The sequence below is a fragment of the Delphinus delphis genome, chromosome 5, assembly GCF_949987515.2.
Source record: "Delphinus delphis chromosome 5, mDelDel1.2, whole genome shotgun sequence".
Taxonomy (NCBI): domain Eukaryota; kingdom Metazoa; phylum Chordata; class Mammalia; order Artiodactyla; family Delphinidae; genus Delphinus; species Delphinus delphis.
Genome location: NC_082687.1, coordinates 52,881,606 through 52,953,694, shown reverse-complemented (window position 1 = coordinate 52,953,694; position 72,089 = coordinate 52,881,606). Strand labels below are relative to the sequence as shown.

Sequence of the window (72,089 nt, the reverse complement as noted above, 5' to 3'; positions counted from 1 at the left end):
TTCTTTTTTGTTACTTCTTAAATTTTTTTTAATAATTATTTTTTGTTTTAATTATTTTATTTTACTTTATGTCATTTTACATTATTTTATTTTATCTTCTTCTTTCTTTCCTTCTTTATTTCCTCCCTTTTATTCTGAGCTGTGGGGATGACAGGTTCCTGGTGCTCCAGCCAGGCATCAGGGCTGTGCCTCTGAGGTGGGAAAGCCAAGTTCAGGACACTGGACCACAAGAGACCTCCCAGCTCCATGTAATATCAAATGGTGAAAACTTCCCAGAGATCTCCATCTCAATGTCAAGACCCAGCTCCACTCAATGACCAGCAAGCTACAGTGCTGGACACCCTATGCCAAACAAGTAGCAAGACAGGAAAAAAACACCATCCATTGGCAGAGAGGCTGACTAAAATCATAATAAGGCCACAGACACCACAAAACACACCACCAGACATGGACCTGCCCATGAAAAAGAAAAGATCTGGCCTCATCCACCAGAACACAGGCACTAGTACCCTCCACCAGGAAGCTTACACAACACACTGAACCAACCTTAGCCACTGTGGACATACAGCCTGCGAAAAGGAGACCCCAAACAGAGTAAGTGAAGCAAAATGAGAAGACAGAGAAACACACCGCAGATGAAAGAGCAAGGCAAAAACTCACCAGACCTGAAAAATGAAGAGGAAATAAACAGTCTACCTGAAAAATAATTCAGAATAATGATAGTAAAGATGATCTAAAATCTTGGAAATAAAATGGAGAACATACATGAAAAGCTTAACAGGAACCTAGAAGAACTAAAGAGCAAACAAACAGTGATGAACAACACAATAAATGAAATTAAAAATTCTCTAGAAGGGATCAATAGCAGAATAACTGAGGCAGAAGAACGGATAAGTGACCTGGAAGATAAAATAGTGGAAATAACTACTGCAGAGCAGAATAAAGAAAAAGGAATGAAAAGAATTGAGGACAGTCTCAGAGACTTCAGAGACAACATTAAACACACCAACAGTCAAATTATATGGGTCCCAGAAGAATAAGAGAAAAAGAAAGGGACTGAGAAAATATTTGAAGATATTATAGTTGAAAACTTCCCTAATATGGGAAAGGAAATAATTAATCAAGTCCAGGAAGCACAGAGAGTCCCATACAGGATAAATCCAAGGAGAAACACACCAAGACACATATTATTCAAGCTATCAAAAATTAAATACAAAGAAAAACTATTAAAAGCAGCAAGGGAAAAACAACAAGTAACACATAAGGGAATCTCCATAAGGTTAACAGCTGATCTTTCAGCAGAAACTCTGCAAGCCAGAAGGGCATGCCAGGACATATTTAAAGTGATGAAGGAGAAAAACCTACAACCAAGATTACTCTACCCAGCAAGGACCTCATTCAGACTTGATGAAGAAATTTAAAGCTTTACAGACAAGCAAAACATAAGAGAATTCAGCACTACTACACCAGCTTTACAAGTGCAAAGGAACTTCTCTAGGCAGAAAACACAAAAGAAGGAAAAGATTTACAATAATAAACCCAAAACAATTAAGAAAATGGTAATAGGAACACACATATTGATAATTACCTTAAATGTAAATGGATTAAATGTTCCAACCAAAAGACATAGACTGGCTGAATGGATACAAAAATAAGACCTGTGTATATGCTGTCTACAAGAGACCCACTTCAGACCTAGGGACACATACAGACTGAAAGTGAGGGGATGGAAAAAGATATTGCATGCAAAGGGAAATCAAAAGAAAGCTAGAGGGCTTCCCTGGTGGTGCAGTGGTTGAGAGTCTGCCTGCCAATGCAGGGGACACGGGTTCGTGCCCCGGTCCGGGAAGATCCCACATGCCGTGGAGCGGCTGGGCCCGTGAGCCATGGCCGCTGAGCCTGCGCATCTGGAGCCTGTGCTCCACAACGGGAGAGGCCACAACAGTGAGGGGCCCGCATACCACCCCCCCAAAATAAAAAGCTATAGTAGCAATTCTCATAACAGACAAAATAGACTTTAAAACAAAGACTATTACAAGAGACAAAGAAGGACACTACATAATGATCAAGGGATCAATCCAAGAAGAAGATATAACAGTTGTAAATATTCATGCACCAAACATAGCAGCACCTCAATACATAAGGCAAATACTAACAAGCATAAAACGGGAAATCGACAGTAACACAATCATAGTAGGGGACTTCAACACCACACTTTCACCAATGCACAGATCAACCAAAATGAAAATAAATAAGGAAACACAAGCTTTAAATGATACATTATACAGGATGGAATTCATTGATATTTATAGGACATTCCTTCCAAAAACAATAGAATACACATTCTTCTCAAGTGCTTATGGAACATTCTTCAGGATAGATCATATCTTGGGTCACAAATCAAGCTTTGGTAAATTTAAGAAAATTGAAATCATATCACGTATCTTTTCCAACCACAATGCTATGCAACTAGATATCAATTACAGGAAAAAATTTGTAAGCAATACAAACACATGGAGGCTAAACAACACACTACTTAATAACCAAGAGATCACTGAAGAAATCAAAGAGGAAATCAAAAAATTTTAGAAAAAAATGACAATGAAAACACAATGACCCAAAACCTATGAGATGCAGCAAAAGCAGTTCTAAGAGGGACTTTTATAGCAATACAATCCTACCTCAAGAAAGAAGAAACATCTCAAATAAACAACCTAAAGCAAGTAGAGAAAGAAAAACAAAAAAAAACAAGAGTTAGCAGAAGGAAAGAAATCATATAGATCAGATCAGAAATAAATGAAAAAGAAATGAATGAAATGATAGCAAAGATCAATAAAACTGAAAGCTGGTTCTTTGAGAAGATAAACTCAATTGATAAGCGATTAGCCAGACTGATCAAGAAAAAAAGGGAGGGCTTCCCTGGTGATGCAGTGGTTGGGAATCTTCCTGCCAATGCAGGGGACACGGGGTCTAACCCTGGTCTGGGAAGATCCCACATGCCGCGAAGCAACTAGGCCCGTGAGCCACAACTGCTGAGCCTGTGTGTCTGGAGCCTGTGCCCTGCAACAAGAGAGGCTGCGACAATGAAAGGCCCGTGCACCGTGATGAAGAGTGGCCCCCACTTGCCACAACTAGAAAAAGCCCTCACACAGAAATGAAGACCCAACACAGCCAAAAATAAAAATAAATAAATACAAATTAAAAGAAAAATGTATAGCATTGTCTAGAGTCTGTGCCTGTACTTTATTTCTAAAAAAAAGAAAAAAAGGGAGAAGATTAAAATCAGCAGAATTAGAAATGAAAAAGGAAAAGTACCAAATGACACTGCAGAAATACAAAGAATCATGAGAGATTACTATAAGCGACTATATGCCAATAAAATGGACAACCTGGACTAAATGGACAAATTCTTAGAAATGCACAACCTTCAGAGACTTAACCAGGAAGAAATAGAAAATATGAACAGACCAATGACAAGCACTGAAATTGAGATTAAAAATCTTCCAACAAACAAAAGCCCAGGACCAGATGGCTTCACAGGGGAATTCTATCAAACATTTAGAGAAGAGCTAACACCTATCCTTCTCAAACTCTTCCAAAATATAGCAGAGATAGGAACACTCCCAAACTCATTCTACGAGGCCACCATCACCCTGATTCCAAAACCAGACAAAGATGTCACAAAGAAAGAAAACTACAGGCCAATATCACTGATGAACATAGATGCAAAAATCCTCAACAAAATACTTGCAAAAAGAATCCAACAGAACATTAAAAGGATCCTACACCATGAATAAGTGGGGTTTATCCCAGGAATGCCAGGATTCTTCAATATATGCAAATCAATCAATGTGATACACCATATTAACAAATTGAAGGAGAAAAAACATATGATTATCTCAATAGATGCAGAGAAAACTTTTGACAAAATTCAACACCGATTTATGACAAAAACCCTCCAGAAAGTAGGCATAGAGGGAAATTTCCTCAACATAATAAAGGCTATATATGACAAACCCACAGCCAACATCGTCCTCAATGGTGAAAAAATGAAACAATTTCCACTAAGATCAGGAACAAGACAAGGTTGCCCACTCTCACCACTATTATTCAACATAGTTTTGGAAGCTGTAGCCACAGTAATCAGAGAGGAAAAGAAATAAAAGGAATCCAAATCAGAAAAGAAGAAGTAAAGCTGTCACTGTTTGCAGGTGACTTGATTCTATACATAGAGAATCCTAAAGATGCCACCAGAAAACTACTAGAGCTAATCAATGAATTTAGTAAAGTAGCAGGATACAAAATTAATGTACATATTTCTTGCATTCCTATACATTAATGATGAAAAATCTGAAGGTGAAATAAAGAAAACACTCCCATTTACCATTGCAACAAAAGGAATAAAATATCTAGGAATAAACGTACCTAAGGAGACAAAAGACTATGCAGAAAATTACAAGACACTGATGAAAGAAATTAAAGATGATACAAAGAGATGGAGAGATATACTATGTTCTTGGATTGGAAGAGTCAACACACTGAAAATTACTATACTACCCAAAGCAATCAGTAGATTCAATGAAATCCCTATCAAACTACCACTGGCATTTTTCACAGAACCAGAACAAAAATTTTCACAATTTGTATGGAAACATAAAAGACCCTGAAGAGCAAAAGCAATATTGAGAAATTAACACAGAGCTGGAGGAATCAGGCTCCCTGACTTCAGACTATACTACAAAGCTACAGTAATCAAGACAGTATGGTACTGGCACAAAAAAAAGAAATATAGATCAATGGAACAGGATAGAAAGCCCAGAGATAAACCAACACACCTATGGTCACCTTATATTTGCAAAAGTAGGCAAGACTATACAGTGGAGAAAAGACAGCCTCTTCAATAAGTGGTGCTGGGAAAACTGGACAGCATGTAAAAGAATGAAATTAGAACACTCTCTAACACCATACACAAAAATAAACTCAAAATAGATTAAAGACTTAAATGTAAGGCCAGACACCATGAAACTGTTAGAGGAAAACATAGGCAGAACACTCTATGACATAAATCACAGCAAGATCCTTTTTGACCCACCTCCTAGAGAAATGGAAATAAAAACAAAACTAAACAAATGGGACCTAATGAAACAAATGCTTTTGCAAAGCAAAGGAAACCATAAACAAGACCAAAAGACAACCCTGAGAATGGGAGAAAATATTTGCAAATGAAGCAACTGACAAATGATTAATCTCCAAAATTTACAAGTAGATCATGCAGCTCAATATCAAAAAAAAAAACAACCCAATCCAAAAATGGGCAGAAGACCTAAATAGACATTTCTCCAAAGAAGATATACAGATTGCCAACAAACACATGAAAGAATGCTCAACATCATTAATCATTAGTGAAATCCAAATCAAAACTACAATGAGATATCATCTCACACCAGTCAGAATGGCCATCATCAAAAAATCTAGAAACAATAAATGCTGGAGAGGGTGTGGAGAAAAGGGAACACTCTTGCACTTTTGGTGGGAATGTAAATTGATACAGCCACTATGGAGAACAGTATGAAAGTTCCTTAAAAAACTAAAAATAGAACTGCCTTACGACCCAGCAATCCCACTACTGGGCATACACACTGAGAAAACCATAATTCAAAAAGAGTCATGTACGAAAATATTCATTGCAGCTCTATTTACAATAGCCAGGACATGGAAACAACCAAAGTGTCCATCAACAGTTGAATGGATAAAGAAGAAGTGGCACATATATACAATGGAATATTACTCAACCATAAAAAGAAATGAAATTGAGTTATTTGTAGTGAGGTGGATGGACCTAGAGTCTGTCGTACAGAGTGAAGCAAGTCAGAAAGAGATAAACAAATACCATATGCTAACACGTATATATGGAATCTAAAAACAAAAAAAAAAGGTCATGAAGAACCTAGGGGCAACACGGGAATAAAGACCCAGACCTACTAGAGAAAGGACTTGAGGATACAGGGAGGGGTAAGGGTAAGCTGGGACAAAGTGAGTGGCATGGACATATATACACTACCAAACGTAAAATAGATAGCTAGTGGGAAGCAGCCGCATAGCACAGGGAGATCAGCTCGGTGCTTTTTGACCACCTAGAGGGGTGGGATAGGGAGGGTGGGAGGGAGGGAGACACAAGAGGGAAGAGATTTGGGAACATATGTATATGTATAACTGATTCACTTTGTTATAAAGCAGAAACTACCACACCATTGTAAAGCAATTATAGTCCAATAGAGATGTTAAAATAAATAAATAAATCAATAAATAAAATAAAGATACAGTTTTGTAAAACAAAAAGAAAAAGATTGCTCAGTAAAGAAGTGGGGTGACAGAATACTCTTGAATATAAAAATCATTGGAATAAAAGTCAGTGTTTCCTTGCATGAGTCCAACTGTGTCTTTATACTCATCAGAAGACTTCCCTGGACCTCACTTCCACTTCTGGTAAAATTAGAGAACCTTCTACCTCAGGTATTCCTTGTATCTAATTACTGGGAACATCATACACAATTAGTGGCAATACTCCAAATACTAACACATGCTGTATTCTGAGTTTAAAATTACAAATGAGTTATGAAACTATCATTTACTACCACCTCATATGGCATGGAAAAGAAAGGGGGGGGGAAACAGAAAAGAAGAAAAATAAGCAGCTTAATGAGCCTATCAGTAAAGCAAATATTTGAATTTAAGAAATTCTTGTTTTTTGAAACTGGGAAACATCTTTATTTTAATATGTCATCACTAGTTATATAATGTCTTTAAATAGAATTTGTTTGTTTAATATACAAATTATCGAATGATCTGTATCAATTCTATGTTTAATCATGATAGTGGCACTGTGGTCATTTTAATTTTACCTTAGGAAATTATTTGACAGTCTATGTAAATATTCAATGTGCATATACCATATGACACAGCCATACCATTCCTCTGCCTTATCAGAGATTAAAAAAAAAGTCTTCAAAAATCCTTGTACAAATAATATTATAATATCTTTATTCATGATAGTCCCAAACTAGAAATAGCCATGGTGTCCTTCTAGAGGAGAGGCATAAACAAAGTGCATACATTCTTACAATAGACAACTCAGCAATAATTACCCTGGATAAATCTCAAAAACATTATGTCATGAGACAAAAGCTAGATACCACAAAGTGTATGCTTTATGATTACATACAAAAGATGCTCTAAAACAGAAAAAATGAATTATTGATCAATTCAGATGAGTGATGGTTTCTGAGAGGGGTGATCAAGTGGGAAAGGGTAGGAGGAAACTTCATGGGGTAATAAGAAAGTAACATACTTCGACCATGGTAACTGATCCACCTATACACTTAAAATATGTGCATTTCATCACTCATAAATAATACTTTATTAAAAGACTTTAGTTAATGAAAAGAAAATAAATTTTGTCACTACAACTGAAGCTTCATTGTCCCCACTCAATTCCATTCCCATCCCTAACTCCTCAGAGGTAATCAGGATTTTGAAATTAATATGTATGTTTCCCAGGCATTATATTACGCCTGTACTACACATGCATATAGCTCTTCCAATAGATAGCAGACATTTCATTTAAAAGGGTTTTTTTCTGTGTAATAAAGTAACATTTTGACATTAAAAATAGAAATAACTGGGCTTCCCTGGTGGCGCAGTAGTTGAGAGTCCGCCTGCTGATGCAGAGGACACGGGTTCGTGCCCCGGTCCGGGAAGATCCCACATGCCGTGGAGCAGCTAGGCCCGTGAGCCATGGCCACTGAACCTGCGCGTCTGGAGCCTGTGTTCCGCAACGGGAGAGGCCACAACAGTGAGAGGCCCGCATAACGCAAAAAAAAAAAAAAAAAGAAAGAACTGTGTATGTTTTAAGTTTTCATAAGACTACATTCATGGATTTCTCAAAGTGTATAAAATATATTGAATTAAACTTCTTTTTAGAAAAAATGGTTAGATACATTTCCCATAAGTTATTCTTCACAGCTTACATAGCTAATGTATTTTTCTGCCAGAGACCATTTCATTTTAGACTTAGAAACTAATGAAAGTTTCCACGTTTTCAATGAGCCAATATTCACTAATCAAGTAGTAACATTTTTTAATGATAATTAACATTTATTGAATTATTTCTAGCTCTTATGAACCTGTGTTCAAGTTTCATTTCCATCCTCAGAGGTCTGTTGGCCTTTTTGTTTGCTTATGACCTAACTCTCAATTCCCTCAACTTTGCACAAACTCCCTCCATTCATTATTTTCTTTCTGGACTACCTGATTCTTATACTTACGGACAGTTCTGTATATAAGTAAGTGTCTTGATGAACTATCGATATAGTCATTGTAATGTATTAAACATATGACAAGAGATATATACCCATTGAAATAATATGGGACTTCCTATATTTTAGGATTTCCTTTCTTTTTTTATTTACTTATATCCTACAGAACTTATCTACTCCAGGCCTTTTATTTCTAACTGGTGGTAAGATTTTCCTTTTCTTTATGTTCTCATATTAGTTGTACATCAGTAGCATCAGAAAAGGCTGAAATCATGATGGTTGGTAACACTGATAAGAGCTTTGCCTGTAGTCTGTTCTTTAATAATTTTCATCAATCCCATTAGGTAGTTAAGTATTGTTGTACACTGTTTACTCTGTATTCCAACCTAAATTTCTAACTGGAACTTCAAATTTAACTTTTATAAAACTAAGCTCCTAAAAGAATAGATATATGTGTATATATAACTGAATCACTTTGCTGTACACCTGAAATAACACAACATTGTAACTCCCATGTAAAATAAATATTTAAAAATTTAAAATTAAACACATAAATAAGATAAGGGGGGGGGGAAATATCTAAGCTCCTAATAGTTTTCCCCTAAACTAGCTCCTCTCTCAATATTTGTCATATCAGTAGGTAGTAACTACATTATTCCAGGTGATCAGAACAAAAACCTGGAGTAATTGTTGACCTTTTCCTTTCTCTCACACCTCACCTTTAATCTATTAAATTCTATCTTCTTTAAGTTTCAAAGTATATCTAGAATATTACAATTTCTCACCGTCCCCTCTGCTGGCATAAACACATCTAGATTATTACAATAGGCTCCAAATTGATCATATTTCTTCCTTTGACCCTTTCAGTCTACTTTTTAGTAGGTAATCCCAAGTTATCTTCTACTTGACATCACTTTCCAGTCAGTGTAACTGTTTCCTAAAGTCTTTTCAATACCTAAGAACCTTGCCTTATTGGTCCCATTTGCCCCTTTGACTTTGTTTCCACCAAATTCACTATTTTTCAACCATGCTGGTTTATCCAAAAATTTTCAAACTTGCCAGGAATACTCATAAATCAGGGCCTTTGCAGATGAGTTCTTCCCGAACTATCTACAGTACAAGGTTTATTTCCTTTAAGTTTTTACTCTTTTGCTCATGGAGACATTTCCTGGCCACACTATCTAACAGTGACCACCCCATCCCTGCTAATACTTCCTATCCTCTTTCTCCAGTTTTCTCCTTAGCATGCATCATAATCAAACCAAGAATGTCTTACTTATCATGGGTCTATCTCTTTCAGCCAGTTGAAGTATAAGCCCCATGAAAGCAGAGATTTCTCTTTTGTTTATGGCTTTCTCCTAGATGCTTAGAATAATTCCTGGCACATACTCAAGAATTATTCACCGATTATATCTTAACTACATTTCCAACTTCAACAACTGTCCAAATATTTCATTCATAGCATATATTAACAAGTTCAAGTACATCGAAGATTTGGGAAATCTTTTCACAGATGGCTCAAATTTCAACTGTATCTTCAGGAACACTTGGGCATTTGCAAGGCAGGTAATGTGATAGAAGCGCATTCCCGGTCAGAAGGATCATGGGACATTTCATGGTGCCCTGGAAAGATTGTGAATGAGGAATACAACATGTCAAGAAATGAGGCCAGAAAAATCTCCTGGGAAGATTTTGAATGCCCTTGAATTCTATGTTAAATATCTTGAACATTACCCTCCACAGTATAAAAAAAACATAGAAATGTTTTGATTCAGTAAAATTACTTGTTACATTGATTATAGAAAGAAAATATTTGTGGAATTTATGGAAAATGCATTTTGGAGATAACAGATGAGAGGTTACAAGATCTGTTAGAAACTGTAGTTATCTAAACAGTGGAAGATAAATTGGCACAGAAACAATAGATTGAAGAGGTTAGGAGGAATAAGTCACAAGTATGAAGACTTCCAAGAAATTTGGTGGTGAGTGAAAGGAAAAAAATGGGTGCGGTGTCCAGTTAGTGACAGAATGATGAAATGGTATCTGTAGAATGAAGGCGAATTCAGGATATTGTAAGCTAAGCAAAGGAGCAAGTACAAATGAAGCAAATAAAACTGTAAGAGGAAAAGGGGATAAACGTATAGGTAAGTGCTTAGAGGATGAGAGAGAAGCAGGTGGACCCACATCTCATAGAGAAGCTACTCATAAAACAGTTACTGGAGAGCCACAGAAATGAACAAGCATGGTTGTCTGATTTTCACACTCTCAAAAGTTAAAAGCAATGGAAAACTGTGGCTTCTAAAGGCAAGTAGTCCTGATTGTAAAGGGAAATTAAAGTGTTTACTAAGTATCCACCAAGTGTCAGGCCAACTTAAACAGCAAATATGTAAAGATGAAAAGCCAGATTTCTTCTGCTCCAGAGTACAAAGTGATTTAAATAATTCCATAAAAACAAGATGATTGCTAAGCAGAAGCAAAGGAGACATAGAAATCAGAAACAGATTTAAAAAGGGCAGTTTCATGAAACATAATCCTATGGGGGAAACAGCTTTAAGCTCTTAAATACCATGTGTAATAATTGGTTTTCTTTAGTTTTAAGAATGCAGTCACACTGTAGTAAATTTCACAAAGATTTCTATGGAAACTTAGGAATTTTAATAACTTGATGCCTAAACATTAATGCTTTGTTTAACCAGAATATGTGGTGTTCCAAAATGATTCATTTTTCAATAATTACATGTATCTAGAAACTAACATTATCTCCAAAGATCTCAAATTGGTAGCACTTGGGCAAAATCTAACTGCGCATGGGTTCTGTCTTCAGACACAATATTTTAAAATAGTTTTAACGTATTGACAATCAATATACAAAAATGTTCTGAATAAATAATAAAACACTTAGACTAGCCTAAAAAGTGGAAGATTTGGCAACAATGGGGCATATATATTACATGTCAAAATTGACTGGAGCTGAGTATTTCCAGGCTTGCACTTTCAGGAAGACCACATTACAGTCCCTGTGATACATTCTTTTTCTTAAAACTAGGCCTACTTCAGGAAATTACGTTACCTGCCTGGTTATTATAGCCATTTCATTCTGTGATTTCTGAAAAAGTAGGTGCCATGTAGATACCAATTCACTTTACATAAATTATTTCTAATCATTACAATTTTATAAATTGGATTCAATATGAATATTATTATTTTAAAGATTCAGAAAATACTGAGAAAAGTTAAGAAAGTAAATGCTTATGAAAGTTACTGCTAACTAGTTGGAGCGCTGAGTTTTCCAGTATATCACATAGACTTGCATATGGCTAACCATATTTTTAGTGTTGGCAAATGATAAGCAATGAATATGAAAAATGTATTTTTTCACATATTAATGAAATTTTAGTTGAAATATCCAAAATTTCATGTGAGACATTTATTTAAAATGTTTTAGATTAGAAGAGGTACTGAGGTACTTCTAGGAAAACAAACAAACAAAAAGTTTATCCTGAACGACCCAACTAGTACATGGAAGAGGTGAGCTACACAAACATGAAATATAGATAATCACTATACATTATAAACTCCTCCTTACCTGTTATCATGTTCTAAATCAACCTGAGCGGAAGCACCCCTTGGACTATATGGTACAAAAATTGGATGGAAAAACAATTCTAATCTTCATGACTTCTTAGAATTTGAATTCTGTTTAGGAATTTCAAACCACAGAATTACCATGTTATGGAGGAACAAGGTTTAAATAGCACTGTGATAACCCGTCATAGATCTCCCACTCTCTGGACTACTTGTCTTCCTTTTAGGAAACAAGGTAATATTTTCATTTATCTTTTTATTATTCTATATAACTTGTAATATTGTAAAACCTAATAACATTGTTCTAAAAAGTATTTTTAAAGAAACCAATGTCAGTGTACCTTAAGATTCTTTGAGAAATTGGTAACTAACATAGCTACTGATTTATCTCCTTTTCAGTGCTTCTGAATACAATCAACATATAGACACTGGAAACTATTATAGTGCTCTATCTTATGATGAAATGCCACAATCTTATTTTAAGGATGAGCTCATCATAATGAGGTTTTTGGAAATCCACGGTACTGTGTATTTGATGTATGACCTCCTGAATCATTTTCTTCATCTGTTAATCAGACTCATGTACCTAACAAAATTGTTCCAGAGACTAGACAAAGAATTTACAACATACCTAGCACAATGTCTGGCAATAGCAGTTGCTTAGTAACTACAACTATTTCTATGGTTCTCATTTATCAACATGCTAAAAGCATTTCTTTAACTTTTAGTTAATGTTTGCCCATGTTCCAATTTCTTTCATCCATGGAAAATAAAATCTTAAGTAAAATTGAGGTAAATGGCTATATATAATAAATTTATTTCAGAATTTATATTATAAAATTTAATATATATCTAATCTTATTTTAAAACGTACTCATTATGAAATGCTTCTAAAGTGAGTGTCATATGCCTCACCCTGTAAGAGTAAACAAACATATCTGAGATTCTTTAGTAGGAATGAGAAATTAATAACAAAATCAGGCAATGCAAATCTTAAGATAGAGAATAATTCCCATGCATACACATTCTCTAGATGTGCATAGGTAGAGATCACCAGTAAATTTAGCAGTTTGAGTGAAATAAAATCTTGCCCTTTAAGAATAATTAATTTCATATTTGTAGATCTACAGAGTAAAACACTGTTATATGTCAAAAAGGCATTAGAATAACTTTACTTCACTTTTCAGTTCTCTGTTTATCCACTGGAAAAGTTGAACTGATATGTGGTCAGCAAACCTGGGGGACTTATATGTAGTCACAGTATTAGAGATGGAGCTGGAGGAGGTCTTATTAATCAAATATTTTTAGTTAAACCTCTCTTTGGCTAGATATTCAAAGTGAGGTTCAGTGATGTTCAGTGACTTGCTCAAGGTTCAGCAGCCTGTCCCAGGCTGATCTGGGATCAGCAGGCCTCCTTGTACCCATCACAGTGTTATTTCTACCTGCTAATTCTTCCCCTTATGAGGGAGCCAGGCTCTTTTTGCCTCACCTGAAATCTGATTTCAAAATGATTTTGCATTTCTGATAGTGATTCTCTACAAGATTAAAGAAGAATTGTAAATAATGTGGCCTTATTAGTATAAGCATAACTTATTATTTTCACCACTGTATCTTCATGTCTAGAATGGTACCTGACACAGGGTAGCAAGTATTCATTGAATAAGTGAGTAAATTAATAAATAAATTAACCATTTATACATAGGGTCAATTATTCTACTAACTTGCTAAACCCCAAAGGAACTTCCACAATTTAGAAACTAAGATTTTTCATTATGTTGTGTTAATTTCTCCTTATAAAAAACTCATCATATTCATATCTATGTGTTTCTCGGTGAATCTGCTTTTATCAGTCTTCATTTCCCTTTCCTAATTAACTGGTACAAAGATAAATAACACATAATTAACAAGGAAATATGTGATTTTAAGGAGAGTAAAACTATTATTGATTAGCTCCCTATCTATTTCACAGGACCAAGTAAACATGAAGTTCTTCCTTTTTACCTGCCTTTTGGCTGTTGCTCTTGCAAAGCATGTAAGTATAATAAGATATTTATGAGTATCTATTACCTGAATATAAGAATAGTGAATCTTTTATGCAGACAACGGCAGGGGTAGGCAGCAAGGAAGTGTGACGTTTAAAACCTATAATCAAAGATGGCGTTGGCCTCACCTTACACAAGATATCAAGGTGGACAAAAATACTTTTTATAAAGTGTTCTCCTTGTAGGGTTGGAAAGATTTTAGTCTTAGGTTAAAAGGCATACACTTTCTTCCATATCTGTTTGAATTTACTGGGGAACTATTTTCACTCCAAGAACCACTTCCTAAAAGTTAGAAACATATTAAACCATAACACGGACATCGTTCAAAGTTCGGGAGAGCGACAGGTAAAATGTAGATTCCCAAACCATCTCTCAAGCACATGTCAGAATTCCGTCATTCTTGACTACAGTACCTCAGCAGATATGATTCTTAGACAGGAAACAAGCAGGTGTTGAAGAGTGCTAACTTTGAAAATCACTTGCCAAATAACCTAACACAAAGTCATCCCTTAACTTCTCAAAGCATCTTATTCTTCTAGTGAGAATGTAATAATAATATTCATATCACATGATGACAAAGAAGGACTAGATTCTTCATGTGAAGTGCTTCGAATACACAGGCACACAATCTATTAACTTCCTCAGGAGTAACTCAGTTTTTCCCTTACCCTGCAGCCTGTGCTGCCAATCCCTCTCTCATACCCAGTGTCTCACTCCCTACAAATGCACTATATCATCAAGGTAACCAGAGTTCTTTGCCTCCTTTGCATTTCCATATCTCACATATCAATCTTGAAAGGTTTTTGTTATTAAGTTTACAGCCAATCCAAGAGCATAGCCAGAGTAAGAATTCTAGTTAGGCAAACAGAAAAACATAGTAATAATGCTTCAGTGATCAATTTTACACCAAGCTTCATTGTTTCTTTCTTCTGTTTATAATCTCCTAGTCTTAACTACTCTTCTCCTTTTCTCTCTAAATCAGTAATTGTCAGTATTTTCCTTAAGATTAATTAAATCTATCAATTAACATAAATGAAATAAAACAAAATGTGATGGTATTATAATATTTTAAGATTCTGTAGCACATCTGCACATACATCATATTATATTTTAAAATGTGACATGATTAATATCAAATACTGAAAAACTAAGAACCCAACACTTCCTAAAAGCAATAAATACATTAAGCTATAAAAAGGATTCATTTGAAGTACAGAATGATTTGCTTATTAATATTAGAGCATAGAATATTACAATAATAATAAAAAAATCAACTAAACACTACACATTTCCAGAAACAAATTTCTAAAAGTCTCTTGCCATCAAAACAAGAACAATAAAAACAAAACAAAATAAAAATAGTGAGATAGCTTGGCATTTAAAATCTACCATAAAACTGAAACTTGTATTTGTTTTTGTTTCTTTTATAGGAGATGGAACATGTCTCCTCCAGTGAGGTAAGACACTTTGGTGTCAACATAAAATCCTTTCACTTAGTAAAAACATAATATGTCCTAAACTCTTGTCCTTAAAATATTTTTTCACAAGTGAGTCTAGAACTACAGTCAGAGACAATTAGAAGTGATGTCATAAGAAAAAAGTAGATATGGAGGAGTAAAGACCAAGAAATCTACACATTCAAATCACCAAGATTAGATTTGTGCATTTTTTCTGAAGACCTCTCAATATTAATGATGTTTGTTCACAAGTCGTGATGAACATTTTGTGAGTACAATGACAGGAATCCATTCTATGTTTCTGCAATGAGGACTCAAGCTTTTCTGGAACTATGTTAAATGCTACTTTCCAAATGACTTCCTGGCCATAACAGATGCCCACAGACAACTTCAAGGTCACCTAAGCATTTTCTTGTTTTCTTGTGATGTATTTAATCTCTTTTAAAAAGACAAAACATGATAACAATAAAAAAAAGAACATTGGAAATTGTACAGGGGAAATATTTTCTTTCTTCCCTGTGGCTGATATTTGGGAGAGATTTTGATTCAGTTATTCATAAACCAAAGCACAATGCGAAATTAGTTAGTTATCTGAAATATAATAATTATGTAGAGGGAGTGAAACTTTGGCTAACTTTGTTGTGTAATTCAGGTAAAAACTAATATGTTATCTACCCAATGGATAATGGTTGTAGATTGATATTGTATTAAGCTAGAATGAATTTAATTTAGGTAAATAAGTAATATTGTCTTTCTCTTTCTAAGGAATCTATCAACATGTCCCAGGAAGTAAGTCCTAAATTCTTAAATTAAATATATTTTAACTTTCTTTTTTTAATCAAAGTTATAAAATAAATTTATTTAGTTCGTAGAAATATAAGCAGGGAAAGAATGTGGTCCTTCATCCTAGCAAGGTACATCCTGATTACTTTAGTCTGTTAATCTTCGATTGATGAGACTGCTTTTTCTCTCAAACATGGGTCACTTTCTCATTCAGCCAAAAAGATTATTATTTTTAATTATGATTGTGAAAATGGTGATGTTTTCATTGTTTTGCCAAAATGCTATGGACTAATATGAAAAGAATTCCAGGAAAAGACTTGTGAGCCATTTTTGAGCCACAATTTTAAAGCAGAATATCTTAGAAAGAATTTCTTGTTAAAAGTTCATCACCTTTACTTTTCTTCCTTAATTCTGTACCCTTTTGTTCAAAAAATTATATTTTCTTTGCTATCACTTTATGCTCAAGAATATTACCCTGGATTTCAGTAAATGCTATATCCTTTTGGTTTTGTTTTCTTTTAGGAGAACATTTGTTCCACATCCTGTGAGGTATATATTGATTTCACATCAGTAGTACAATGTGAAGTAAAATATAGTATTAGAACCACATTGAAATTAACCTGGATTTGGAAAATATATTTCAAGTCAATCAAATTTGAAAACCAAGATTATCTTTAAAGAATGAGACCAAAAGTATACCATCTTCTCTTAATTCTATGACTAATTCAAATGAAGAAAATATATCTTCCCATGAATCAACTAATACATTTCATTCCCAGATTCTATGAGGAATGAAGAACTTGTCTTTTAATGGTTTTCATTCTTGAGGTCTCAAACTTATTTTCTTCTTTTTAAAATTATTTTTCTATTGCAATATTTTCTTAAAATTGACTCAATCAATTTGTGTATCACAGAAACAATATATATTTACTTCCAAAGGCATGTTAGTTGGGTTAATGATTTATTTTTCCTAATACATAATAAAATAAGTAAGGACTATTACAATGAGAAAGAAAAGCTTATCCATGCCTTGCCTAAAATTATCTTGTGCATCCATTCATTCCCTTGACAAAGCATTTATTCAACAAGAACTATGTCCCCAACACTACCTTAGCCTCTAGGAGTACAATAATAAATATGATAGTCTCTGGAGATACAACAATAAATGCAATAAACAATGATAAATACCACTGGTTGTATGTTTATCACCAAATAGAAAATTCTATTATAATTCATACAAAACTCTTACAATGTATATTGGTGCTCTTTGACAGACATATCAGGTATCTGACTCCAGAGGAAAGTACATTTTAAATCAAGCCAGTGTCAAATCAAGAACCTATCATTCACCTTCAGTGTAGTTTTAGCCTGAAAAACCTCTTAATATTGCGTAGGGCAGTGTTTCTCAAAGCGCTACCTTTCAACTAGCAGCATCAGCATCGCCTGGGCATGCTTATGCACTTTAAAATTTGAGAACCTCTTGTTTAAGCGGGGGTGAAAGAGGGAATGGTCACTAGTATAATAAAGACATGCTGTGGTAGAAATATCCAAGCAATGAGCACAGTGGGAAAAAGTGTCTGGAAAGGAAGAAGCATAGCCATGGCCCGGAGCTTTGTGTCCTGAGGCATAGCCTGAAGACTTCCTACTTAGTGTCTAGGAAGTCTGCTTTACGGTTTCTCTAAGCTTCAGGTCTGTCTCAAACGGAGAGCCAATAGCGGCCTCTCATAAATAACAATTGTGTCCTGTAGAAAGGGTTTGCAGGATTTAGTTTGTCACACACCTCACTAGTCCTACTTTGTAATATTTTTGTCACCTGTCTACACTCCCTAGGCATCTGATATTGTATGAATAACATAGAATTGATGAAAACTTTAAAATGAAACATACTTTCAGTCACATGTTATTAATTTGACATAGAGTGAGGGCTCTCAGTAATTTATTTAATCTGTAATAAATAACATAATTTCTCAGTAATAGTAGCTTGGGCCATAAATATATTTAAGTAACTGCCCCTTCTACCCTAGTACAACTTTAAGGCTAAATCATGCAAGTTAAGTTAATTCTTCTTTTCTTCCCCTAAGGAACCTGCTGAAGTTCCCAGGGAGGTAAGTAATTTTCATTCAAATAAAATGGAATTCATATCACCCAGCCCTGTTTTCTTTTTGTGTATTTTTATAGCAAGTGCTTTTGTTTTCTTAACAGAAAGTTAAGGTTACTGTGGAAGATAAGCAATACCTGAAACAACTGGTAAATTTCTCGTACAAATTATAATTTCAAGTAAACCATGATAGTATTGCTGTTTCTTCTCCCAAATGTTCACACAACTCATTCCATCCCAATGAGTTATTTACCCCCAATTTATAGTAAGTAATATATTTTTTGTTACTTTAATTTCCAGCTATTATCTTATCAAACTTGTGGATTTATAGTTTAAGAAAAATGAGTGTTGAGCAATTATCCAACTGATTTTGAAGGAATTACAAACTTTAGAAAATGTGTTTCAAGTTTAAATGGTGTGAGTGAGATACCAGTGTAGTTGAGGTGTCACATTTTTGTCCACTCAACTTTTCTTTGACAACAGTGTCATAGAAAGACATCGCAAGTGTAAAGGTTTCCAAGCCATATATAGGAGGTCATGTAACCCATCCTCTGCGGATTAGAGAAGCTTGCTGTGTGCACAAGGAAAGAGCACCTGCTTTGGAGTTAGCAACTTGTATTCCAACCACAACTTCACAAATCATTACTTAACCTCTCCAAGCTACAGTTTCCTCAACTAAAAATGAAGATAGTTATATTGACCCTGAGGAATTACATTAGATGATATGTATTTCAATTACGCAAAAAATTACTTGGAGCACAGTAGTTAGGTGCATCTAAAAAGAAGGTAACAATTATTGTTATCATATCCCTACACAGAGCAGACATACCTGCTAAAACCTTTAGAACAGAAGCAGTCTTTCTTTGAATACTTAAAAATTGGGACTCCCCAGATAAGACCTCTCTTTTTAGGAAATTCTGACTGCTAGAAAGACCATTCTTAACTTTATCAAAATGCTTCTAGTAGCATTTTCCTTTTGTACCACTCTTTTAAGGTAATTCTGAATTCATCCAATAATTATTCCCAGGCAATTCTAAAGACCAGTTGACATTCTACATGCCCATTTATTTTCAAATCTCTATGAAATTAAAATTCTCCTGAGTGAAGATGCCACTGTGGCTTTATATTTAGTCTCTAAAAAAATCATCAGAGTCAGATCAAAGGCTCTGGAATTTACTAGAATATTTATTGAGCCTGATAGATAGATAGATAGAAGATATATAGATAGATAGACATAGCAGGCACTATGAAAACTGCTATATATTTTAACAAATATAATCCTACATGGTAAATAATGCTCAGATAAATTAAGCAATATGAGCAGGGTCATGGATTCCAATACCCAGGATTAAGGGAATTAAAGTTCAGTTCTATCTGACTCCAAAGACCAGACTTCTTACATACATGGAAAAGAAAATGACAGACACTTACCTTCTAATTCAAGAAATGTTCCTTTCCTTTCTTATACATACCTTTGTTTTTTCCACATAGATATTGTTCTGGAGGCCTTAATAATCAGACAATTTCTTTAATTTTGCAATTTATTATAAATGTAGGAACAGTTACAATAAATGTTATGTTACTAAATTATTCTTGTTAGGTAAATTTGCCACCATTTATAAATAATCTAATTCAATAAAGTTCTAAGTAACTTGGTTCTTCCAAAATCTGCTTTTGACACAAGGAGGAAATTCAGCATTGGAGTAAATATCGATAATTTTCTTTCTCTCTAGAGCAAAATAAGTCAGTTTTATCAGAAGTTCCCCCAATATATCCAGGCTCTATATCAAGGTGCAACTCTTATGAACCCATGGGTTCAAGAGAAGTGCTGAGCCCTTTATTCCCACTGTGGTGAGTGCTGCTTTTTTGTTTGTTGTTTGCTTGTTTGTTTTTCTTTTTGTTTTTGGTGAGGGATGAGATCAGGATAAATATATGTAAAATAGCTAGAGACAAAATGTCCCAATGAGTTGTAACTGAGAAAGCAGAACAAATGCAAATAAAATCTTGTAGTTCAGAAATTAAATAGCAAACAAAAAATAGCCCAAATGTAGTAACAAATAACAATAGTAACCATAGTGACAAATAAGAAATTTAATTTGAATTGTTCTAAGTGTATGTTCCTACATCATTTTGCTTGGCTCCTCAAACAAGTCTCTAATATATGAGGGGATAGTAATCATTAATTTCATGTAACAAAAATATTGTATTATTAAGAAAATATGAGAAAGTGAAGTAACTTGCCCAAGTTCCAAGTACTGTCTACCATTTTGTTTCATAAAACAGTCTGTCTTAAGGAACTTTTTCTCATATGAGGAATAAATAACAAAAGTTTTCCTGACCCTTTTTTTGGTTACAAAGCACACAGCAGCTCTCTACCAGTGAGGTAAGGCATTTTCCTACAAAGTCAATACCCTGGTAACTAGCAAGATATTATACACTAGGGCTTCCCTGGTGGTGCAGCGGTTGAGAGTCTGCCTGCCGATGCAGGGGACGCGGGTTCGTGCCCCGGTCCGGGAAGATCCCACATGCCGTGGAGCAGCTGGGCCCATGAGCCATGACCGCTGAGCCTGTGTGTCCGGAGCCTGTGCTCCGCAAAGGGAGAGGCCACAACAGTGAGAGGCCCGCATACCAAAAAAAAAAAAGATATTATACACTTATTATACACTGTACTAGACAGTTTTTGATGTAGTTTTTAAGCAATAAATCTAGATTTACATAATATAGGAAAATCGGATCTTCAGATCTCAAAGAAAAATCTGGGAAAGGCAGAACAAAAGTGTACACATCCAAGGATACAAAGATTAGATCTGTGCTAGTAGACCTTGCCAAAAATGTTAACACTACTTCTTTTTTAAATGTCACCATTAATATTGCTATCACACCAGAAGACATGGTGTAGATATTACATTTTATAAACAGAGTGGGAGGAATCCAATGTATCATTCTGAAATAAGAACTCTAATTCATCCAGATCCATACAAAGTGCTGTTATCCAAACGTCTTCCAGCATATCACACATGATTAAATACATTTTCACGTTACACAAGAAATTGCCTAGTTTTTTTTTTTTTTCTTTTTTTTTTTTGTGGTACACGGGCCTCTCACTGTTGTGGCCTCTCCCGTTGCGGAGCACAGGCTCCAGACACGCAGGCTCAGCGGCCATGGCTCACGAGCCCAGCCGCTCCGCGGCATGTGGGATCTCCCCGGACTGGGGCACGAACCCGTGTCCCCTGCATCGGCAGGCGGACTCTCAACCTCTGCACCTCCAGGGAAGTCCAAGAAATTGCCTAGTTTTATTCCTACTTAATAATGAATGAAAAAGTTCAGAAAAGAGAAATAATTTTACGAGTAAGATTAAATGCATCATTTCAATTTTTTTTAAGGAATCTGTCAGCTCCTCTCAGGAAGTAAGTCAAAACCACTTATATTAAATATAGTTAAGAAATTACTTTTTAGTTTGTTATGGTTATAAAGTATTACTTATTTTGCATAAATATAAGCGGGAAACAATGTGGCTATGCATTCAGTCAGATAAAATATATTTATATATTTATTGGTTCATTGATGAGATATGTCATTCATCACTCACTTAAGAAATATGTATTTAGCAAGTATTATGTCCTTACATGATCTTAGATCTTTGGGATACAACAGCGATTGAAAAAACAATAAAAATAAAATTAATTATTCTTCTTTATAAAAGAGGGGTTTTCTGCATATATTCAAGATGAAATTATGTATAACCAATACAGTGAGAATAAAATGTTTAATTCTTTTTTAAATTTTTTTAAGGAAAATTCAAAGAAGACTGTTGATATGGTAAGGTATTATTTCTATATGAAACTATTTAATTCATATTTTCAAAAACTAATATGAATAGTTAGGTCTATCTGAAATGTTCTGCTTTTAATAAAATAGAGTTATATTTGTAAGTTACTTAAAAATATAATTTCTCTCCACCTTTTAATGTGTTTCTCTCAGTTGCCCTGAATTCTTTCAATTAATCCTTCCATGTAAGCCAGACTTTCCACATAAGTTTTATATGGTTCCACTGCCTCTTTCTTTTTTTTAATCAAACTTTTACTATTTTTTGAACTGGAAATTTTACTTTTTCTTTTTTACCTTTCATACTAATATCCTTTTTGTAATATGAGAAATATCTTTAATTCCACAAATATCAAAAATATACTGCTAAGGATTCAATCATCCTGGTCCCCAGATTTTGATTACATTTTTATTTCTCAAGGAATCTTCTAGTAGCTCATATAGTGAGGAGAATGGTACTTTTAATATAAAACAATTAGTTTATTAAGAAATACTGTACTTTTCTGCTGTTAATTATTTTAAGTAAATTAGGTATTGATAATTTTTTAACAGAGCCACATCAAAATAGCCAGTAGACATAAAGAAAAACATGTGTAAGAAATATACACAGAGTCATTTTAGAGGTCTGAAATGACGAAGATACATAGCCAAGAGTAGCTGTTTTACCCCATGCTTTTGATAATGTTCAACTGGACTCTGGTTAATTGGTAATAGTAATTTTTAAAATAAGCCAAAGCCAAATCAACATCCTGTCAATTGCCTTCACCATAGTTCTACCCTGAGTCTCTCTCACTGTTTAAAGGGTTGAATACTGGATTGGGTTATGAGTTGTGTAAATCACAGGTTCAAGAACACTTGCTGTGTTACAATGAGCCAAATGTGTAAGCACAATGGGAAAACTTCCTGGGAGAGGAAGTTTTGGAGAGCATGGATTGTGGCCCACAGTCTTGTGGCCTGAGGCACAGCCCAACATCTTCATCTTCACTGAAGGAGGAAGCATTCTTTACCCTTTCTCTCAAATTGGGGGTACCCAGGCACTAAAAAAAAGAAAACAATGATCTTCCCAGAAAGGGCATGCAGGCTCTGCCACATACCTCAACAGCCTGATTAGTTTTAGTTTTTCTCCTTTCTCTCTCTCTCTCTCTCTCTCTCTCCCCACCTTTGCATCTGCATATACTCCATGAGAATTTGACATTATATGAACAATATAGGTAAATGGAAAATTCAAAACATATTTTCAGTCAAATATCATATGGACACAGAGAATGCTCTGATAATGAATATTTAAACTCATTAAATCCATAATACATTCCTATAAAGTAGTACTTTGTTTTTTGGTAACAGTGGTTTTGCCTTGAATTATTAAAATAATCAGCTCTAGTTTTCTACTATAATGTTATAGACAAAATTACTCGTGAGCTCTCTAAGTAAAGCTGATCCTCATTTTCTTTCCCTAAGGAATCAACCGAAGTACTCACTAAGGTAAGTAATTTCCATTCAAACAAAACTAATTACATATTATCCCATATTTTCTTTTGTATTTATCGCAGTTTATTTTTATTATTAACAGAAAACTACATTGACTGAAGAAGGAAAGAATCGCCTAAAATTTCTGGTAAATTTTCCATGCAAGCCTTTGTAGCACAACCAGTCTCAGCTTGGACACTGAACTGCGATCCTCTCAAAAAATAAAAAATAAAAACAAAAAAATGCTATTTTTAATACAGTCTAATTTCTATAAAAGTCTTCCCTATACTTTGTCAAAACTATTACAAAAACATTCTCCCACTGTACTAATTGGATCATTGCCATGTATCCACCCAACCATTATTCCCCAGTTATTCTAAAAACCCATTGATTTTTCATTTTGTAAAAACAGGAAATTATCCTGAAGGCAGATGTCACTGTGTTTAATTCCAATTTTAATCTCTATAATAATCTATAGTTGGACCTATATAGATGGTTCAAACTACAACACAGAGGAGAGGGATATTTATTAATAGGTGACAGGCACTATACCAAGTGCTCTCTCTATATTAATTCATTTACTTCTACAAGGTAAGTGACACTCAGAGATTAACAATTGACTCAGTGTCACAGATTCTTCTAAGATAAATCACACATTCTATATGACTCTCAGGACAAGGATGTTTCCACGAGACATGGAAAAGAAGCCACAATCTGAGACACTTATTTAGTAAATTAAGAAATTATCCCCTTGCCTTCTTACACACACCTTTTTTTTCTTTTCTCTTTTTTTTCTGCTTAAGCATTTTGGCATTGGGGTCTGAAATAACCAAAGAATATTCTTAATCCTACAGTTTATTTTATGAATGTAAGCATAGAGTTAATTTTATATGAATAACCTCTCCTTTGCTTAAGTCTGTTTGGTATCATTTAGAATTTATCCAAATAAATAAAGCTTTAGTTTATTTGGTTATGTCCAAGAGTGCTCTGACGCATTGGATAACGGAAAAATTATATTTTTTTCTAGGACAAAATCAACCAATATTATCAGAAATTAACCTGGTCCCAGTATCTCAAGACTATTTCTCAGTATCAGAAAACTATGAAGCCGTGGAATCACGTTAAGACAAATGTTATCCCCTATCTGGTGAGTTCTCCCTTTTATTTTTAATTTTAAAAACCGAGTTATCTTTTATAGTAAAAATAAGATAGGGAAATTAAATTCCAACAAGCTCTCAAGTAGAAGCTGAAACAAAATTAAGTAAAAATTCTAGGCTGGAAATTAAATTAATCGTATAGTACCAATATAGTTACAATAAGCAGAAATAATTATAATGATAAATTGTGTTTACATTGGATTTAAATTTCTTAAGTGTTTGCTTATAATATTTCAGTTTATTCCTACAGCAATTTTTCAAGGTGGGTCAGCATAAGGAATATGACTTCCATTTCACAAAAGTATCTGAAATTCCAAAAAGTAGCCTGACAAAGTTCTAATTAACATTTCTCCTTTATTTCATTTTTTTTAAAATGTGACTTAGGAAACTTTTTAAACATTAGGAATAAGTGGGAGAGCAGGAAATTGCACCCAGAGAACTGACCGTTTAACATAAAAATATAGGATTGGAATCAGAAGCCCTGACATAAATAAGCTTTTGACTTTGGTCAAGTCACTTCATTTTTTCAGGATTTTTAAAATATGATTTAATTTATTAGATATACATGTAGCATTTAAAGATATCTGTCCCATGATTAGAGAAAATAAGAATTTAGCATCTGTAGTTTGAATATGAGATGCCAAAATGATGCTCTAAATATTTCCATGGGGTGGTAAATATTCTTTTTGTTTTTTATTATAAGCACATAGCTAAAATATATTATTCCTTTCTCTTTTAAAGAGATACCTTTAAGATTCTTGAATTAACTGCTTCCACTTGATTATGGTAAGTATCTTTAGGCTTATAATTTAAACAATAAAGAGGATTTTTGTGTGAAGAATGCATAATGTTAATAGAGTTTCAACTTTAATTAAGTCATACTTGGTTTATGAAATATTTTAAATTTTGCTTACACCTTTTTGATTCACAAATGTAAGTGATCTGTGTATTTGCATGCATTTTATAAATATTTTGAAAATAAATTATAGGAAAGTTTCTCTATAGCTGATAACACATTCAGCCAGAAGCAACAGCTCTGGGTGGAAATTGTCACAAGCTTAATGGTCACAGGGATGTTAACTTATCACCTTTGAGTTCAGACTCAGAATTTCAGTTTGGTGGAAGAGAGTTTTCCTACACAAGCTAGTTTAAAACAAATTCTCTGCATTATTTTCTCTGGAAAAATCACCACTGTTTTAAATACACAAAATCTACTTTTCTTAGTGTCTCTCTTTGACATTTTAACCATTGCTTTAAAGCCATGATGAAGGGCTAAGGAAACGAATAAACATCAGTGTTCCTTTTTTGTGCAGCCACCTTTTCTTTTTCTTACGTTGTCCTTGCAGTATATAGGTCATCTCCAATCTTGGAATTCTGTCCCACTCAAGTTATCTTCTTGTTCCTTTTATATGTCCTGCAATGAGACAAAGTAGGTTTCAGAGAAATGAGTAATAACAGTGGTAGTAATTTATTGAGGCCTTACAATGCTAGTCACAATTCTAAGCCCTTTGCCTATATCAAAAAATTTCATATTCACAAAAAACCAAGGAGGTGGTTAATATTATCAGCCAATTTGAGATAAGGAAACTGAGGCCCATGGAAGTTAAAAAAACTTGTTCATAATCACCCTGCAAAAGTGGAAGAGCCAAGACTCTAACACAGATTTCCAGCTCTAGGACTCCAACACACAACTACTGATGCCAAACTACACCTAAAGTCCACCTAGGGGATTTTTTGGCTTTAAGTACATTGTCACAAACATGATTTGCTTTGTCATGTCATTTTGGCTCTCCAAATGATGAAAAGGGATCAGACAACTTCAAAAAATGATTTTATGTGAGAAAAATAATAACTATTGTGAATAAGAGCTGAAATCACAGCTGTATTTTATAAATAGCAATATTTCCATTGCTATAGTTATTTATACATTTATTTTACACTTTTAAAAAGCTGATCACGTATTCTATACTGTGAGAGACATGAGGGAGACAGAAATAAGGTACCAAACTTATCCTCATTAAGCTCTATTCTAGACAAAGATACAGGAATGGCAATATGAGGTGCCAGATGCTAAATTAGAGGCATGAGAAGTAGCTGGTAGTACAAAAACGTCGTGATGCATCAGACTTAAGTCATAAACTAAGTCTTTCAGATAATTAGAACTAGACTAAGCAAAGCAATGGCAGAGAAAAAACAAAGTCAAAAGGTATTGAATTGGCAGAAAAATTACAAAAGAAATAGAGAAACAAAAAAATGCACATAGATTTTAAAGATTTTAATAATTTTAAGCAATTTCTTAAAGTATCAACCCAAGGTCATTTTGCATAATGATTTTTTTTCCTAAAACCTAGATTTCAATTAGATAAAAGGGTCTTAAATGTAGAAAGCATTTTATGTCTAATAAACTATTTAGAAAATAAGAATAAATTTTCCTTCAAAATTGGCTAAAAATGTAAATATTTACCACTTAATGAATAAATATAAATATTACTTTTATATGCAGGATTGAAGAACCTGGCTATCAATTTTCACTCATTCATTAAATTGCTCCACAAATAGTTATTAAAACCTTACTATGGGGCTTCCCTGGTGGCTCAGTGGTTGTCAGTCCACCTGCCGATGCAGGGGACACGGGTTCGTGCCCTGGTCCGGGAAGATCCCACATGTCGCGGAGTGGCTGGGCCCATGAGCCATGGCCGCTGAGCCTGCGCGTCCGGAGCCTGTGCTCCGCAACGGGAGAGGCCACAACAGTGAGAGGCCCGCGTACCGCAAAAACAAACAAACAAACAAACAAACAAAAACCTACTATGTGCTAGGTATCATGTTGGACACTAAAATATATTAACTAATAATCATTATAAATAACAACATTCTGCTAGAATAGGATGGATGGGTGTGTGTTCTGTATACAAGCATACATTGTTTCTTGAATATAAATCTAATAGATAATATAGTATTATCTTTTTCTTTTTAGGCTTGCCTGGAAAATCTATCTTCTACATTTTTTTATCTACCACTTCACTTCATACTACCAACATGTTTGGAGAGGCCCACTAATAAGACAGAAATGTTGAGGGAAAGGACGACTGTGCAGAATATTTCCTGAATTATTTATATTCTTCCTTTAGTTCATGTTGAATATACTGGGTTTGTATGGTGGTTTCATAAAACTTAGCTGATGATTATTTAAAATCCTTTCCCTACTCTTTCTGAGTTGCAGAACTACATTTCTTTTCCTCTGAAAATAAAATTTCAAGTGCATTCTTTGGTGTGTAATCATCATTTCCATTGTTCATACTGGCCCACTAGGCTATGGATGATAATATAAACAGTCCTTTAACAATCACTTTAAACCAGCTTGATTACCACCAAAATAACTGTACACTTTCTGGGTAATGCAATTTTACTTCTCATAATGGATAACCTTGAACACTACAAATTATATTCTCCAAACACAGCTAGGTTTACAGTACTATTCAACCATTGTTTTACCAATTTTTGATTTATTTGTGCTCATAATCTGCCACAGCATTAATCCCAAATCTTCACCAGATCCCTCAATCCTCCTCTCCCGGGTCACATTGTCACACTAAAGTAGGGAGTCAGGCATAGAGAACATAAACCTTCCAAGGCCCCGCATTAATGGTATCAACAAATGGAGAAACAGGAAAAGCAAATAACTGGATTCATGCATGGAATGTAAGGGAAAACTCTAAGGGGGTGACACGTCCAAGAAGACAAAGGGATAGGGAAAGATAAAGGAAAGTGGATTTAGGAGGAAGGGATAAAGATGAAAATTATTTGAGCTTAGAAATTTGTGTTAAGCATCTGCTTATGATGGGAAGACATTGGAGGAGTTTTCACAGGGGAGTGAAAGTTTTCACAGGGGAGTGAAGGTACATGATATGTACCTTTGATGAAAAGATTTGAAAATTGGAGACTTTTTCTTAGACACGGTAGAATACTCCAATCCTTTAACCCTCTCATTGTATTCCATTCTGTCCAAGCCCTCTTAGGCTCGCTTCTTATTCAAGCTGACACTGAAGTGTTTTTCAGAAGGAGGTAACATATGCCATATATTTTGAAAGGGTAAGAGGTAGAAGCTAAGATAATTTTTCTTTGCCTTCGTAGAACACTCCATCCCTTTTATCTTTGTCTTCGTAGAACACTCCATCCCTTAACACTCTTATTACATTCCATTTTCTCTATTTCTTATTCGCCTCACTTCCTTTCTTGCACAGCTCAGAATTCACCCTTGATTTTTTAAAATATCATCTTGATAACTCATGTAACTCTTTGCACCTCTGTACTTAATCCTACTGGAAAACACCCAACCAGGAACTAAATTTCTATTGCCACTCCATGCAAGGAGCTGAGCACTAAAGTAAGTTTGTTTTTTAACATTGTTGGTCACCAAAGACTACTTATCAAACTTTGTCTTGTTGGCATTAGAGTTAGCAGCCTTCTTCAACACTCTCTGGAAAAAATCTCACTGGAAAAATATTTGCCTTTCTACTTTATTGACAAGTATTTTGTCCATCAAGCCTAAACACTATCCACCTCCCTAGTATGACACTTCAATAACTTGATCTAACTCTGAACGTAACTTTAACTGTCTCCTTCAAGTCTCAAGGGATGTGGTGATCTTCCTCTAGTTCAAAGCTAACAGCTCTTTTGGTGCTTTTTAAAATTTACTCTGTGGGCTTTCCTGGTGGCGCAGTGGTTGAGAGTCCACCTGCCGATGGAGGGGACACGGGATCGTGCCCCGGTCCTGGAGGATACCACATGCCACGGAGCGGCTGGGCCCGTGAGCCATGGCCGGTGAGCCTGTGCGTCTAGAGCCTGCGCGTCCAGAGCCTGTGCTCCGAAATGGGAGAGACCACAACAGCGAGAGGCCCGCGTACCACAAAAAAAAAAAAAAAATTTCCTCTGTAATCTATCCTTTTCAATGATGTTCAGTGGGGCAAAGTAATAATGATGATTATCATATCTAAAACAATTTGAACAGCTATGTGCAGGGTAATTTATATATTTGTCTCAATTATCCTTACAATTATTAATATTACTCATATTTCTTTTTTTTTAGAATAGATTAATGTTTATTACTTCTGCCATATTAATTTAATATAGGCCACATTTACGATCCAGTAAAGGTTTTTTATGTGTTATGTGCGGCCTTTAGTGTACATATAAGGGTCATTAAAATTATTGTGCTCAATACATTTAAATATATATATATTTTTTAACATCTTTATTGGGGTATAATTGCTTTACAATGGTGTGTTAGTTTCTGCTTTATAACAAAGTGAATCAGTTATACATGTACATATGTTCCCATATCTCTTCCCTCTTGCATCTCCCTCCCTCCCACCCTCCCTATCCCACTCCTCCAGGCGGTCACAAAGCACCGAGCTGATCTCCCTGTGCTATGCGGCTGCTTCCCACTAGCTATCTACCTTACCTTTGGTAGTGTATATATGTCCATGCCTCTCGCTTTGTCGCAGCTCACCCTTCCCCCTCCCCATATACTCAAGTCCGTTCTCTAGTAGGTCTGTGTCTTTATTCCTGTCTTACCCCTAGGTTCTTCATGACATTTTTTTTTCTTAAATTCCATATATATGTGTTAGCATACGGTACTTGTCTTTCTCTTTCTGACTTACTTCACTCTGTATGACAGACTCTAGGTCTATCCACCTCATTACAAATAGCTCAATTTCGTTTCTTTTTATGGCTGAGTAATATTCCATTGTATATATGTGCCACATCTTCTTTATCCATTCATCTGGTGATGGGCACTTAGGTTGTTTCCATCTCCAGGTTATTGTAAATAGAGCTGCAATGAACATTTTGGTATATGACTCTTTTTGAATTATATGCCCAGTAGTGAGATTGCTGGGTTATATGGTAGTTCTATTTGTAGTTTTTTAAGGAACCTCCATACTGTTCTCCCACCAGCAGTGCAAGAGTGTTCCCTCTTCTCCACACCCTTTCCAGCATTTATTGTTTCTAGATTTTTTGATGATGGCCATTCTGACTGGTGTGAGATGATATCTCATTGTAGTTTTGATTTGCATTTCTCTAATGATTAATGATGTTGAGCATTCTTTCATATGTTTGTTGGCAGTCTGTATATCTTCTTTGGAGAAATGTCTATTTAGGTCTTCTGCCCATTTTTGGATTGGGTTGTTTGTTTTTTTGTTATTGAGCTACATGAGCTGCTTGTAAATTTTGGAAATTAATCCTTTGTCAGTTGCTTCATTTGCAAATATTTTCTCCCATTCTGGGGGTTGTCTTTTGGTCTTGTTTATGGTTTCCTTTGCTGTGCAAAAGCCTTTAAGTTTCATTAGGTCCCATTTGTTTATTTTTGTTTTTATTTCCATTTCTCTAGGATGTGGGTCAAAAAGGATCTTGCTGTGATTTATGTCATGGAGTGTTCTGCCTATGTTTTCCTCTAAGAGTTTGATAGCTTCTGGCCTTATATTTAGGTCTTTAATCCATTTTGAGCTTATTTTTGTGTATGGTGTTAGGGAGTTATCTAATCTCATACTTTTACATGTACCTTTTACATATACATGTCCAGTTTTCCCAGAACCACTTATTGATGAGCTGTCCTTTTTCCACTGTACATTCCTGCCTCCTTTATCAAAGATAAGGTGACAATATGTGCGTGGGTTTATCTCTGGGCTTTCTATCCTGACTTCAGACTATACTACAAAGCTACAGTAATCAAGACAGTATGGTACTGGTACTCTTATATTTCTAATAGCTATTAATATTATAACTTGCAGATGAGGAAATTTTAGTAGAAGAAGAATAAGTTGTCCCTAGGGGCATCATTCTATTTGGACCTGTTGATATTTACTTCCTGGTAATTTTTCCGTTGTGGAGCACAGGCTCCGGACACGCAGGCTCAGCAGTCATGGCTCACGGGCCCAGCCACTCTGCGACATGTGGGATCTTCCCAGATGGGGGCACGAACCCGGTGCATCGGCAGGCGGCAGGCATCGGCATTCTCTGCATTGGCAGGCGGACTCTCAACCACTGCGCCACCAGGGAAGCCCCCTGGTAATTCTTATAACAGTCTTTATCTAGCTACTTTTTATAGGTATTTTGCAGGACTTCTTTTCTTTCTCCTGCACAAACATTGATGTTCTCTAGGGCTCTGACCTCAGCCACTTCTTTTCAAATTCAACATATTTTTTCCAAAATATGTTATCCACTTTAAACATTTTAATTGCCACATAACAATCAGCTGATAAAATCAACTCCTAATTATCTAGATAACTTCAGCTCTAAATTTCTGTCCCCCAATATTAGACAGACATACCCAATTGACTTCTGAAACTCTCTCTATATGGTTAGCTTCCCAAGTTAAAATATAAGCAATATTAGGGCTAACATGTAAGCAGAGCTTCACTTGAGTCCCCAGTGTTAAAACATTATCTGCTATTTGGATGAATTCCATATATTCCATATATTTCAGACCTAATATTTTATTACAATAGATTAAGCTGGAGCATAGCATTTATCATAGCTCCTAAATTTTTATGTCATAGCACATGGTGAAAACACCTTTAGGACCTGAAATGTTTCCCAGTAGGTGATACCAATCTCCCAGTGAAGCTATAAAAAGAAAATCTCAATAAAGCACCCATAGAATGGCTACTTTTAAGCAATTTTATTTCCTGGTAAGCCCTCCAAGACAAATTAATTGCAAAGTGTATCCCTAGGTAAGTAAATGAGGTGACTTCCACTTAAGGAAGTTTAGCCAGAAGCCAATTAGTTGTTGAAAGACATCTGCCAAAAAACATAGTTTGGGCTTTGATGTCATTTATGTTAGGTAATGCTGACAATAGTTAAATAGCGGGACCAGATTTTATGTGAAGGGTCTTCCTAGTCAGACTAATAAAGCCATACATTCTTTTGTCACTCTCTAGAAGAGAAGTACAAAATACATTGTATATTTTCTGAAACAACCAATTTATAATATTAATGTTCATAGGGTCAATCAAAATGAAGCTTTTATTTTGGGCCTGCATTGTGTGTGTCGCTTCTGCAAGGGTGAGCAAATGGACTTTTTAAATTACAGCAATAATATACCCATCAAGTAATTATAGACAGGGATTCGTGTTAATGGTATAAATTATTATAGTGTTGATAATGATGCAGCAGAGAGATATGTTAATGGACATGTGGTTTGCTGTGCCAAACTTTTCAAAAGAAATTTTTAAAAATCTGAATTTAAAAAGTTGTGTAATCTGAAAATGAATAAACAGCAAGGAGAAGAAGTGAATTCAGAAATGCAGTGGGCTGGAGAAAGATAAAATTAAAGGGAACCAGAATTCCATGAAGATGATCTTCACTGGTTATGTCTTCAAATTATAGAAAACTGGATTTGGCTTCCTCTGGCAGTGAAGTCCCACTGCTGGAGGTATTTATGTAGAGTCACAAGGAATACTTGATGGAGTTAAAGTAAATGGACATAATGACTACCAGTGTATTATAAATAGATGAGCCTCTAATGTAAGAAATAGCTGATGGAAAATTCTTAATCCTAGCCAACAAGTGAGCTAAATATCCTCTTTTGGAAAAAGAGAAAATTATGACATCTACTCCATAGGATGGCTTTGAAGATTAAATATGATAATTATGTAAAGTACTTAACAGAGCACCTATGATATAGTAGGAGCTCAAATGCTACTTGATATTATTAACTATTATTATCAGATTATTGACTGATACTACTAATTATCACCCTGTGAAAATTTCAAGATATTTTCCAATCTCCTAAAATCACCTGACTTAAACTCTAATTGTTAAAATAGTAAATGATGAGTTTCCTACACTATCTTGTCATTCTTATCTCATACTCTGTTGTATAATCTGTGAGAAATTCATAAAAGATATTGAAACTTAACTGGAAAACAACTGGACATATGTTCATTCTGCAACTGTTAAGAGGTGGCTATGAACCACATACATACAGACAAACACAAACACAAATGCAAACAAAACCTGAAAGGTGAAAGAGAACAGCAAAACAAGATATATGAAAAAGACTGAATGATTTTTCAGATGGTAAGATTTATGTACATGTAGAAAATTACAAACCGAAATCTATCAGCCAATATAAAATTTCCTGAGACAATGGTCTATGTTAAAAAAATATAATGATGATAACAATAATAAACAACTAATTTATACTAGCGATTTATATTTCAAGAAGAAATTAACTATATTAATAATACAGTTGTACAAATTCTTCAGTAATAAAATCTGGGTACAGATGTTTTCAAATGAATAACCATAGTCAATTAATATTTTTCCTTTTGTTTTAGAAGTGTTTCTACTTCATTGATGAGGTAAAACTTTTTTTTCATCTGTGTATAAATGTATTTGTTTTTACCTTAAAGTATATTTTACATTTTAAAACTCTCTGATTTTTTACAAGGCAATTTTGTGACAACTATTGCTGTTAAAATATTAATGCTATTAATCTCTTCTTATTTGATAGAAAAATATTTGTGGAGTATAAATATATTTGTGTTAAACATATTTACTGTAAGGTCTTTATTTCTTTTAAATGAGCAGAAGCATTAAGTAAGTGTACTCCCTTTAGAGTGTGATAAAATTTTTGCTATACCCAGGTTTCCTCCTCATGCCTCTATGAAATTTTATGACAATATTGTACTAAGTTTACTTCAGCAAACTAAGAGATTAATCTGGGAAGGCTTTGCCTGTATTAAAGATTAGAGCAGAAGAAAGCGTGACCTAGGAATTACCAGCAGGAGGAGTATGTCCCAAAGTGCTAAATGACTTCTGTGCAGCAAATACTCATAAATTATCATGACGCAGGACACTAAAACATTCATCACTTGACATATATTAGAATTTTTTTAGTTCTTTGTCATTTTTGCCTCAATTCTGATGACAGGAGCATGCTAAGAAAATGATACTGGTATCTATCCACAAGCATGCAGTAGATAAACATGACAATCTAGCAAGGAAAGGCCAAGAGATATGATCTGGATGTGTGCAGTTTGAACCAAATACCATTAGATATATGGAGAAGAAGTAGAAAGGTTTTGAAAATAATTTTTTAAATGAAAACAATGAGATACTACTTTGAATTTCTTATATGAGTTAAGATTTTAATCATAAGAATCTAGGGCTCTCTGGTCACAGTATGAATCATTGACATTTGTCTCTGTGAACACTCTGGAACATCTATCACTTGTGTATTATGCATCATACCTTCAGGTGACAATATGATCCAGGAGCAAATATTTTCTCTCAGTAATTCAGGAAACCAACCTAAAATTGGAAAGAATATGATACACAATATTAAATTTTAATGAAGAAGCTTGATAGCTGGGAAACAGTAACCCAAACACAAGCAAAGAAACCTTGTCTGTTCTTTCCAATACCTAAGATCTAGCACGTGGACAGCACAGAGGAGGCACTCTTTTTCTTTTTTTAATTCTTGAAAATCTATCAAGAAAAACAAAATATCCCAAAGCTACTGAGGAAAAATCTATATTCATTGAGAAGTTATATTGCAAAGCCTTGTTTAGTCCCTAGGGATTTTGTGATAAACCTAAATGATGATCTAATGTAAATATCTGGTGTAAATAAGTCACTAGCCAAAGAATTAATCAAAACACTTGGTTCCCTGTACCTAAGTATTTGTAAACAGTTATGAACAAGAAAATTTAAAGAGAGTGTAGAAACACTGGAACCAGTAGGACATTAAAATCAGTCATTGCCGATCTACTTTGTAATAAGGTATTTAGAATAACAGGACTGGGTCTACACAGTCATAGGTAAGCAAGGTAAACAACTATATTGCTTAAGAAAGAAAATTCTACATTACTCACAGAGTTTTGGCAGTTATAGTCACTCTGAATGCCAGTAGAGATCTAAAGAAAGATTTTTTTCAGGGGTCTGAAACTTAAAACCAACTTTGTTTTCTTTGTTGTTTTAGAATTTTGTCTCATCCAGTGGAGAGGTAAAATATATCTATATTTGTTTATATTTTAAGAAATATAAATATATTTTAAGAAATATATTTTATATTATTAATTTTCTTTTTAAAATAGCATTTTCTGTCTAATAACATTAAATAATTCAGTATTATTAAGTTTTTCCATGAAAAGCTAAATAATTTCATAACATGTTATCTTTTCTTGCTGTGATGGTCTCATTTAAAAATGCATCTATAAGGATGAGCATATTTATATTCACACATATTGTAATTTTTTATTCATATTGATATCCTGCCCAATTTCACTGCCACTTCATTAGGTAAATACTTTTAAATGAAAATTATATAAATAAAGTTTTATATCATAGAAATGTATTGCTGATTAAAAAAAGGCAGTAATTTCCAACAAATATGAAAATTGGGTCTATGTTTATCAATAGTGCATGTTACTGACAGGTTAACTTGGAATACATGAAAAGAAAATAGCTCCATCAACCAGTTACCATTAAAATAAACATATGATAAGAAATATTAAATATGGCTTATTATATTTTAAATGATATTTATGTTATATAAATTTTTACTTTCTTGGATTATAATTGGGCTATGCAATGAATCAAAGAATCTAGAGTCTTAATATATAAACAAATGCATACCAAATTTGCTCAGAAAACTGACAAAGTTATAATAGGAAATAAAACTTCATGTGTGTGAGACTAAGAAATGTCTTAATTTTCTATAAATTCTTACATAATGTTGTGACCTTGGAGCTCCCTGACAGTTTTACATACATGTAATAGACAAAGCTAGAGAAATTAAAGGAAAATGAGGAGGTCCTTCTACCAAAAAATAATCATGTGAAATGTAATAGTAAACGCATTAGTAATATTTAGAATTTTCTCATTTAAAACACTATCGGGAAAATTAAATATGAAAAGCCCATAGTACATATTGTGAAATGATCATCACAATTAGTTAACATCCATCACCACGTATAGTTACACTTTTTTCTCATGATGAGAATTTTTAAGATCTGCTCTCTTAGCAACTGTTAAACACACAATATGGTATTGTTAACCATAGCCAATTATATCTCAATTGGAAAAAAAAAAAGCCAACAGTCATCATCCACATCCAGTCTGCTTTCCTTCTTAATAACAATTTAAGATGCCTAGCCTTGAAGGAGTAGAAGCTTTGAGGAAGGGTGGGAGGAATTCAGAAGGACAGCTAGAAAAGGTATAACTAAGTGAATGCACCCTTGGGGGCACTTTAGAGACTCAGCGGGTCCTGAAGGCATCCAGCTAGGCGTGCTGTGCAGATAAAGAGGCTTGGAAGGACTGATCCTACACTGTGCATCTTCTTTTCTTCTATTGTTGTCCTGGCCTAGCTGGCATATTGTTTAGTTTATAACACTCCAGTTCACTGACACACAAAATATTTCCTTTTACATTGAAGTTTATTCCATTTTCTTCAGAAATGATTAGTTCTTATTTTGTAAGTGATGCAAGCACATTAGCCTTGAGAATGAGACTAAATTGGAATTCTTTAAAAAATAACCTTTACTCATTGTACATCATCACAGTCATAACATAAGTAATGTAGCGATAAGATAGAGGTAATAACTTTAACTGACTTCTTTGCTCTCGTTTAGGATTACAGCGGCAATCCTGACAGTCCTTACCCAGTTAACCCAACTCTGAATATTCCTTATCCCATACCAGACAGTGATTTCACTCCTCCTGTCTATCCTACAAGGAATAAGTTCTCCAATTACCCTGAGAATCCTGACCGTGATGCCGGGGTACCCTCATATCCCTGGGTTCTCACTGCTCCTGGAGCCCTCCTCTACCACATTTCTAGTTTTCCCATACCTTCTTGGTTGTCCCATCATCCGCCCCCTCCTTGGGCTTTCCGCCTTCTTCCTCCCTCAAAAAGACCTATGGGACCTTATTTCCCACCTGATACAGCTGCACCTACTGCAGCCGATCCATATGTACTTAAGTCTCTTGCCCCACCTACTACAAACCCATCTTCTATCCCAGAGACTGAGCCACCTGCTGTGACAGAGCCTGATGAAGCAGAAATTGCAGCAGCTGCCCCAGGACCTCAGTCCTCTATTTCTCTTGACCAGGTGGGTTGCCTCAGTCTTACTCCTGTGATGCATGAGAGGTGTAGGAGCAGGAAAGAAACAGTCTCTCCACAAGCAAATATATACTGTATCAGCTGAAATATTTTGTACAGCTTTACTGAGACACAATGTCATACCAATATTGAAAGTGTATACTTTGGTAAGTTTTGACATATATATACACACCCATGAAAAAAATCACCAGGATAATGAATATATCCACCACAGCCAGAAGGTTCCTCCTGTTTTTTTTTTAATATTCCCACCCTCCCCTTTTTTCCTGTCCTTGATCTATTTTCTGTCAGTACAGATTGGTTTGCATTTTCCAGAATTTTATATAGGTAGAATCATACTGTATATACTTTTTTGTGTCTGGTTTCTTTCACTCAGCACAATTATTTTGAGATTTATCCATGTAGTTATGCATATCAATAGTTCAGTTTTTTTATTTTTTTGGAAAGTAGTATTAGATTACATGGATGTATCATAAATTTTTACCCATTTATTTGCTGATGAACATTTTAATTTCCAAACTTGATGCCATTTATTTATATCCAATTATATATTGAATACTGTACTGGCTTAAATTGCAATATTCAATAAAAAGGATTAGATGGACAGCCCTGCCTTGTTTCTGACATTAGGAGAAAGTTTTATTTTAGGATACCATTAGGTTACTGTGATTTTCACATTTAGTAAACAGGAACAGAGAAACATTTTGATCTAAGGCTAATTTTTCCCATTGCAGAGATCAAGCTATTCTGAGTGCCCTGTGAAATCTGAGCTTTTTTTACTCTGGCTTGTGTGATCAAAAACTTTTTCCTGCTCTGTGCGAGCACTAGATATTGTTCCATTTTGTCGTTTCAGGTGGTTCTTTACCTGACCTGAGGTAGTATCTTCATGTGAATAATATATACTTGGTTGAAAGCCTTAGGATAACATATTTATTTATTTATTATTTAATTTATTTATATTAAAGTATAGTTGATTTACGATATATTAGTTTTAGGTATACATCATAGTGATTTGATATTTTTATAGATTATACTCCATATACACTAATATGTATAAAATAGATAACTAATAAGAAAAAAAAGTTGAAAGAAAAAAAGAGTTATTACAAAACAGTGGCTATATTTCCCTGTGCTGTACAATATATTTTTGTTGCTTATCTATTTTATACATAGGAGTTTATATCTCCTAATCCCATACACCTATCTTGTCCCTCCTAGCTTCCTTCTCCCCATTGATAACCACTAGTTTGTTCTCTATAATTGTAAGTCTTTTTCTGTTTTGTTATATATATTTTTTTAATTTTTAGATCCCATATATAAGTGATAACATAGAGTATTTGTCTTTCTCTGTCTGACTTATTTCACTAAGCATAATACTCCTACATCCATTCACGTTGTTGCAGATGGGAGAATTTCATTCTTGATTATGCCTGAGTAATATTCAATTGTGTGTGTGTATATGTATATCTTTCACATCTTTATCCATTCATCTATTGATGGACATGTGTATTGTTTCCATATCTTGGCTATTGTAAATAATGCTGCTATGGACATAGGCTAACCTTTTTAGATCTTTGTATCTATGTCTTTGTCCCCCGTTTTCCTTCAGATTCTCTGCCCTGTGAATTTCAGCTATCTTGGTCTTCCTGGGCACCCAGGTCCATCTCCCTTCACTAAGTCCTGGAAACAATCCAGGCAGTAAGATAGGACAATCATAGGGTTCATCTCCTTTGCTTCCTGTCTCTTAGGGATTGGTGTCCTTCATAACTTGATGTTTAGATCTTGAGAAACTGTTGCTTCTCATATTTTTGTTATTTTTAAAATTTGTTTCAGGCAGTTTCTCTTACTCATATTGACCTAAAGAATAGTTCTCTGAACTTTTTTAAAACAATGATTTTTTGAAAAATATTTAGAAGCACTTTGTCCCCAAGTTTTAGTAAATGTGCCTATTTTATAAAGGGGAAAGTGGGATTCCAAAGTACTTCAAAGATACTCTGAACCCTGGGCACAGGCTGAAAACAAATGAGAGCTTAAACCCAACAGTGAATAATTTCTAAAGTATATTGTTACTAATTGAATACTCCTAGTAGTTGTTTCCTAGAAGGGGGTACCAACTTTTCTTCTTGTTCCCTTGTTCTGATAGGGATGAGAATCAAGTTAAATGGTTGCTTGGAACTGCTCCAGAGAAGTCTGAAGAGCCATCATTATTCTCCAATACTCCACACATTAACATGTTTCTTCAGTAGGTTTCTTTGACACAAAACACTCTCCTTCTACCAGTATATACATACTTGTAGTTCTTCATGACTCACACGAAGGTAGAGAGAAATTTAAGAAAGTATGGATAAAAAGAAATTGATAAAAAAGGGCCTTGAAAACACTGCTAAATATCTTAGACTGTTTCCTGTAGCCAAAGGAATTTATAAAGGACCTTCATTGAGTAATTTGACTAGTTCTTTGTTTCCAAAAGCTAAGTCTGATGGCTTAGAGTATTCTAAATATGAGTTATGAAGAAATCACCAGGGCACAACTTCTTAAGGAATAAAGATTACCCAGAAAAGATAGGTCTAATACTAGGAAATGAAGTACATTTTATCATTTTGTTGTTTGTTTTGTTTTGTTTTTTAGGTAAAGAAATGAAATTTTCAAGAGAAAAGAGTACCATGCATTTGTTTCTGTAAGTCATACATGATCATGAGATTTTAAAATGATGAATTATATAGATGTCATCTTCTGAACCCACTTTTGAATATATTTTTACTATATGAAATTCAGAAAGTGGGGTATGGAGAGGTACTGCCAGTCTGTGCCTAAGATCTCTGAAATTAGGAACACATACCCTGTGTAAGAAACTCAGGCAACTTTTGGACAGTTCTTCCTGACATTGATCCATATGGATTATGACTTGAATATCCTAAAATAATAGAGGTCAATATAGGGAAGAAACTTCCATAGGGGGAAAAGGGTTGAGTTATGGGTGAAAGAAACCACTGTTAAAGTTCTCACAGATCATTTTCTATGTTATTTATTCAACTGCCATTCTTACCCCACACTGAGAACCACTGCTTTAGAAAACAAATAAACAAAGAGACAATTTAGATCTCAAATCTCCTGTCCCCACCTCCTCCCCTGCACCAGCCTTGCCCCCCACTTGTCATTACACACTGTCCTGGGAAGAAAGGCACTGGTCAACTAGCTCATTGGTTACACTCATTCCAAGCTCTTATTCCTTTATCCCTTTGTAAAGCTGTTCCAATTTTACTGTTATAAACATTCACTGGACAGGAAAATGGCAAGGCTTTATTTGACTGTCAGCCAAATCAGAACTTCTACTGAGGTGACATCAGTACTTAAAGTAGAATTGAAGACCAAACTTGATAGCCTTTAGTATTGTTGATGATGCCTCTTAACAGCAGCTTTGCCAAGGAAATTAAAAGGCTTAAATGTTGAGTTAAACCCTGTCTACTGCTATATTCTTTGGGTTTTTTATTTGTTTTACTCTTATATAAGATAAAAGGATATTAATTAGGGAATTAGTTCAAGATATTATGTAAATTTAACAATTTTCAATAAGTATTTGCATTTCGTTCCTTATTATATTAATTACTTAATTCACAACAGATAAAGGAAAGAGTACTACTTTTCTGGAAAAGTCTCAAGGCAGAGAAGGAATTCTACTTCAAGTTATTCAGTATTAGGAGACTGTTGATCTGAACCCAACACTCATACACAAAAAAATTCTGTATAATATATACATATGTGCAAATAAATCATAGCAATGAATTAACATTGCACTTTTAAATTGTTACAAGAATGCATAATATCTACAAGAAGATAGAGGAAAACAAGCTTGATTCTCTTAAATGTGCCGTTGAATTGTAGCATGAATTTGTACATGACCATTCAATATAGTCCCTTAACATTAAAATCATAAAGCAGCAAAAGAAATTCTCTATAATACAAGTCATTTGGTACGTTTTACACAAAACTAATATTTTTTTTCCCTTTTCAGGAATAACTGGTGGAGAAATCAGTAAAAGCTAGAAAAATTTATTTTCCTTTCCAAAGACTACCATTCTGTTATATTAAAAATATACTTCAATAAAAAAATAAAATTTTAAAAAAATCAGTCTGACCATATTGGTTGGTTTGTGATATTTTTTCATTGGACTGAATTCATAGAGAAATGAAGTTTATGGTGTATTATTTTTCCAATTCACAGTTTTAAAAGGTTACTTCCTAAATATCTACATAATAATTGTCAGAGATTTAAACATGTGATGGCAATATGCGCCTTTCTTTTGAACAAACCCCATCTAAAAAATACAACACAGAAGAGCTTCAAGATGGCGGAAGAGTTAGATACGGAGATCACCTTCCTCTCCACAAAAACATCTACACGTGGAACAACTCCTACAGAACACCTACTGAACACTGGCAGAAGATCTCAGACCTCCCCAAAGGCAAGAAACTCCCCACGTACCTGGGTAGGGCAAAAGAAAAAAAGAAAAAACACAGACAAAAGAATAGGGACAGGACCTGCACCAGTGGGAGGGAGCCATGAAGGAGGAAAGGTTTCCACACACTAGGAAGCCCCTTCATGGGCGGAGACTGTGGGTGGCGGAGGGGGAAAGCTTCGGAGCCATGGAGGAGAGCACAGCAACAAGGGTGCGGAGGGCAAAGCGGAGAGATTCCCGCACAGAGGATCGGTGCCGACCAGCACTCACCAGCCCGAGAGACTTGTCAGCTCACCCACCGGGACAGGTGGGGGCTGGGAGCTGAGGCTCAGGCTTTGGAGGTCAGATCCCAGGGAGAGGACTGGGGCTGGCTGCGTGAACACAGCCTGAAGGGGGCTAGTGTGCTATGGTTAGCCGGGAGGGAGTCCGGGGAAAAGTGTGGCGCTGCCGAAGAGGTAAGAGACTTTTTCTTGCCTCGTTGTTTCCTGGTGCGTGAGGAGAGGGGATTAAGAGCACTGCTTAAAGGAGCTCCAGAGAAGGGTGCGAGCCGCGGCTATCAGCGCGGACCCCAGAGACAGGCATGAGAAGCTAAAGCTGCTGCCACAGTCACCAAGAAGCCTGTGTGTGAGCATAGGTCACTATACACACCTCCCCTCCCGGAAGCCTGTGGAGCCCGCCACTGCCAGGGTCCTGAGATCCAGGGACAACTTCCCCGGGACAACGCACGGTGCGCCTCAGGCTGGTGCAACGTCACGTCGGCCTCTGCTGCCGCAGGATCACCCCGCATCCGTACCCCTCCCTCCCCCAGGCCAGAGTGAGCCAGAGCCCCTGAAACAGCTGCTCCTTTAACCCCATCCTGTCTGAGCGAAGAACAGACGCCCTCAGGCAACCTACACGCAGAAGCGTGTCCAAATCCAAAGCTGAACCCCAGGAGCTGTGCAAACAAAGAAGAGAAAGGGAAATCTTGCCCAGCGGCCTCAGGAGCAGCAGATTAAATCTCCACAATCAACTTGATGTACCCTGCATCTGTGGAATACCTGAATAGACAATGAATCATCCCAAATTGAGGAGGTGGACTTTGGGAGTGACGATATATATATATTTTTCACTTTTTCTCTTTTTGTGAGTGTGTATGTATATGCTTCTGTGTGTGGTTTACTCTGTATAGCTTTGCTTTTATCATTTGTCCTAGGGTTCTGTCTGTCCGTTTTTTTTGTTTGTTTGTTTTTTAATTACTTTAAAAAAATTGTTTTCTTAATAATTTTTATTTTAAAACTTTATTTTGTTTTACTTTATTTTATTTTATCTTCTTTCTTTCTTTCTTTCTTTCATTCTTTCTTTCTTTCTATCTTTCTTTCTTTCTTTTTCTCCCTTTTATTCTGAGCTGTGTGGAGGACAGGCTCTTGGTTCTCCAGCCAGGCATCAGGGCTGTGCCACTGAGATGGGAGAGCCAAGTTCAGGAAACTGGTCCACAAGAGACCTCCCAGCTCCATGTAATATCAAACGGCGAAAATCTCCCAGACATCTCCACCTCAATGCCAAGACCCTGCTCCACTCAACGACCAGCAAGCTACAATACTGGACACCCTATGCAAAACAACTAGCAAGACAGGAACACAACACCATCCATTAGCACAGAGGCTGCCTAAAATCATAATAAGGCCACAGACACCCCAAAACATACCACCAGATGTGGACTTGCCCAACAGAAAGACAAGATCCAGCCTCATCTACCAAAACACAGGCATTAGTCCCCTCCACCAGGAAGCCTACACAACCCATTGAACGAACCTTAGCCACTGGGGACAGACACCAAAAACAACAGAAACTACGAACCTGCAGCCTGCGAAAAGGAGACACCAAATACAGTAAGTGAAGCAAAATGAGAAACAGAAACACACAGCAGATGAAGGAGCAAGGCAAAAACCCACCAGACATAAAAAATAAAGAGGAAATAGGCAGTCTACCTGAAAGGGATTTCAGAATAATGATAGTAAAGATGATCCAAAATCTTGGAAATAGAATGGGGAAAATACATGAAAAGTTTAACAGGAACCTAGAAGAACTAAAGAGCAAACAAAAGTGATGAACAAAACAATAAATGAAACTAAAAATTCTCTAGAAGGGATCAATAGCAGAAAAACTGAGGCAGAAGAACGGATAAGTGACCTGGAAGATAAAATAGTGGAAATAACTACTGCAGAGCAGAATAAAGAAAAAAGAATGAAAGGAATTTGAGGACAGTCTCAGAGACCTCTGGGATGACAGTCAATGCACCAACATTCGAATTATAGGAGTCCCAGAAGAAGAGAAAAAGAAAGGGACTGAGAAAATATTTGAAGAGATTATAGCTGAAAACTTCCCTTATATGGGAAAGGAAATAGTTAATCAAGTCCAAGAAGCAGAGAGAGTTCCATACAGGATAGATTCAGGGAGAAACACACCAAGACACATATTAATCAAACTATCAAAATTTAAATACAAAGAACAAATATTAAAAGCAGCAAGGAAAAAACAACAAGTAACACATAAGGGAATCCCCATAAGGTTAACAGCTGATCTTTCAGCAGAAACTCTGCAAGCCAGAAGGGAGTGTCAGGACATATTTAAAGTGATGAAGGAGAAAAACCTACAACCAAGATTACTCTACCCAGCAAAGATCTCATTCAGATTTGACAGAGAGATTAAAAGCTTTACATGCAAGCAAAAGCTAAGAGAATTCAGCACCACAAAACCAGCTTTACAACAAATGCTAAAGGAAGTTCTCTAGGCAGGAAACACAAGAGAAGGAAAAGACCTACAATAATAGCCCCAAAACAATTAAGAAAATGGTAATAGGAACATATATATCGATAATTACCTTAAATGTAAATGGATTAAATGCTCCAACCAAAAGACATAGACTGGTTGAATGGATACAAAAACAAGACCCGTATATATGCTGTCTACAAGAGACCCACTTCAGACCTAGGGACACATACAGACTGAAAGTGAGGGGATGGAAAAAGATATACCATGCAAATGAAAATCAAAAGAAAGCTGGAGTAGCAATTCTCTTATCAGAAAAAATACACTTTAAAACAAAGACTATTACAAGAGACAAACAAGGACACTATATAATGATCAAGGGATCAATCCAAGAAGAAGATATAACAATTGTAAATATTCATGCACCCAATATAGCAGCACCTCAATATATAAGGCAAATACTAACAGCCATAAAAGGGGAAATCAACAGTAACACAATCATAGTAGGGGACTTTAACACCACAATTTCACAAATGCACAGATCATCCAAAATGAAAATAAATAAGGAAACACAAGCTTTAATGATACATTAAACAATATGGACTTAATTGATATTTATAGAACATTCCATCCATAAACAACAGAATACACATCCTTCCAAAGTGCTCATGGAACATTCTCCAGGATAGATCATATCTTGGGTCACAAATCAAGCCTTGGTAAATTTAAGAAAATTGAAATTATATCAAGTATCCTTTCAAACACAATGCTATGAGACTAGATATCAATTACAGGAAAAAATTAGTAAGAAATACAAACACATGGAAGCTAAACAACACACTACTTAATAACCAAGAGATCACTGAAGAAATCAAAGAGGAAATCAAAAAATACCTAGAAACAAATGACAATGAAAACACAACGACCCAAAACCTATGGGATGCAGCAAAAGCAGTTCTAAGAAGGTCGTTTATAGCAATACAATCCTACCTCAAGAAACAAGAAACATCTCAAATAAACAACCTAACCTTACACCTAAAGCAAGTAGAGAAAGAAGAACAAAAATACCAAGAGTTAGCAGAAGGAAAGAAGTCATAAAACTCAGATCAGAAATAAATGAAAAATAAGTGAATGAAATGATAGCAAAGATCAATAAAACAGAAAGCTGGTTCTTTGAGAAGATAAACTCAATTGATAAATCATTAGCCAGACTCATCAAGAAAAAATGGGAGAAGATTAAAATCAGCAGAATTAGAAATGAAAAAGGAAAAGTACCAAATGACACTGCAGAAATACAAAGGATCATGAGAAATTACTACAAGCAACTGTATGCCAATAAAATGGACAACCTGGAAGAAATGGACAAATTCTTAGAAAAACACATCTTCTGAGACTGAACTGGAAAGAAATAGAAAATATAAACAGAACAATCACAAGTACTGAACTTGAAACAGTGATTTAAAATCTTCCAACAAACAAATAGGTGAATTCTATCAAACATTTAGAGAAGAGCTAACACTTATCCTTCTCAAACTCTTCTCAATGGTGAAAACCTGAAACCATTTCTTCGAAGATCAGGAACAAGACAAGTTTGTCCGCTCACACCACTATTATTCAACATAGTTTTGGAAGTTTTAGCCACAGCAATCAGAGAAGAAAAAGAAATAAAAGGAATCCAAACCAGAAAAGAAGTAAATCGGTCACTGTTTGCGGATGACATGATACTATACATAGAGAATCGTTAAGATGCTACCAGAAAACTACTAGAGCTAATCAGTGAATTTGGTATAGTAGTAGGATACAAAATTAATGCACAGAAATTTCTTGTATTCTTATACACTAATGATGTAAAATATGAAAGAGGAATTAGGGAAACACTCCCATTTACCACTGCAATAATAAAGAATAAGATACCTAGGAATAAACCTACCTATGGAGACAAAAAACCTGTATGCAGAAAACTATAACACACTGATGAAAGAAATTAAAGATGATACAAACAGATGGAGAGATATACCATGTTCTTGGATTGGAAGAATCAACATTGTGAAAGTGACTATACTACTTAAAGCAATCTACAGATTCAATGGAATCCTTATCAAACTCCCAATGACATTTTTCACAGAACTAGAACAAAAAAATTCACAATTTGTATGGAAACACAAAAGACCCCGAATAGCAGAAGCAATCCTGAGAAAGAAAAACAGAGCTGGAGGAATCAGGCTCCCTGACTTCAGACTATAATACAAAGCTACCGTAATCAAGACAGTATGGTACTGGCACAAAAATAGAAATAGAGATCGATGGAACAGCATAGAAAGCTCATAGATAAACCCACACATATATGGTCACCTTATTTTGGATAAAGGAGGCAAGAATATACAATGGAGAAAAGATAACCTCTTCAATAAGTGGTGCTGGGAAAACTCGACAGCTACATGTAAAAGAATGAAATTAGAACACTCTCTAACACCATACACAAAAATAAACTCAAAATGGATTGAAGACCTAAATGTAAGGCCAGACACCATAAAACCATTAGAGGAAAAAATAGACAGAACACTTTATGACATAAATCACAGCAAGATCCTTTTTGATCCACCTCCTAGAGAAATGGAAATAAAAACAAAAATAAACAAATGGGACCTAATGAAACTTAAAACCTTTTACACACGAGAGGATGAGAGGAAAGCAGAAACAAGACTAAAAGACAACCCTCAGAACGGGAGAAAGTATTTGCAAATGAAGCAACTGACAAATCTCCAAAATTTACAAGCAGCTCATGCAGCTCAACACCAAAAAAAAAAAAAAAAAAAAAAAAAAAAACGAATCCAGAAATGGGCAGAAGTCCTAAATAGACATTTCTCCAAAGAGGACATACAGGTGGCCAAGAAGCACATGAAAATTTGCTCAACATCACTAATTATTAGAGAAATGCAAATCAAAACTACAGTGAGGTATCACCTCACACCAGTTAGAATGGGCATCATCAGAAAATCTACAAACCACAAATGCTGGAGAGGGTGTGGAGGAAAGGGAACCCTCTTGCACTGTTGGTGGGAATGTAAATTGATACAGCCACTATGGAGAACACTATGGAAGTTCCTTAAAAAACTAAAAATAGAACTACCATATGATCCAGCAATCCCACTACTGGGCATATACCCTGAGAAAACCATAATTCAAAAATAAACATGTACCAAAATGTTCATTGCAGTACTATTTACAATAGCCAAGACATGAAAGCAACCTAAGTGTCCATGGACAGATGAATGGATAAACAAGATGTGGCACATATATACAATGGAATATTACTCAGCCATGAAAAGAAATGAAATTGAGTTATTTGTAGTGAGGTGTATGTGCCTAGAGTCTGTCATCCAGAGTGAAGTAAGTCAGAAAGAGAAAAACAAATACCGTATGCTAACACATATATATGGAATCTAAAAAAATATCTATATATCTATATATATATATATATGGTTCTGAAGAACCCATGGGCAGGACAGGAATAAAGACACAGGCATAGAGAATGGACTTGAGGACACGGGGAGGGGGAAGTGTAGAATGGACTTGAGGACACGGGGAGGGGGAAGTGTAAGCTAGGCCGAAGGGAGAGAGTGGCATGGACATATACACACTACCAAATGTAAAATAGATAGCTAGTGGGAAGCAGCCGCATAGCACAGGGAGATCAGCTCGGTGCTTTGTGACCACCTAGAGGGGTGGGATAGGGAGGGTGGGAGGGAGACACAAGAGGGAGGAGATTTGGGGATATATGTATACATATTGCTGATTCACTTTGTTATAAAGCGGAAACTAACACACCATTGTAAAGCAATTTTACTCTAATAAAGCTGTTTAAAAAAAAAGGATACAACGATTATTAATCTTCTTGTTATATTTTAATAATTATATGTGTTTGTGTGTGCCTGTGTGTGTGTGTATTGAATGTACAATTATTTAGATATTAATCAAGAGTCACGGTATTACTTGTAATAGGCTCAGCATGCTGTGGTAATAAATAGTCCCCCAAATATTAGTGTCTTATGTAATAGAAGACTATTTCTTACATGGCTTTACATTCTGATACAGGTGTGTTATATGACTTTCATGTGCTACCTCTGGACCTCAAGGCATCCAAAGTCCCAGCATCAGGATAAGAGAGAGTAAGGGGACACATGAAACTTCTTGTGGTTAATTGCCATAACCAGATAATGGCACACATGATACTTCTCACTGTCCATTTGTCAGAATTAGACATGTGGCTCCATCCTACCTTCATATAAAGGAGAGAATGGAGACTTTACTCTCTCAGGAACCATAACCCTATGTCTAACTGTGATATATAGTAGCATTGGTATGTGTGTTTGGGGGGCAGAAAGAATTTGGAGAACAGTCAAATGGAATTAATACAACTTTTGGTTTAAATTTTGAGTGACTAGATTCAAATTTTATATCTTCTGATATGAACCTCTGAAACGTCTTCCTCCTAGAACATTGATTTGTATACGTCTTCAAATGAATCAAAATTTTATTCCATGTTCTTTTACTCAAGTGTTTGGTTCTACTATGATGTCATCTGTGGATTATATCATGTACACTAAAGAAAATGTATAGCAACAGTAATACCTTTGGAATTTGAATTTCTTTACTTTTCCTATTAAATCTCTTTTACAGGCATATAATTTATTGTTGTATTTTATTTCATTTCCTGAGGCAGTAAAGGCCATTATTTTTTGCTTGCTTTTCTTAACTTTTATGTCTCTGTTTTTACTAGTATCACATATGCTATCACACCCTTTACCACTCATCTAAACATAGCCAATTCTTTCTGTGAAAGACCCAAGAACAGCAAATCATAGACTAAGTAACATAGCTAAAGTAAAAGAACTTACCTTGCTATTCCCTGAACTCTGCTCCAAAGATATTCATTCAAAGAATAGCTTTTTAATCTCCTTTGTGCCAGGAATTGTTCTAGATACTAGGAACATAGGTGTGAACAAAAATAAAAATAGCAAGAGACCTACTCTCATTGAAATTACATTACAGTGAAACTAGGCAGAAAATAAATAAATGAAAATTTATTTCATTTGAGGAAATTAGGGTAAAACAAGTGCTAGAAAAATAAAACATGGTTCTGTGAGAGAGAGTTTTGAGGGATTTCTAAATAATTTGACACAAAAATTAAGCAACTGCTAATAATATACTTGAGTGTAGGAGCACATTTTCTGACTTCTCAATGAATCAGAGAGGAGGCTTTAATTGGATACCTCTTCAGATTTTCTTTCTTATATATGATGTATATTTTAAAAAAATATTAAAGTCATGTGGGTCATTCAGAATGCAAAATGCAGTAAATCTCAATTATTCTTATCCATTGACCAAGAAATTACCTTCACTTCATTCCTTTTATTCAATGAATATTTTTGATTATCTATTACAAGTCATGCATATAATAGAGGTGCTGGGGATAAACATCTATGACAATAAGACCAAGTTCCTCTCCTCGTGCACATATATTTTAGGGGTGCACTCAGGCAGTTAACAAATAATATGCAGTAAAATATAGATATTAAAGAAACTTATAAAGAAAAAAGCTGGCAGAATGACAGAGGGAGAGAAGATACATAATTTAGGGGGTCAAAGAAGTCTTCTTTGAGCAGGTGAGGTTGGTCAGAGAGCTGAATGGTGGGAAGGAGTAAGTCATACAAAGCTCCAGGAGAAGAATACTCCCGGAGGAGTGGCTGAAATTGCAAAAGCTGTGAAGTAGAACAGAACCTGCCAAGCTCAGAGAAAAATCCAGAACACTACTGTGGCTAGAGTGGGTGAACAAGGGAAAGAGAAGTAGAAGATGACCCGCCAAAGAGGTATGCAGGCCCTGTACATTGATAAGGACTTTTGTACTTTGACTTACAACCAGAAAACATCAGAGTGTTTTCAGCAGAATACCACCCAATAGCCCATCCTGCTTGGAAATATGTGAGGTTTTCATGCTGAACTTCTTCACTTTCCAACCCAGACAAGGAAATACAATTCTACACACACACCAAAAATAATTATTAATATTTTGTCTAAAATAAGAGGCTTAGATAAGAATATAGAGTCATTTAATAACACAAAAGAGATGCAATAGAGTCTGACATCTTTTCAAAGCATATCCTTGGAAATTCTGCATTTTGTTTTCAAGGACGATTAATAAATGTCTTCATCTCAAAAAGAAAATTACCAGTTTGATATTATCTGACCCACCTGTAAACATACCAGTGTGATATCAAGTGACTTACCCAATACCCTGAAAGTTACTGGAGATGTGTTTGGGGTGTCAGAAGATTTCCCAGGGAGCTTCTCCTCTCTGTCAAAAACTTCTTCTGCACCCACAAACTTCATTAATAGTCTACTTCTAGGAAAGTTTGAGCTGGGAGTTTTATCCTGCCTGCTCGTTATGCATGACAATTGTGTAAAGGTTTCTGAGCCTAAAGCAGAGGTTTAAAAGGTAAACTTAAGCCTTCATAGCAGACAGGACTGACACCAACACTACAGAGTGAGCAAAGACAGAATATATTTGAGGACCCAGAATTAAAATCAGAAAACCATATGGAAGAATATTATTCTATTCATTAGCATAAACATTATATTTCTATTTTTCCTTAGTATTTAAATGATCATGGACATGATCAAAATGATCATCATATTGACCACCTGACCATAGAACAGACTCTCCCTGATTCCCTGGTGATCAGTATACCTCAGTTTTGAGCACACTATTAGCAGATGCAAGGTAACTTATGATTTACCCCTGAATGTAACAAATCAACTCTAAATTTCTTTGTTTTTAAGTTTTTAATACACTCAGATTAAATGTGTGTAATAGGTAGCATAATAAATTGGTTTGGCAGTTACATAATATGGATGCTGGAATCAGATAAAATAGGTTCAAATCCCAGATTCTGTAATTAAAAACAATGTAGCTCAAGGCAAATTATTTAATTTCTCTAATGATGATTTTCTCAACTAGTACTGTAGCAATACTATTGCCTAATGGAGTTGCAAGTATCATGTGAGATTATGTTGCATATCTGCAAAGTATTAAGTATCCACTAAATTGTTAATGTTGTGACATTTTACGAATCAACAGGATTTTCCCTCCAAAAATTGTCTTTGCTGTATAAATAAAATCAAACAGTTGTATATGGAAAAATATTCATTTGTGGCTTAACCCTCTGACTTGTCTACAATATAAAACAAAACATTTTCAGAAACAGTTTAACATCAAATTACTTCTGCTCTTCCAGAAGAATAGGCCTTTAAAAACAAACATTGGCTTGCCCACTGTTTCCAGGCATTATCTTTGATGCTTTCATATAAAATCTATTTTTTAATAATAAACAGAGGATAAACATTATTCCAATCATCCTTTACTCCTCTGTTTGTCACATGCCACATATGAGATCATCAGTAACTCATAATACCACTACCTTCAAAATATATCCAGAATCCAGTCACTTGTCATGATCTACACTGCAAGTACCTGGGTTACAATCACTATTATTTCTCACCTGAGTTTCACAGTAGCCCCCAACTGAACTGCTTGCTTCTCCTACCCTTTTAGAATCTATTCTCAACACAGTTGCAACAGTAATTCTTTCAGAATAGGAACTATATCTTGTTGCTAAGAGAGCACATATCAAGTTTTCTCACTACATACACACAAATGGTAAATAAATGAGAGGATAGAAATGTTAATTAGTTACATTGTGGTAATCATTTCACCATGTACATGTATATAATATTATCACATTATACACGTTAAATATATGTAATTTTTATTTGTCAATGTTACCTCAATAGAGTTAGGGGAAAAAGTTGCAGTGAAATTAAGTAAAAGTCTTTCTGCAAGTAAATGTCATGCCTGATAGTAAAGGAGGAGAAATTGTGCTTAGTTGGTTGTAATTGTGGCTAAAATCATCAAATAATTATGGAAAGGAGTAGATTCACTCTAATAAATTCAATAGAAAATCAGGACAATGCACATGAAAAGGGAATTCAACTATGATGTCTGCAAATCCTTTCATTTCCCTCCAATCATGTTATTAAATGTTCATAGGTACAAATGAATTTTCACATTAAAAATATGAAATACTAGTGGGAAGCAGCCTCATAGCACAGGGAGATCAGCTCCGTGCTTTGTGACCACCTAGAGGGGTGGGATAGGGAGGTTGGGAGGGAGACACAAGAGGGAGTGGATATAGGGATATATGTATATGTATAGCTGATTCACTTTGTTATACAGCAGAAACTAACACACCATTGTAAAGCAATTATACTCAAATAAAGATGTTTAAAAAAATTTGTAATTAAAAAAAACATGAACTGTACTTCTTTGTATTGTCTAATTTCAACCCCTGCTACCTCATTGTAAGCTCTGTTTCTATCACAAATTCTTACTGAAGAAAGAAAACAAAGCCTCCAATGGTGGCTCTAGAAAAATCTCAAAAGCAAATTTCATACTTTAAGTAGGGTGTTATGGGGAAGAGGTACAACCCACCACTTTAACTTTGTGCAATATAATTTCAAATACTTACGGTAATCAGTGGTCCGATTTTACACGAACCCAAAGATCTCAGTGCTTTACCCTATATGCAAAAATCAATTTCCCAGACATTTAATTATTTCAATTGTTTCTCCGTGATGCCCTATAAATCTCCAAACACCTCAAATTACACATCTAGACACAGTAATATAAATAGTTGGCATTTATTTGCCTAATTTAGAATGAAATGATGCTTATTTCAGGATAGTTGTTCTTTAACTCCACCAACCCTAAGGGTCAAGAAAATTACAATACACAAAGGACAATTTTTAATGATGTCATCTTTGGGAATAATTATAAAATAGTCAAATGTCTTTAGTGTCCCCAGGCTCAAAAACCTATTCCCTTCTACCCTAATAAATGTTCACACTCATCCTATTCTATGCCTATCTAAACCTGGTCTTTCAAAGACACCTTAACAAATATGAGTGACCTTTTCCAACCACTTCTCTCTGGGGGCGACCTGCACTTCCATCTCTAACCTTCTGAGATTCTAGGTCCTTAGCATGTACTCATTTAGGTAAATGATTAAGCATTCTTTGTCAAAAAGCAGCATTTAAAAGAGCTCAAAACTTTGATATAAAAAGGCTGCATTTAAAGAGTTCAAAAGTTCTAAAAATGAAATCATACTCTTGGAGAAAATTCTGGCAACAGTGAGTAGCTGATAAGCTCATGGATGAAAAAAAAGAATCTGGCTCTTGAAATTGCCAAGCCACATAAACAAGTGACAAAAACCCAAGTGACAACTATGCCTTTGGGTATGTACACAGGTGACTGGTCTCTGGTCTGTCCTTTTAAGCTTTAGTGAAATCAGTATCAGCACTGTCCACAGGACACTTTGAATAAGCCGCTGAGTTTATCTGAGGTGAATTCAGCTCTCCTGACTTTTCCTCATGACTTTGTTTCCCTTGGCTTTTCACTGGTTGACAAACAGCCTGTCTCTCTTCTTGTTTGTGAATGTCGTTATTGATTCTGTGGTCACATTTATCTTCCTTGTACTAAACTAGTCCCTGGTATATGCCTTGAGTAAATTTGTCCTTTGTTGCCATAAATGACCTTAGTCTATGCCCTTCTTAGTGGAATTCTTATGGAAGTTGCATACACTTCCTAATGTTGTCACAGCCATTGAGGAATCATTTTGTAAGCTTCTGAGTTGGCATTGAATCTCCTCTAGCATTTAACATTCTAAAAACCTGTCCCTTTAAAATATATATATATATATATATATATATATGTCTAGATTTTAACTGATTCTCACTGCAAGGGATACCACTAGGTTGCCTTATCTTTCGAATGGTCCTATATATTGGCATGACTTAATAACCAGTAAAAGTCAAACAAATGGCGCCTGTCCATCACGTATTGGATTTCAACAGATACAGAGCTCTTCTGACAGAAGCAGTCTGAATTTTTTTCTGATTTTTACACCTCCATACTTTACATACAGAAAAATACCAAATACACAGCTACATTTATGATTACCAGTGAGCTCCATAACCACAAATCCATCCAGCAAAATTTGGCCCTTAGCCTTAGCCTCCATAACCTACCTCATATTCATCAATATATCTGGCTGGCTAAAATTAAATTTGAGTTACCTATAGTTATTTGGAATGCATTTTATATGGTATGGATCTTGCATGACTCAAAAATATAGGATGTAGCATGATTAATTATATTTTTCCTTAAGAAAGAACGAATTATACAGAAGGAAAAAAATCTGTTGTGTATAGCTGATGAAGAGAGCGCCCTCAAGTGGTGACATGTGGATACTGCAGGCATTAAGACCTGACCTATAAAGACCTAACCTGCTTTATAGCTGACAGGTTTATCAAGTCATGGGTCCATCCTCTGCCCACTGCAGCCATTACTAGTTAAGTTAGCCTTAAAATCTATCTCAGTACAACTTGTTAAGTAGCTATATGCAGTCAGTTGTGACTGGCACTTAAGATATAATTTTTGGTCCTTTAATTAACCACAGAATCATTTAGATAAAATACCCAAAGGTAATCAGATTCACCAGGAACTTACTAGTAAGACTCATGTGTTCAGGTTTCTGATTTTATATTTCATTCAGTAATTTTCTTTACATTTTAATAATTCTGTGTTAATGATTTGAATGTCCGAAAACAAACAGATAGGAAGAAAAACTTAATTCTGCAACTAAACCACATCACCATCATGTGTTTTCTCTCTCCTCTCTCTCTCTCTGTATCACACACACACACACACACCATGTTTCAGCATCATTTCATTTAGGGATCTCTTAGCCTAATAACTGTAGTTTATTCTTAACAAGACAATCTAATGATTTTTATTCTGTCATCACCCATCTACATACAAATAGAGTCATACAATTTGTAGCATTGCTAGTTCTATGCATAGTTCATAGATACTGAGGACTCACATCCTAAAGTAAAATTATTGACAAAAAATATAAAAGTATACATTCGTGAATGGGAACACTTAACTAGCTGTTAGTATTTCAAGAGTGAAGTTGTAACTAGAAATCTTAGAGAACTGAGAGCGTCAAGACCATCATTAGATCAGTGGAACTCAAAAATTGCTGAGACATCAATAACAGAATTATAGAACTTAAAGTTCAATGGGAGACTGTGAATGGTCACTAAATTGATTGTCTGTTACAGAAATTGAGCACCAAGAGTTGAGAGGTTGAGATGAGTGAAGTGGAAATATTAGCAACATTAATAATGGTGGTTACAGCATCTATTTAATGAGTAACCATTACATGGGTATCAGACAATGGTAAAGTACTTCCTGTTGATGAAGGGCAAGGAGGACCGATGAAAGATGCAGAACACTCCAGATTGGTAGATGGCAGTTTTAATAAGAGAGAGAACTTACATACAAGGCTTGTCTTGGGTGCCACAAAACCAGTAATCTCTTCACCTGCCCACCAGAATCTTAAAAGCCTATATAAAGGTCTTTAATTGGGTTCAGTCACGTATACTGTTCAGACTGTCTTGACAACACATTTCTCTCTCAAGGCTGCATCTTTGAAAACAGTTCTGGTTGTGGGGACAGTGAGCAAAAGGTACATTCCAAGGACAGGGGAGGGGACAAGAAGCCTCTGATTGCCTGGGCCCAGCTTGCTGGTCAGTCATCACATCCTTTTGATGACTTCCTCCAACACAATAGCTCCACAAGGCAAATATTATTAGCCTTATTTTACAGATCATAAAACTAAGATCTGGAAAGATTACATAGTTCACTTGAAGTCACTTAGGTAACATATCACAGAGATAGGATGGTCTATGGACAATGGAGTTCACCTGGCCATGAAATAATAAAGACAAGCTAACTTATGCTGCAGTAACAAACAACCCCCAAAACTCGGTGGCTTGAAACTCAAGATTTATTGCTCTCTTACACTACATATTTACTGTGGATCAGTTTAAGTTCTGCTACATATTGTTCTCACTGGGGGAGTCAGGTTGAAGAAACACATATTGACGGAAAAGTTACCATCTATGACATTGCCAGTAGCCACAGCAGAAAAAGAGAGTGCTGAATTATCTAAAAGCTTCCAGCCAGAAGTGACACATGCTATTTCTTGCTCATATTTAATTGGCCAAAGCAAGTCACTAAATTTAAGGGCTGGAAAGTAGAAGTTTACATATGACCAGGAGGAGGAATGGAAATATTTGGTAGACACTACTAATGTCTAACACATGTACACTTTGCTTAATGGATGCCAGATGCCAGATGCCAACAGGATGAAATCCAAGCATGTTTATTTGTCTTAGAAAACCCAGTATGATGTGGCCTCTGATTATCTGCCATACATCATCCCATCAATTTCCCACAGGAATCCTATATTCCAGTGATCTCAAACCAGTAATTATGCCTCCAAACTATCAAGCTATGTCATGCCCCATGCATTTGTACATAAGGTACACTTTGGGATTTTCATTCCACTTATATCTGCCTGATGAATTTCTCCTCTTCTTTCAGGACCCAGCTCAGGGTTTTCTTGTGCTATGAAGGTTTATCAGCACACTCCACCCCTGACCCACATGTGCCAGGGCTGTACCTCTATTCTATCCTCATCAAACAGTATCACACTCATTTGTTTACATGTTATTCTCGTCTATTAGACTGTAAGTGTTCTGAGTGCTATATCTCTGGATCATTGCTAGTACTCAATAAATAATGTCTGGATGAAGGAATAAAGTCATCTGTATTTTAATAGGGGATACGAAGATTTAGCAAAAAAAGTATATCATAAGTATTAAACTGTCATTAATAAACCAGGGAAGGTTTGAAAAAAATATAGGATGGTAGGAGATAGGCATATCAGCAGTAGCTTTTTATCCTTTACTGTTAAAACTAACAATTTTTTCTAAGTAACCATTTTTTTTAATGCAACCTGGTGATTTTATACTGGAGTGGAAGGTCACATATATATGAGTAGTTTGTGAGGCTTTTTCAAATGATTGTTATCGATTAGAGACTTCTCCCTAGAAAATCAGATGTTTCAAGTTTCCCCTATAATGATTTATTGAGAATTATTACCTTGGTGAGCAATGAATTTTCTCATCTAGTAACATTTATTTTCTGTAGATATGCTGGAGATAAGTATATAATTTGTCCCATTTTACAGAAAAGGGAACAGGTTCAGAGAAGTTAGTTAACTTGCCCAAATTACACGGCTGGTAAATGGCTGAAATGGGGTTCAAACTCAAGATTTTTGATGATGAAGCCATGTTATTAATAATTCCATTTGTATAATAAATGCAGTAGATGTAGTAAATAAATTTATCATACTCATGCATTTATGATGTTCTAATAAATCACCTTATGCTATGTTTTATCAGAGCGTTTTCCTTTTACAGTGTTTTTATCCAAAGAGCATTGATAAGGTATAAACTTCAGGTTTTATCACTTATATAGGTGATAGTTTGGAACTTACAAATTTTTCTGGAATTGTAACAGCTGTGGTTTTTGCCAAATTCTAGGGCCTTTTTTGGGTCTGGTGCTGCATGGTGGTTACACATCTAGAAATCTTATGACCATCCTACCTACCCCAGCTGTCACATGTCGTTGGGTAGACTATGCCCTTGAAATCTTTGGTACTTTTGACATTTAAAGGAAAAAAGCAATGCATTTGTTTTCCAAGAACTTCTCCTACCAAGAATTTCCTAATAGCACAATGTGACTGCCAAGGTTTGTAAAACACATTCTCCTAAATGCACACAATTAGCCCCAGGCCAGATTTCCATAGTTATTCATTCATTTGGACTCGAATTGTATCCATCTGTGAACAAAAAAATTTCTATCTGAAGGCACATCTAACCTTTGAATCTAAATCTAAATCTATGAAATATAGAACTAGGAACTTTTTTCTACTATCCAACATAAAGAAATTCTATATTCCTTTACAGAAAATTTTTTCAAAATTCTACTTAGAGATTACACTTGTTTATTCTAGCTTTCAGTGATTTCCTAGGCTTAGAATTTGCTTGAAGGCCCCGAGCAAATGCAAGTTGCTTATTTCAACAAGTCTTCTTCACTGGGGCAAATAATTAACATGACTGCTCAGTGAATTTTACCTTACAGAGAAATCAGGATGAGCAATTACTGAATGAGCAATTACTGAAGAAGGAGTGTCCAATTCCTGCTGTCTTTGCAACCAACAGACCACGCTGCCTCAAAATTATTTCCCACAAGTCGTTTCATTCACATTGGTTTTTAGGAGAGTCATTTCAACCCAACCTAACACTTATTCAAAGCCCAGGCTTAGACAGCATGAATGTTTCTTGGTAATACTTTTTCATCCATTCATACCTTCAGGGTTAGAACTTATTTTGCAGCATTTTTATTGTAATTACGTGCCTTAAAGACATTATTTTTTAACCTTTGCCTGGTAAGCGACAGCCTAAGAAAATGATACTTTCCACAGTAATGTAAAATAGGCATCACAACAGAAAAGAACACATTAATAATAAATTATCAATGAAGGTTAAATTTCTTCAACTCTTATGTATGCATGGATGTTACAATAGGATACAAAATAAGACAAATACTTTGTGGAAATGTAGGTTCATAATCATCAGACCCATGACAAAACATTATTCAATTCACTGAGATTTTTTTAAATGTGTACATATATGAAACTGTAAACATTAAGGTTATGGAATAAGTCTTTAATAAATTTCCTGCCTTAGTGTAGTATGGTTGTTAACAAGAGTATTTTGGAGTTGCATAGGTCTTAGTTCAGATCTTGACCCTGGAACTCATCAGTCATGTACCCTTGGGAAGATTTCAGAATCTCAGTGATCAATATTTTATCCAACTTTAAATGAGAGTATCAATATCTACAGCTAAAGATTGTGGGATGATTAATACAATTTTGATGTATGTAAATAAAACACTTAGTATAACACCTTGCACAATATATATGTTAGTAAGCAATATTTTTGTTCTAATTAACATCATCATTCAGAAATAGGGGCTGGATGCAATGCTTTACAGGAGTTTGCAAGTAAATGTCTGCATGTATGGTATACATATTTATATATGGCAAAAGAGAGAATACAAGAGGAAGAATATGCTCTGGAAGGTTATAGCACATATGTTCAGAAATTTGATGAGGTATCCAACATAGTAATAAATTTAATTTCAGAAAGAAAGTAGAACTCTATGTAAATAATATTACTAAAACATCCAGTTAAGCAGATACCTTATGAAAATACAATATTTGTGTTTCCACAGAGTTTCTATATTTCTGAAAGCCGTCCTGATGAGGAAAGTTGTCTGTGGCACTGGTTTATTAGTTCTTGGCTTATGCTGCCTTAAATAATTGTTTTTGCAGGTGGAAAATCTTCTTGGAAAAAGAATAGGGAAAATCAAACTTCCTGCACTGAAATGTGACCAGAACAATAAGCAATGTTATTAGGTGACCTTACCAGTTTGTAATCTCAGCTGAGAGCACTTAAGCTGTATACTGGAACAATAATCTTGGATATATTTCCTCATGTCAGAATGAGTCTCTTAAGACTATTAAGGAAGCAGAAATAAGTTGTCTGACTTAGTATCCCTTTCTTAGAAAACTCCCAAATGATCTAAGGCAAGCCTCTGAAAATTCAGAAATCAAGACATATTAATTATAACAGGATATATGTCAGGGATTATATTATTCAAGACATCTGGGGCATCTTCAACAAATAATGAGAAGGAAATTTTAATCAAGAAAACCGTGATACTTATTGAATGTATCTCAAAAGTACATGGGAAAAAAACTATCCAATGTCTTCATCCTGGACAAACACATAAAGAATGGTATAGAAATAAGTATTTACTTTAGAAAGAAACCTGGGTTCAAATTTAACTCTATCACTAACAAGCTATTCCACCTTGGGCAAATTACTTAATATCTCTGAGTCTCAGTTTCCTTGTAAGTATAATGATGATAATGATACTTTGTAGATTCTTATGAGGGTCAGTTGAAAAAATGTACTCAGAAAACACCGCTGAGAACCTGATGCATGGTACCAAACAAATGTTAGTTTCACATATCTCTAAATACCTGTGTCCTCAGCATAAATTGACAGTTATGTGGGATACATCACGTAAAATACTACTACCAGTGCAACGAAGCTAGATTATTTGGGCGATTCAAGCACTATTCATTATGTGAAGGCATTATTTTGCTGCAGCTGACTCTTACTGCCTCTTGAGATTCAATCTTTAATATTTAGGTATTTTAACAGCCAGCTGTTAAACAGTTGGTAACTTGAAAAGGGCCTGGTGGGAGTGTTACACTGTGGAAATTGGGAGATACTAAAAATGAGGGTTTTGTTTTGTTTTGTTTCGTTTTGTTGTCAGAGATTTGGTTAACTGAATTTTAGCACACCACTGTCTAAAAGAAAGGTTAGAATTTGAGAGAAAGAGGAATTGGTAGAACCAAGTGAATTTTTCTTAATAAAATGTTGAAATCAATATTTCGAAATTTTTTCAAAAATGTTTTTAATTAACAGACTAATTGATCAATAATATATATCCTTAGTTTTGGTTCAGTGACTTCCCTCTATCCAAGTGCTCTGTGGATCTTCTATTTCTAACATCACACTGGCTATTTGCTGTTCACTTTTGTTCTCCTGCACCAAGTTCCATTCAATTTACCAAGCTGGTGTTTGTAATAAAATATATTTCTGTGTATTATGCTTCATTCTTTCATTCATTCAACAAAAATTCTGTGTCAATTTTGTGCCAGGCCCTGGGGATATTCAAGGTCCCTATTGTCTAATGAAGAATCTAACATTGGGTGCTTTTTATATGAATAGAGCATTAATTATCTCAACAACCCTATGATGTCATCCCCATTTTACAGAAAGGTAAACCAACCATAATTCAAAGGCTTGTAGCTGACAGAGTTAGAGCCAGGCAAAATAACTCGAGTCCATGTTCTTAATCTCAATCCTTATATAGCCCCTCTTTGAGACGGAGACAAGTTAAAAATTGGTAACAAATGAATGCAATAAACTGGGAGGTTTTGTAAGGGATTTTGGAAATTAAATTTCTATAGCCCTGGATTATTCTGGTACTTCACAATGCTAACCTTTCTGGTGTATGCTCAGCAAAACTGCCAGGTGCTTTTTATCCTAGTGAGATCTCTGTTCTCTCTCTCTCTCTGAAACTTGGTCAGAAATGCATTGCAATGATGTAGTGGGCGGCAAGTTTTATCAACCATTCTATGAAAAGAATAACCAGCAATAATTTTCCAACACGGACTCTATATGTAGGGCCTTAGGGTTTTCTTGTTTAGTCATTTTATGACCCATTATATCAGATAATATTGGTTCTTATTCAATATGCATCTAATTGCTAACATATATAATAGTAGCAAGTCTAATGAGAAGTTTAGTTCTGGGTATTAGACTATGGCCTAAGGCATAGGAAGAACATTCACAATTCAACACACGATAAATGAGACTAGTGTGTTAGAGGTTATTGCTCAGAAGTAATCTATTCTCTGTAGTGATTCAGAGCTGGCTAACTAATGAGAAATAACACTTGATGAACAGGGAAAGGGAGAAGTCAAGCTGCTGTACAGTCAACAAAGGCTTCAGTCAATCCCATAAGGGATTCTGGAGCTAGGATGGCGAGAGGTCTGGCCACTAGTGGGTTAGTTAGATGGTGTTTGTTGGCCAGGGAAGGGAGAATACCATTGAGGGAGGGAGGTGAGGCAAACCCTGAAGAGGCTGTTGTCTGGCAGCACTGCCAGAAGCTGGGATAAAAAGTCCTTCATTTTAATTGTTATATTAAACAATATAATGTCTTATCATCCCAAGTGGGACTCTGGTTGGGGCATTGAAGCATCCCTAACAGAGACTAATACAGAATTCTGAAAAAGAAGAGTTTGAAACTAAAGATGACTTTTTTTCCATCACTAACTCCAGAGGACAGGCTAATGTGAATATGGGTGACCAAATGACCGACACTAGTAATTTGGACACAGTTATTCCCAAGGTGAAGCAGGAGACAAACTAGAGTCTGTAGCACTTTTACTCATATTTGGCTCCATAATCTAAGCTTGTAATATTGCGTGACCTCCAGAATACAGTTCCCATTCACAGCATTGTTTTTCATAAATTCATACTGATTATTTTTCCTATTTCTGATTATTCTGTCTGCAAATTTATCTCCCATTTCTGGCCTTGACTCCATAATCAGATTTGACAGTCAGCCTTATTTTCCAAGCAACAAATATAAGTTCCCCTTTCATTGTTCAAATAGCAAGCAGAAAAAAATAGATATTTCTAAGATTGCTAAGGTGTGGATTAAGATATTACAAATAGAGAAACAAATTACAAATGACTACTCCTTTCTACTAAATTCTTCATATATATATATGTCAGTTCACCAGAAATGAGGTAACAGATTCTACCGTACAGAAGTATTTAAACCAAGCTAGATGTATACTTTTTGTTTGGACTATAAAAGGCATTGCATTAACAACTTTGTTGTATCATAATACTCTTATACTACAGAATGAGTTTCTAGAAAGTTTGTTATATTAAACAATATAATATCTTATCACCAAACATGTCAATGACTTTTTTTAACATCTTTATTGGAGTATAATTGTTTTACAATGGTGTGTTAGTTTCTGCTTTATAACAAAGTGAATCAGTTATACATATACATACGTCCCTATATCTCTTCCCTCTTTCAATGACTTATAATATTTCTTAGTGCTCTAAGAAGCATTAAATCTCTTTATGTTCAAGTGTGTCTTTAGAATTTCTTCAGACCAATCATCATGCAATTGTTCAACAAATATTTGAATATCTGATATGGGCCAAGCACCATTCTCGGCACTGAGGATAAAGAAGTGAACAAAACAAAGATTCTGCTCTAATGAAGTTATACTCTAGTGATGGAAGGTAAAAAATAAAAACAAATGTTTATGAGTAACACTAAAAAGAATGAATAATCAAATAAGTAAATAAATATATCAGTTATGAGACACTGGCCTATGCTTTGCAGGGAATTTAAGTAGGGTGATATGACAGAGGTAACTTCTCTAGATTGGGTAAGAGTCTGGGAACATCCTTTTGTGGGGTGATTCCTAAGTTGAATGCCAAGAAGGCATCAGCCTCTCAGTGGTCAGAGAAAGGGCATCCCAGGCTTAAAGAACAAATACAAAGTCCTCAAGGCAGGAATAAATTTAATGTGTTCAATATTCAGAAAGAAAGCTGGCATGGTTGGAGCTTAGCGAACAAGGACCCGAGTGAGAAACAACAAAGTAAGAGAATAAAACAAGGGTCAGATAATTGAGGACTTTATAAACCAGGTTAGGTGGAAGAAGAAAAAAGAAATAGAGTAAGAGATAAAAGAAGAAAAAGAGTAAATAGATGGAAGAAGGCAAGGGGAAAAGAGAAGAAAAAAGGAAGACAGGCTAGCAAATATTTTGAGCAATAAAATATTGCTGCTGTCAGAAGACATAAAATCTTGTTGAAGTAAACTTTTAATGTAACAAAATGAAAAACAAGACAATCCACAGAATTTTGAGGGAGACTAAAGCATACTGGCCTAGGCTACTAGGCTCCCTTGACAGGACGTTCATAGGAGAGTGAATGACCACAGCATGGGCTCGGCTCGATGTCTGAAAAGGAGAAAGCAAGAAATCAGCCAAAAACACTAATCTTAAATCAAGTTACTAGAACTACAAGATTTTGATTAAAATGGATGTATTTGTTTCTGGGAGGTTATAGTACAGAAAAGAGGTTGGGGTCAAACTCTGATGACAGGTCCGAAAAGAAGAAACTGATACAGGATTCTGTATTCATAAAGAGCAAGGGACACAAATAAATAATCTAGAGGTCCAGTAGAAAAAGAAACCAGTTCAGGTCAGGGGACAAAAGAAGTGATTTTCTGAGAAGGCAGATGATGATTATTCCCAGGCTGTATTGGAGGGGTGTGCTTCCACTGCACACTCCACAGGCTGCAATGCATGGCATCACAGGCAGTTGCCATCCTATAGCCCGAGATTCACTGTGGGCTGGCTTCTCAGTTACTCTGCCCTCATGGGTCTTTTTGTGAAAGGAAGAGGTGTAGATTATTTTTCTTACTACCTCTATTCCTGAACAAACTACTCCTAGAAATTATACTTTATAGTCATAATTTACATGCACATAACTACCAACCTTAAATATAATAAAATTAGACTCATATTATCAAGTCAGCACCATAGTGGACATGTGATCATTAATATCCAGTAATGTACACTATTAAACAGAGCGATCGCTTTAGTAAATTAAAAGTGAACATTATGTAACAGAAGAGATTTGATTAAGAGTTTGCTTATTCTCTAATTATCTTTGGAATTGTGCTATGTATCTCTCCTCTCTGGTTAGGTAGCTTAGTGCTTTAGAAAGGCTACTTGGTTAAGAATCAAAAGACCTGCATACTGGGCACGTTTGTGGTACCTTTTTGACAGTGGAAGAAACAGCAATTTCCATGAAGGCAGAAATCATGTCTGTTTTATTAACACTAATTTCTCAGTGCCCAGAAAGGACATGAACTATAGAAGCTGCACAATAAGTATTTGTCATATGAATAAATGAAAGGAGGAAGTCACTGAACCTTCCGTACCTCAGATTTCTCTTTGAAACGTGGCTGACAGTGATATAATCTGTCCTGCCTAACTTGGTGCGTATACTTTTCCTGGAAAAGTATAACTCATAAGCAAGAAATTTATTTTTATTATAAGCAGTGCTAAAATTCAAATTCGATTCGTTAATCCAAAGAATCTACTTCACAATGGTTCTCTGTAAACCTTTTAATTGATTTTCATGTTAGATGAACAACAACATGAAAAGCAGAGGTAACATTTTGAAAGGACTAACTTACAACCCATTGTTGTTTCTGCTTCATCATTTATGTTATTGGAACAGAGAAAAGATACAGATAATTTCAAGGGTACATAATCCAACAGTCAGATGTACAATACTTGGCATTGTTATGTGTTTTTGTACTTTTATTTGAATAAAGAGATGTCTGGTGTTCTGGTAATTGAACTAAAACAAAATAATGAAGTCACAGTGACAATACTTGGTTCAGGATTTCCTTATCTTCAGGTTCCTCTGCTTAATGTCCCTGCCCCTTAATCCATACAGACTGACATTGCTCTGGGCCTGGATGACCTTTTTCTCCCCTGAATGAAAGAACCCATTTATTTAACAAAAGCCAATGGAATACCTACTGGATGACTGACATGGGATAGAAAAATTAGTAAGTTCAACACAGTTGAGTGGGAGAAACAGACACATACACTATTCACACTACAATGTGATAAGAATTAAACTAGAGCCCCTTGCTATTTTCCTTCCTACTCAGAGGAAGGAAACTTTGCCTCCAGAGACTTAGGAGATTGAAAGAGATCACATAGGAAAGCATAGCCTACCTTTCTTCCACTTCAACTTGTTGCATAACTGGAGAGCTTCAACTGCTTTTCTTTAGAATATTCAAGTAATGGAAAATAAAAACAAAGTGAAAACAATGACAGAAATCTCTTCCCAACTACCTTCAGATTTGAGGAATGCAGCTAGGTGAAACTGTTCATCATCAGGGTAATAATGTTCACATTGACTCTAATTTGGCTGTGTGATAGAGGTGCTAACTTTTTCAGTGCTTGGCTCTGAGAACTTTCTGGCTCAGTCGTGGGGTTAGCTGCCTAAGACCCTGCACAGTGCAGTAGCAAATCTCAGGAGATTGAGAGCTTATGGTTTACTAAATTTAATTTAACAGTATTCAGGATAAACTAAGGTCAATCACTGAAAACATATCATCAGGCAATTTAGAGCCATCACCCATTCAACAGACCTACTGGATTTTCCAGGTAACGATTGGTTAGATTAACCAACAACCTGGTTATAGTGAAATCTGCATTAACATCTGGGGTGGTCTAACTACTTAACTAATCTAAAAAGACAACTCTCCTAAATCTTGGGTTGGTTCCTTTCTTCAATCCTTGTAGTAGCTTCTCTGCTTTAGTAAAGAAAAGGGTCTTGTTATCTTAAGTATTTTTTTGTCCCTGTAGGTTTTTTTTTTGGCTAGATAGCAAATGGTATCATCATTTTAGTATTAATGAGTTATTCAAGTTCTAAGGGTCTCATTCTACTAAGAAAGAAAAATTTATTATAACTTTGTTTCCCTGCATGATAAGGCTACCGTTAGTTGTACAAGATTAAATTAACCAAAGAACTCTTGCACAATGGAAATTCACTGTTAATACATTATCACAAAATTTGTGATCTTTGACTATTTATCAGAGTCGGGTGAGTACTAACAATAAAGGAAAACAAGACAAACGCAAAACTCACTTTATGAAGAAAATTTAAATAACAATAATGGGCAAATAGTAATACATAAGTTGTATTTTGAATGCTAGAATCATATTTAGCAAAATAGAATTTTTTTTTTTTTTTGCGGTACGCGGGCCTCTCACTGCTGTGGCCTCTCCCGTTGCGGAGCACAGGCTCCGGACGCGCAGGCTCAGCGGCCATGGCTCACGGGCCCAGCAGCTCTGCGGCACGTGGGATCCTCCCGGACCGGGGCACGAACCTGCGTCCCCTGCACCGGCAGGTGGACTCTCAACTACTGCACCACCAGGGAAGCCCGAGAATTTTTTAAAACACAAAGTATTCACTCTCCATTGTTTTTAAAATGTATGCCATCATGCTTCATATTTATTAAATTATTTATTCCAAGCAACGTGATCACCTGGAAATATATGTCATAGACACATAGAGATTTAGCAATATTTTAAGGATTTAATTCCTAGGTAAAAGGAGATATACTGGTGTTTTTAAGGTTGAACCTAAATGAAATTAGCTCATATTTACTCAGTCCAGCACTGAAGAAACAAAGAATCTTCACTGCCCCTAAAGATGTTTTGAATTTTTGTCTTTTAGACCCATGTCTTATGTCTAATAATTTTGTATTTTACTTTTAAAATAAAAATAATCACCCATTAGTCCTTGAATAAAGTCTTTTAAAGTTGCTCTATTAAGGTATCCATTTTAAGGAGGGTAAAAGAGGGAGCAAAGTTATTATTCTAGAAGAATTAGTCATAACCAAAGCAGAAGCCAGGAATGATCACAGGGAAACATTTCTGAGGATAATTTAATGACATTACTAAAACTGTGGGGATCCATATACCACCTAGATGATTAGGAAAGGGGTTAATAGCTAAGCCATTGTCTGAAGCCCACTGAATCACCGGTCCCTTTGAAAACTGATTGGTCCTCCTCTTCTAAAGATGGGGTTTTAAAATTTAAGAGAAGCTCCAAGCAGCAGAGCCAAAAGATAAAAAGGACACCGACCTTGAATGAGTCTAGATTTCTCTTCATAGGTAAAAGAGTGAGGTAAGATATCAAATCTTTGCTTTCATAATTTTAAGAACACAAATCAGTCAACTCTGTAGGATAAACTACCAAAGTCACCCTAAATGCTTGTGTAGGTCAATGATTTGAACTAGGGCAGGAGTTTTCAAATCTGGAGGACAAGAAATAATATATTTCCACGGGATAGACTATAAATCAGTATTACAGTTTAATTTTATAAACTATTTCCTTGAATTAGAAAAATTTTGACTCTGTCACTTAGTTTTAATATATTTTAATGTTATTAGAATTTTAAATAGACACTACCTGGTACTGAACTGCTATCAGAGCTTTATTGTGGTATTCTTACCACTACATTAAATAGACAATAAAATTGTTTGCATAATAAAGACCTAGTTCATTGACCCCAGTCATGGGCCTCCCCTGGTCCAAAGGACCCACTACCTACAATGTAGAACAGCACAGGGAATGAGGCCATCTTGTTCATAAATTCATTCAACTACATCACATGCCGCCAAATAAGTTATTTGAGGCAAGCTAAAAGGAAAAGCAAACAATTTTTGTTTTTATAAAAAGCTGCTCTGAGAAAAAGAATGAGTTCTGTTACAGATATTTATAAATGTACCTTTTTTATTTTAAATCCTAATATATAAGTAAATACTGTAAAATTCAGCCAACTATCCTTCTGATTGAACAATACCAGCTAATTTACTGTTATCATGATTTTTACATAGAAAATCTTTTTTAAACCTAAGCTTCACAACATATTTTCTAGGTATTTCATCTGAAAATGAAAACTATAATTCTTCTTGGGATACTGGGAGCCACAATATCAGCCCCAGTAAGTGATGTCATGGTACAATTGAAATCATTGTGTGAAACCCATAACAAGTCTTCTTCTACCATTTGTGTTTTTTGTTTTTTTTGTTTAGCTTATTCCACAGTGCCTTATGTCTGCAAGCAACAGCAATGAAGTTAGTTTAAATACTTAAAACAATGTCCCTCATTTTTTTATTTCTTTGTTTTATAGAAACCCAGTGGGGAAGAGATACAAAGCTTTCTGTTGATTTATCCTGCAATTCTACCCACTAGCTCTTTATATCCAAATGCATTTCCAATGTTTATGTTTGTTTTGTATACCAAGTTGTTTCTAGAATATTACTTTGCCTCCCTTGTTTGATTGCAAATTCTTTAAAAGTAGAGACAGATTCTTGTATACCTTTTTGTTCTAATAACACCTGATATGGTGTAAATAGGTGTTTAAGAGCATAAAATGACTAACTAAACCACTGGAATGGGCTAAAGTTGTGCAATCTCATATACAGCAGGGGAGGGGTAGTTAAATCCTAACCTCTAATCACTGTCATTTATTATAAGCTTAGTAAGAAAACATCTCACCTCTAACAGGAAATTATGATCAGCTAGCTCTGACTTGTGATATATTTGTAGTAAACGTTCTTAATAGTTTTAGCATGTGCAGTAATCTTGTTTTCATATTATCTTTCCTTCTCTAGTTACTTCTGAACCTTAATAATGCTCAGCTTCAGCCACTACGGCTTCAGGTACCCCTACCTCAAAAATTATTTCAAGAATACATTTCTACCACTCATTTCTTGTGGTACTTGGTATGAGAACAAAATGTTTTCTGATTCTAAAATCTTAATTTTTAAAGTTATGAATTTGTCCTATATATTCTAACTACCATTTGTTTGAAGACTAAAGTAAAAACTATAATCAGGTGAACATTTATTTATTGAGAACTTGTTATATGCCGGGCACAAAGTCTCATAACTATGAGATATTTAAATTAACCATTTTACACAAAGTCATATTCAGCTAAGTGGTTAAAAAAAAAAAAAGAAGAAGAAGATTTGAAACCAGTCTGGCAACTGCAAAAACTGTAGCCTTTATCCACCTCATTCTGTCCCATATGTCACATTATGAGCACTGGGGATTTAGCATTGTTCCTGCTGCTTGCATGGCTCACAATGTGCCAGGATCTGCCCTTTTTTATAATGGAGCAATGGAAATATAGAAAATGTTTACATTTTGTCTCCTTCTTGCTCAGGAGTGATTTTAAATTCTTTTTGAAATGAAAGAGAAATGCTTCCTTTCTTTTGTGTCTTCCCAGGATCCATTTAATTCATGGATTCCTCCTTTCCCTGGGATTCTACAACAGCAGCAGCAGGGCTCAAATTCCAGGACTCTCCCGATTCCCTTTATCAACTCTCGACTGGTTTGCTGGACAGGTCCCAAATCAGATACCCTTCCCAGGACAGGTCAGTTTTGCCCAAGAAACCCGGGCAGGACAGCTGAACCCCTCACAGCCTCAAACACCACCGCAGACCAAACAGGGCCCTAATAAAATGTAAGTCGGACCTCTTCCATCTTGTTACCCAGAAGAGAGATAATGCACATGGAATGTGAAAAAGAATATGAACCAGCTTTGAAATAAGACAGGAGTTATTGAGCAAGAATTCTTTCTCATAATATATTTCTACCATCACTGGAAGTAATTCCTTATCTTTCTGATTTCTGTCATAAAAAATGCTATTTAAGTCAGCAGTCCAGGACAAATCAAAAGTGTTAAAACATGTCTTGGAAAGGATAACTAGGGAAATATCATCTTTAAAAAAAGGGCAATTTGCGTTAATGATGGTACACACAATAGATGACTTTTTGTCGTCATAGAAGTCTGCTAATACAAATTATACATTTGTATGGCTAGGTCTAAAGAACACAGCTCTGGAATTTTAAATTAAAAAGTCAAGTATAACTTTTTTATAATTCCTTTTTTGGCAGGTTATGCCCTCTGTGTTCTCCTTCAAAATGCCTCGTGAACTAGCACAGGTAAATGAAAGGAATGCCATCACTCCTATACAGAGATGGCTGTATACCCTCTCCATTGAATGCTTCTTCTATATTTGTAGCTCTTATTCCTACAGCAGGGCTACAAACATGTACAGTGCTATCACGATCTAGATACCACCACTGCTGGGCTGGTAACAGTTTGTTAATATTAGGCTCACTTAAGAGCTCCAAAAGAAAGACCAGCCGAGACTCTTCAGGACCCTTGAGTTTCCAGGACATTACTTTGTTGGGAATTAAAGAGCTCACTAAGCCTTAGGTTGTGTCCTCTCTGCACCTAGAATGCTGGCATTTGGTAACAACTCTGGAGAAATACCATGGGCTGACTTTGCCCAACCCTAAATTTTGGTTCAGAGAAAGATGCATTAACCGGATAAAATACCATATGATACAGAGAGAGTTTTTCTGAGTTATGCTCAAAATATTTTCAGTTTAACTCCAATATTACAGTCAAATGGTGGTGATTTCCATTAAATAACAGAATCTTTAAAAAATGAATGCAAACTAGTAGAATCGTTAAAGTGATATAGAAAACCCTCTTAATGTTTGGGTAGTTAATTTTATAATATCCTGGGCTCAAAGAAATAGTGATATGGATAAATTATATTATTCACCAGCAGAATATTGACCGTTTTGTAAAACATTACACCACTTGGCTTTAATGTAATCATAATTATGTAATTTTGTCCACTCCT

The 72,089-nt window shown here is 35.3% G+C and overlaps 2 protein-coding genes across 2 annotated transcripts in view; both read left to right on the top strand.

The window, feature by feature from the left end:
* Window positions 1–13,881: 13,881 nt before the first annotated feature.
* PRR27 (proline rich 27) lies at window positions 13,882–40,495 on the top strand. The gene is given in 17 exon segments (XM_069540705.1): window positions 13,882–13,932; window positions 15,373–15,399; window positions 16,165–16,188; window positions 16,272–16,313; window positions 16,705–16,731; window positions 18,264–18,287; window positions 18,385–18,429; window positions 20,014–20,093; window positions 20,095–20,131; window positions 20,631–20,663; window positions 21,664–21,687; window positions 22,073–22,099; window positions 23,564–23,587; window positions 23,676–23,720; window positions 24,600–24,719; window positions 37,365–37,844; window positions 40,484–40,495. Coding segments are annotated over 17 exon segments (1,122 nt in total).
* A 28,821-nt stretch (window positions 40,496–69,316) lies between these two features.
* The window catches only part of ODAM (odontogenic, ameloblast associated), a 6,598-nt gene continuing 3,825 nt past the window's right edge, over window positions 69,317–72,089 (top strand). The window contains 6 exon segments of the mRNA XM_060011722.1: window positions 69,317–69,367; window positions 69,459–69,500; window positions 70,041–70,088; window positions 70,658–70,714; window positions 70,716–70,898; window positions 71,329–71,376. Of these exon segments, the coding sequence (XP_059867705.1) occupies window positions 69,317–69,367; window positions 69,459–69,500; window positions 70,041–70,088; window positions 70,658–70,714; window positions 70,716–70,898; window positions 71,329–71,376 (429 nt within the window).